General features: G+C 30.9%; 1 protein-coding gene across 1 annotated transcript; it reads right to left on the minus strand.

The window, feature by feature from the left end:
* Positions 1-20,548: 20,548 nt before the first annotated feature.
* On the minus strand, positions 20,549-59,194 carry LOC148275441 (GTP-binding protein Rhes-like). Its single transcript, XM_088235708.1, has 4 exons — positions 59,151-59,194; positions 41,020-41,213; positions 26,311-26,497; positions 20,549-21,234 (listed from the first exon to the last, which is right to left on the minus strand). The coding sequence occupies exons 1-4, from the start codon at positions 59,192-59,194 to the stop codon at positions 20,787-20,789; spliced, it is 873 nt and encodes a 290-aa protein (XP_088091834.1). The 3' UTR covers positions 20,549-20,786.
* Between the last annotated feature and the right edge of the window lie 11,178 nt (positions 59,195-70,372).

Below are 70,372 nucleotides of genomic sequence, written 5' to 3' on the forward strand. Positions count from 1 at the left end.
GGAACGTCCTTACATATTGAAACTTAACAGTCGCTTGGAGACCAAAATTCATGTAAAATGTTCAAATATGTAGATGAAATGGGATTTCTATTGAGCAATAGATTGCCTTACATATTGAAACAGGAAGATAGCAGCAGGTCCAAATGAGAAGACGACAATTAAATTCAAACTTTGTGGCCGTGTTCTTTTCGGATTCCTTTGATTAATTTTTGTGAGGTTTTAAATTTTAAAGCAGCCAGTCCATTAAATGAGATTTTGGTGTTATCAGATGCAGTAAGGTCATTTATATGTTCCGCTAAAAACAGCCAGGCCGCATTAATACAAAAAACTGTTGTTATCACTTTTTGAAAATAGTGTCGATCACAAAATCGGCATTTCTCAATTAGCTGGAAACACCCACGGCACTAGAAAAACCTTACGGTATTTTAATAATCATTAAAACTGGTCAAATAATTAATTAGAATCTTGTTTGTCATATTAAAAAAATATGTATTCATTGTTTATCATTTGTCAAAATTCGAAAACATTCCAACTGTTGTGTAAATTTGATTATTTACCCTTTTCACAAAACTGCTATTATCTCAGTTTCACATTTCTATGGCTGGCTGCTTTCTGCATAACTACATTTAATTCTAGTCTCCTGGTTGAATCTGTAAGACCCCGTGAAGGGGTATATACTTGTTTAATGGAATTATATTCTAGATTATCGGGTTGGCTGGTGGTTGCATCCTGAGGTGCAGGCGTGGGAGACACGAAAAGTCACCTTCCATATTTTAAATTAAACTCGAATCGGAGCATTCGTAAAACGACTCACCGAGGATTCTCACGCTCCCAGTTCAAAGTATCGCAGTATTTAGTACGTAAATACGCATTAAAAATACGTCTTCTACGCGCGTTTTTGCGTTCAGAATACCACCGAAGGATGCGTCTATGTGTATTAATAGGCCAATCGTTTGATTTATGAAAGTCGAACCTTTTTTAATGGTTACGTTTTTACGCATTATTAAGAAATATTTTTATCTTAACACTTTGTATCCCGGAGCCGTGTAAACACGTGATTATATAACCATATGTTGTGTCCCGGTCCCGTGTTTCACGTGGTTTACCACCAGCTGTCTAAAAAAGTGCATTTTATTGACATCTAGTGACTTTTATTAGTACTTTTTCGATGCTGATAAACCACTGGAAAACACGGGACCGGGACACAACACGTGGTTATTTTAGTCACGTGTTTACACGGCTCCGGAATACAAAGCACAAAAAAAGGAGTGAGGCCCTGTTGAAATCTGTTGAAATAAATTTAAATGAGGAAATCCAGTCACTCCGCAAGCATTTGGACATACTCAAACATTGTTGTATTTACGAGTATATACTCAAATCTCGCAATTGCAAAGCATTGGTGGATTCTGCTTGTTGAATATATATATTACAGTATAATTTTATTGAGTTCATTGTTTTATACTCATCTGTGGTCGAAAATTGCGAATTTATACTGTTTCAACGTGTAATTAGTGCAAATAATTTATTTAGATGTATTAAAAAAGTTTTCGAGAAAATTCCACTGCATGTTGTGTAATATAAAACATTTGTAAACTAATATAATGTTACTTAAATTTATTTTGTTTTAATTCCCTCAGTCTGTCAGACTAATGTTTAGTAACTGTGTTACTTAAGAGTCAGATTTGTGATAAGAAGAAATTTGATTAAATGTTATTCTATTTCATGTATTCGCTTAAGATGTGTTGCTACAGACAAACATACATACTTCTAAATTAAGATAATCGGTACAAACACTTAAGTGATGAAAAATACAATAAAATATGTACTATGAACAGAAAAACGTTATTAATGTCTTGGGAAAATGTTTTAAAACGCAACACCCAGCTGCATCTGTTTTAGTATTTATGTAAGAAGATAAAAATATAAGTATCTGGTAGCAACAACATCTGCGTTTTCCCCCCCCCCTCTTCTGCACATTATGCCACTCCACCCTTACTGCATACTACAAAACCCCTCACTATCTGAATTTGTGAAAAGTGACGTTTTCTCACCATTACTAGAGCACCATTATATGGCCATTTTAGCACTTTCAAATTTTTTAACGTATTTACAAACGGAATCATTATAAATCCAGTTGTGAATGTAAATCCATATCCATACTAATATTATTAATTTCTTTTAGGCCTTTGCATAGGATTGTTTCTACTGTTGGTATTAGGAAAATGGTTTTTGCGAGGAATTCAGTACTATGACGAAAAGTAATTTTGCCCGAGTTCGATAGGGATCATGTTAGGATCTGTGTTAGGATTTTGCCGGTAGTGTCTTGATAATTTGATGTTCCTCTGTGATTTGTTATAGATACGTATTGTTTTTCTTCTGTTGATTGAGTGCATGTTGTATAGGGCAAATTATTCTAATGTTTCCTATATGTATTTGGGTTTCGTGTCGTTGATTGATTTGTTTGTATTACTACGTTCTTCTTCCTTTCCGATGCGGGATCTGGAGCGTGCGGCGCGGTCTCAATTTGGAACTAACACTGTATTCCTCCACTGTCATACTGGGAAATTAGAAAAAGGTGATTGTGCTGACCATGTGTATTTGATTTATCACAAACTGACAATTCTGCAGTGAGGGGTACAATGAAAGTTTTTAAAGTTTATTTGTTTTGTTATTTTCGCGGTTTGATTGTAAAGAAATATAAAATTTTTGCTTAATTAGTTTAAAAAAAAATTGACATTGATATGCGAAACTGAAGAAAAACTCAAGTTTTTATGAACAGTTTTGGGAAAGGGTGGATGCTTTCATTGTAATATTATAAAAACGAGAACGAGTTTGTTTATTAGTTTGTGTTTCCTTCACGTCTCAACGGAGCAATCGATTGTCATTTTTTTTACAAAGGGATAGCCGGAGAGGTGAGAAGTAAAATGGGTTACTTACTTTTCATCAAGAATTCAAAAACATTTCAATGAAAAAATATATAGTACATAGAATTATAATAGACCAGAAACCGCATACGCGTATCAAGCTGAAGCCAACTTAACAACTCATAAATGAGTAATTTTACGTTTTGGCCATTAGTTAATCTGTAGACGTCGCTTAGTACGCACCTTTGGATTCAAATTCAATTATGACGTCTTGTATTGTTTATAAGTGTCAAAATACTGTTGGGATTAAAAGGGAATAGGGTGGGATCATAAATCATGTGTAATTTGCGAATTTAAATAATTTAATTTAAAAATTATTAAAATTAAAAATAATATTTTACCATCTGTCAGATTGTTAAGTAAAACAAGGTGGACATTTTGTTAGTATTGCCAGGGTAGTCGAATTTTTAAACAGCTTTCTATTAATAAACCTAAGTATAATATTAAACGGTATTCATTTACTTAATTATAAATGAAATTTATTTATTTTGTACGTTTGCCCAAAAAAAGTTTTTTTTTTTTTATATTCCGATCAGATTTTTTTTTTTTTTTAAACACAACTTATTATTTTACAAATACAATACAATTTTATCGTTTTATAATATTATTCGGGCGTTATTATTATTATTGTTTGCGGTCTGGTAACATTACGCGGCAACTTCGCGCCTGCGCGCAGGCGGGATGTCAAACTTTTGGACACAGTGCGATATATGCAAACGTGGTTCTACGTGCTTTCTGATATATTATTGTTCTATAATATATAAGAAGGTGGTCAGGTAGGATGTCAAAAGGAATCACTTTTGTTTAAATTTGAAAAAAATGACGAGATTCATCAATAAATTGCATACCAAAAAGGTACTTCGTACAAACATTCATTTATATATAGAATAAGTCCTTTGTCATGTTATCATTAATACAATATAAGTTTACAAAACAATATGTCTAATTATTATAAAGTCAAGCTCCTTATTAGCAATTAAACATAGGTTAGTGCGATTGACTTTTTGTTTTGGTTTTCCAGTACGATTTTGGATTAGTATTAGCTTGAGTCATGAAATTAATGCGAAAGTGTTTGTTTGTGCTTCTTTCACGTCGCAACGGAGCAACCGATCAATGTGATTTTAATGAGGATAGCCGGAGAGGTGAAAAGTGTCTTAACTACTTTTCTTCCTGAAAAAAATATAATTCTTTTGGGAAAATTCTTAGTGGAAGAGTGAATTTTTAGTGAAAAAAAATATTAGCATTAAAACCGAATCACGACGCTACGTTGCCAAGAACTTAAGGGTCAATTTTTTTTGCATAGCGATAGTTGTAGAACTGGCAATTGATGCATGCTACTTTTTATCCTAAAAATATATATTTCACCAAGAAAATTCTTATTATTAAACGACAAAACTAATTTATTCGCTTTTTAATGCAAGCGAACCCGCGGTTAAAAGTTTGTTTAATATATAAATAAGATCGTAGATAAATTAAAAAATACTTAATAACGGTGAAAAATTAATTAACTAACTCACTAAGTTAAAAACACAAAATACCGGCTACTATATTCGGTAAAATTTGAATTTTTTCCGGTTTTTGTAAACAAGTACTGGAGTTTAACATTCGCTGGAGATAATCACGATAAATAGATATTCAAAAGAAGATAAAAAACCTTTATTTTCTAAATTAAAAGTGTATGTAATAGGTGTACGTTGTGTATTAAGTAATTCATCATCATTTCCTTTCCGCACCTAATAGTTCATAGGACACTGCATTGCAGCGTATCTTGATAATTTTTTTTGTTACATGAAGGTTAGATGATAAGTCCTACGCTTCAGGTACCAATCCAGGGACTATTGTAATAACACATTTTAAATAAATATTTCATGTCAACCATGTCGGGAATAGAACCCGACACCTCTTGCATGGTAGGCAAACGCGTTGGCCACTACGCCACGAGGCCGACATTACAATCAAGTTATTACGCTCTACATTTTGCTATTCCGCCTATTTTTGAACAGACGTATTTATATTGAATACAGTTATAAATACGGGCTGATGAAGAATACCGTTCTGTGTGTTAATTTGAACCAAAATCTTAAACGAATGTTTTTAACTCGATGGCTATTATCAGGTTAATTCTGAAAACAGAAATCAAGTGAAGATAAGTCTGCCTCGTAGTGTAGTGGCTGGCCCGTTTCCTTTTCATACTTAAGGTCCGATGTCGAACCTACTTTATCATTATGACTTTAAAATATAACTTCAAAATATAGTTTTGATAAGTGGTTCTACACTGCGATATTTTTCTGTTTCTGTTGCGTCAGACCGATAATCTTACATTTTAGGTAATAAATGTGATTTTGCATAACTGGGTACGAATAGGGAAATAATGATAATGATGAAATACTATTATCGCAATAAGCTCCGTAATAAGATGTTTTCTGCTAACGCGTGACGTTCTTTCCTACATTATTGCTAATGCGTCCCTTTATTTTTCGACGCAACCATTTGTCCGGGGGTTTCCCATTTGTTGACTCAGCTGTAACCCCTCTAACCCTACCTCCACAAGAGGAGCGACAGGCGCAAACAGAAAATACCTTATTATGGAGCATATTACAACACTGTTTTAAATAGATGATCGAGATATTGTAAGATCTTTTTTAATATATTAAAATAAAATCACTTTGTTTTGATGTACCACTTATATTTTTTATAATTTGACAACCAACTAGTTTCGGCAATACTATGCCTTCTTCAGGGTTAATTACAAACTAACATAACCTATATAAAATTTTCACAGTGAAGGTAGAGTGGGCGTGGCTACGGGGGTAGAGAAGAGAGGGGGTTTGTGTGTGGATTTAGGGAGAGGGAACATATTTAAAATGGGATAAATATGTGAATTATAAAAAGTAAAAGTGGTACATAAAAACAAAGTGATTTTATTTTATTTTAATATATTAAATAATAATGTTCCACAAAGTAAGTGCTTCAAACATCAAAAGATCTTATTTATATTAATTTGGAATTTTACTATTTTTATTTATCATTAATAAAGTAATAATCTAGCTTATTTTTATTTATTATTGTAGGCCTAAGGTGTAGTGGTCAACGCGTTTACCTGCCATGCAAGAGGTCTCGGGTTCGATTCCTGACATGGTTAATTATAACCGTTTATTTTAAACGGTGTTTAAACACTAGAATATTTCATAGTCCCTGGACTGGTGTCTGAAGCGTAAGACTGATCAGTTTTCGTTCATACAACGAAAATTGATCAAGATAACCTGCGATTGGTGTGCCAATGCAGTGCCCTATGCACTATTAGGTTAGAAAAGAGAATGAAAAAAAATAAATACAAATTCACTAAGTAGGCATTTTAAAATGTCAAAAAAATCATTATGAAGGTTATTTTATAAAAAAATATAGTTATAATACTGGTAAATATTACATACAAAGTGATACTAGATAAGGCGTTATCTTACATAACCCCCAAAGGATCAGGTTGTCCAAAACAGATCAAGTTTCATATAAAGTATGAAAGTACAAAATATTTCATATTAATTCTTAACTGGCGTCCTTGCCCCTTAGACCCATTTTGGTTTATGTTTATACCCCTTATCTCACTTTTTTTGCGGAAGTGACCCCTCTTTTTCATTACCGTCCTTTAGGTTAGATGAAAATGTGCAAGTGGGAGGATGTGTCGATCGGGCCAGAAAAAATAGCATTTTAAAGACGTGAGTGGGTCCAGCGGGGCTAAGAGTCCATTAACGTAACTTTTTGTTTTGTCAAGAAGACGAAATAGAACAGTGACTTCTCGAAGAACTCAATGATAATTATCGTACATCGTACATCATCACCAGTGCCTGAACGACAAGTCCTGGAGCCTTATAATAGGAATAAATGTTTCTTATGTTCTTCTAGCTAGCGTTCAAAGACAAGTCATTTATGTTTTAAGTGTAAAAATCCCATTTGCAACTTACGCACTGTCAGAGTATACAAAATATGCTTCAATTAGTAAAACAAAAACATGCATTTTACCCATTGTTATTTCTATGATGTTTATGTTTTTTATCTTTTTCATATTTTTTTTTTTGTAAGAATATGTCATCAATTTGAGAAAAAAAAGCTGTTAGTTTCATCGGTTAAATTATTTAACACTGTTTTTACATTTTTTCATTTTGCCAATATATTTGTTTAAGACTGATAAAAGTATTATTATTGTAATTTAAAGATCATTAATTTACAAATTGATGATACTAAAAGCAAACTTAGGAATCGCAATTGATGGAGATATTTGCGAAAAACTTCGAAAAAATAATCGTGATATTTCTAACTATGCTTCATTAACTCAATGGAGAAGGCTGACTTTGCGGTGTCAAGTAGTATAATTGAAATCTGTGTTAGCAAGATTTAGAGACGGGTTTGAATTACTTTATTATTTAAGTAGGTGGGTTTTTATAAATAGTTTATTTTGTCATCAATATCAAATTTTCCATTTTTGGTGGAGATTTTTAAGTTTGCTTCTAATATACCCTCAATTTATAAAAAATGAACCATACAATTATAAACCAAAATCAAAATTCGAATCGATCGTAAGACATTTTTTCAATATAGTATATTGACAGGTCAAGTTCTTGTTGCAGCAATACAAGCACTTATATTTTTTGCCGTGATTACCACACCAAACGCAGTTTTTACTAAAGACTAATGGACATTACTGTTTCAGCATTTGAACACGTTCAATTATCTCAGACTGCATGTTTTTTTTTTTTAAAATTGAAAGAGTGTAATTTAGTTAAGATTGTGTGATGATGCCGCATTTCTGAGACTCTGCCCCTTTAAGTCACCTCTTCATAGGCTAGTTTATAGATTTCAATGCTAACCGTATCTGTCTTTTGTTAAATATTGACTGGGCGTTCTGCAACAAGAACAATAAACCATTCACTGTTCAAATTCACACCACAAAACATTATAGTCGAGAAAACAAATTAAAGAGGAGAGTTGTAACAAACTGTTTCAACTCTCCTAGGCCCAAAAAATCACGCTATGTTTAGATTAATGGCTCTTTACTTCAAATCTAGAGGAGAGCTATAAAAAATAATTTCACTTTTTGAAACTTGAAAAGTGAGTGCGTTTTAAAAATTATATCACGTCAGCGTTTACGTAATATAAATTAAATATCAGACCATCAAAGTATTAGCCAAAAAAATACTTCTGGTATTTTTTTTCCGTCCATATGTCATATACACCCAACCACTCTATGCAGACTGCTGATGATTACGTGACGTATTAAAACGCAATGAACGCGCAATATTGACAGTTCTCTATCGTTCATAGATTTAAAAACGCCATTGTTACAAATCTCCTCTGACACAACCTTCCTCGGTCTCCCCTAAGTGACTTATCTAACAGTGAAGACCTATATTTAGATTTGATAAAATTGAAAGTTGAATACACACTTTCATAAAAATAGGTACTGCCCATCAACGACCCCATTTTTAAGCCAAGATTCGTTAATTTGGAGAAACTGATACACAGTTCGGGAATTCCCGTAATAATAGCGAGAGAAAACTTATTGCCATAGGAAAAAATATTTCATTAACTTATTTGGGAAGCATAAAAATAAAATAATGTTCTGCAACTAAAATTTTTGTATTTGTGGTGGATCAAAAACGCATCGCAAGCCGCACACACATAAGCTGTGGGTGGCATGCGGCCCGTGGGCCTTGCTTTGAACAGCCCTAGTCTAGAAAAAAAAACTTGGAATGTAAAAATGTGCTGAAAGTGAAATAAATAATAATGACTTAAATTCATGTATTTCCATAGCATTTAGGATTTCAATGCCATGGGAATATTTACATTTTATGTTAAATTTGACATTTCATTTCGTTCATAAAAAATTATGCCCACCTACACCAGACAAAAAAATATATCAAATCTTCTTCACCTAATTCATTTTCCTTACTCTACCATTTCTTACGCCTTCAATCAATCGATCATATTATTTTGTAAGTGCTTTTAGCTGAATAAATTTTCTAAATCAAATTCGGTCGGATGAGGGAATTATTTTGAATTTTAAAATATTTTTTTCTTTTGAAAGCTTTTTTTCCTAAAGGTTTTGCTTTTACTCGCGTTTGTTATTTTAGGAGCCTTTAGCTTCCGCCACACTTTCAATAAAGCGATAGATACTTACTGTGAAATCGTACACACCACTTATACATTCGACCATTGCCACATAGTTATTATATTATTTCCATCTAAATATTAATTTCAGTAAAAGCTATCGCTCAAATGAATATTTTTATCGCACAAAAGTTTTGATCACAAAGTACTACAATCTAAATAAAAATGTCAATATTTGGTGCATTGAAAAGATTGTTCATAGCACCCAGGCTTGAGCTAAATCAGATTTAATTTTCTCGATCTTATCGGGAATCTAACCCGAAACACTCCGTACGTGAGGCAAGTGTCTTAGCCATAACACCATTTAAATTTTATGTTACTAAATACATGAATTTGACACCTGGTAGCGTAGTTGATAGTTCGTTTGGCTGCGATGCAGCCAACGGAATATCACAGCCGCTACGTGATTTGTTAAAATTAACTTATTTGGTGTTTTTTCACTAAAACAGTTTTGTTATTATTTTTGACTAGCGCCGTGGCACAGTTGGTTGCCAACCGTGGAACTAACGTCGCAGGGTTGATTCCGCCAGTTGAAAGAAAATAATCCAAATCTGGGTATAGTGGTTTATTTTTCACATTTTCCTTTAATATCCCTCAAACAAGCTTTAAAATAGATGTTTAGCGATTATTACTTTTAAAAAATGGCTTACGTCTGACTTGTATATATATGTGTTTAATAAATTAAGGTTACAGCTCTATGTACTTTGAATGTAAATAAGGGTATAAAGAAGAAAAAAAGAGTTTGAAAAAACAACGTTATAATTATTCATCGAAATCGAAAATCATGATTTTTAATTAAAATTAGGTTATTATATTATCTGGACAGATATAAAATATAATGTTCGTGTTAGTTTAAAAAATAAATAAGGAAAGTTAGGGTTGTGGTGTCTCGGACTCACAGACCAAACGTCCGTGGTTCGAATCCCACTCTACCCCAACTCGATTCCATTTTCTTAAAGTGAGTTATTTACAACTCGTTGAAAATGGCCCTCAAAATTAAATATTTGGGTAAATAATAAGAACGCAAATATTTATTTTTAAAAATAAAAAAAAATAAAATGTTGTATTAATCGCTCACCAAGGCTGCATTCGACGATAATACATATACTCAAAAACTAGGAGGATGTTATTTTTTGCATGTAATTTTTTTTTTATATGAATGTTTACATACATCATTCGTTTTTTTATAAAATCCAATAAGATTTTTTCCTTAAACTCCTTTTAATTTCTACCCATTAATTTTTTTTAAACTGTTTTTTTGGTAATGTTAAAATAACATTTACTGACATTTACTACATTTTTGAAAATTGCATTCCTACATTAAGTATACCCTTGTTGGTAAAAAGAGCAAAGTTTGACTTTTACAAAAAGAGTTCTATATTTGAAAATCAATTATTTTTAGTTTTGAAATTCAATCATAAACAAGTACCTAAGTACCTACTTACCAACGAAAAGTAACGCCAATTTTTTTACGTTTATCCGAACGGGTTTTACACGCTTTCAAAACACAATCAGGCATTTCGGTTTTTAATTAAAATTAGGACAAAACGCAAACGATTCCTAACTTTGTAGAGCGTTGTCTCTGTCGTAATCCGGTGTATAATAATTTATGTAATTCTGAGAGAGACAGCGCTTTACAAAATGATTTAAGACGCATGTGTATTCCTTTAGCTTTGAATCACTTCAACCCAAGTTTTAAAGGTTGAATTGTAAAGAACAGGTGTCGATTTCCTATCCGTTAATTTAGTAGATTGTTTAACAAAGCACAGCAGCATGAAATAACATAGGGCAAATATATGTATTATTTTTTTTTTTATTATTTATTTTATCAATAGGCAGGTAAAAACACGAAACCTTATACCATGAGGCGACTATTCTCCACTCGATTACTTTTAGCAAAATTTTCACCCATGAGTAGAAACTAAATAAATAAAACTAACAAATAAAATATTATATAAGTATCCACCCACCCTAATTTTACAAGACCAAGTGGATTGGCGCAATACGTGTGAAACAGGCTCGTACACTACAGACACAATCAATTATTTTTAGACTGTTAATATTATAGATTGCTCCGAACTTTAAAATGGTGAAATAGTACGGTTGATTTATTTTTTTTGCCTTCCTATTCTAAATAAAACCACTGCATCGTTTATGCTGATTGTTTCTTTCGTATCCGAAAACTGATAGCGTGACATTTCTCGTCCTGGCAAAGAAATAGGTTAGAACAAAAGTGGTCCGCGATGAACGCCTTATTGTTGAATGCTGCGCTTGGGAAGTATTTATCATATATCTATAAAGACATATAAATTCTATCTTCTTTTCTTTCCGCAAGCTAGCGCACTCAGCATTGAATGACGCGATACAAAACAGAGTAGGTCAAATATAAAGAGGGGTTGAAATTTTTGCCCTAGGGTCATATATCACGAGAATAAATGGAATTTTTTTCGATGGAATAATACCAAAAATACGTTACTTTTTTGTAGATGCATTTATTAGAAATGAATGCATGATATTATATTATTTTTGCCCTACTTTAGAAATCCGATTTTGTATTACATAAGAACTGTGCAGTTTTTGGTTTGTTACATTATTTACCTACATGTTTGGCGTCTGGCAGCTAAACCTGTTACTTAAAATAAATTCTATGAATAAAAATCATTAATGCCAATAAATATTTTTTTAGCACAAACTCTACAAACATACACAGCTTTTTAAAATATTCTTTGATTTTTGGAATATTACCTTGCTTTTGTATTGATATAATAAAATCATATATTTTGCGCTTCCCGTACATTTAATGCGATGGTTATAAAGTAGATACACGTAAATTTTATTGTTTTTAATACCCCTAAATTTTCATGTACGTGCGATCTCTAGGTTCATTTTTTTTCTATTTGACAGGCACCGTGGCGTAGTTGGTTGAACGGCCAATTGTGAAACTAGCGTCGCGGCATCGATTACCGCCAGTTGCATGAAAAAAATTAAACAAATATTTTTTTCTTAGTTGGCTCGGGTGACGTAGTGAAATTTTCATAAATTGCTTCCGAATCCCCTCTTTCCCATCTGCTGACGAGCGTCTAAATTAGATAGCTTAACTTTATAATTATTGCTACTTCAAGAAAATAATTTTAGTCGTTCAATTCAAATATGCTATTTTAATTTACTCGTATACAATTATGATATACGTAAATAGTATTTAATAAATTTTTTGAAACAGAACAGAAAAATCGAAATGTAATGGTCAGCGCGTTTGCCTACCAGGCTAGAGGTTTCGGGTTCAATTCCCGGCATGGTTGACTTGAAATATTTATTTAAAAGATTGTTTTCACACTAGAATATTTCGTAGTCCCTGGACTGGTACCTGAGGCGTAAAACTGATCATCTTACCTTCATGTAACAAAAATGATCAAAATACGCTGCGATTGGTTTACCAATGCAGTGCCCTATGCACCATTAGGTGCGGAAAGGGAATGATGATGATTTTAGTTTTGTCTTTGGGCTAGCATTATTTTTTTTTTTCGATCTTTGACCAAAATAACAATAATTTCAGAATATATTATTAACTTGTATCTTGTGTATTTAACGCTATTGTATGGTAAAAAACATTAAACTATGGATTGTTTTTTTTGTCTCATAACAATAAACGAATGTGTTTTTCGAAAATTTCAACAATTTACAAAACTTAACACCGCAAAACTCTACAGAAAGTTTATTTATTTTTTTAGGAATATAACATTATATCAGTATACGTTTTTCTGATAAAATAACAAAAATCTGAAACCAACGATGCTTTTTGATAAAGCGGAATAAACACGTACCATATATTTTCTGATGTTCATTCGGTTCAGTGATTACAACATCAGTCAACAACCTTACCTCAAATGCTTTACATTCTGTAAATTTGTTGAATACTTTTAAGTAAAATTTTGAAAATAATCTGGAGAAAAATATTAGCTTTTATAATTTGTCTTTATCGTAGAACGTATTTCAAGCCGTATTACGTCACAAAGCTAAACGCTCGTTGGTTGTATTGCTAAACGTCTGTTGCTGGAATCTAGTTCAAGCATGCACAAATCATACGCAAGAGAAAATTACTTATGTACGTACATCTCTTACTTTTAGTCTTGACAACGATTAAAAAAAAATCTTATTAAATCAACCTTTCTTTTCCACGTATCACGTTTCCTGTTCTGTCTCTGAAATAAGTGGTTGCTATTTATTTATCGATAACATTTATCAGATAAATAAAAAACGATTACTTTCACTACGTAATATTGCATTATTTAATTTGTGATAAAAGGACCGAAACGCCACGAAATATTATGAAGCGGCTACAATTTAAAAAAAAAAATTTTTAATTAAATTAATAACAAAAAGTTTATATTTGAAGCACTTACTTTGTGGTTAATAATTATAGTAAAATAAATAAAACAACTTTGTTTTTAACCCCTAATTTTTATTTTTCACCGACCAGTTTCAAAGCAAACAAGCTTTTTGTCAAGGTTTACATAACTAATGAATTGATTCCTTTTTATTTTATTTCTATCATGTTCACTAAATACTACACGTGGACCCAATAAATCAAGTGGTTTTTTCTTACACGAGTGGTAATTTGATATCATTATTTTCGAAGTAAGACAGGAGAGGACTAAAAGAAATATTGTTTATTTGGTTATTAATTATTGTTTTCTTATTATAAATCGCTTATTTTATTAAATTGATAACATTCTGTATATACAACTCATTTTTTTTTTAATTACTACTCTTACAATTTTTAGTTTAAATCAAGGGTTAAAGCTACGTTAATTTTTTTTTTTAATAACAACACAATGACGTATCTCTCATTTAAACTCTACCGGATTTAAACAGGTTTTTTTAACAAATATTCTAGTTAGTCAAAAACAAATAGATACATTTATAATTTCACATGGCAATTTAATTATAATTTACAAACAAGAATAAAAATTAAGAACAACAGAAAAACCGTAATTAATGTAATAAACAAATAAGAAAAACGCATCTGCTGTCAGATAATGACCAAAAAATAAATATTTTACTAAAGGATAAGTATTTTATTATTTCAGTTTTATAATCTTAATGCGTCTAAAGAAATAATTTGTAGGTACATACCATTATGATTTTTTAACAGTTGTGAATCGGATCTTTCCACTTTGCCAAAAATTTACAGAACATAAAACTCAATAAACAATTCGAAAATAATAAAAAACTTCTTCACAGAATACAGGTCATATTTTTTTCAGTATGAATTTGAAACACAAACGTAGTAATATAACTGAAAAATCACCACATTAAGAAAACTAAATGTTTTTTCACACACGTAAACTCTAGAATATACCAAGGTATTTATATTAAACTGTTAAAAACCATTTAACTAGCAATCATGCCTCCATAGGCATGTCCCATATAATCACTAACTACCGATGATTTTACGAGTACACGACAACGCATGCAACAATTTGTTTCCATGTGCATACCTACTTAATGTCCCCGTGAGTTAACGCAACAAAACTACCATTTTATTTTTCTCCGTGAGCTAAACAAAGATAATATTTAAATCGTTATAAATAAAAGATACAAAATATTCCCGCCTAGCAAAATTTATTGCGTAAAAGGGGTATAGAAACCTTGTATGCAAACAAAAAATGGCTGCCATTGAAGCGCGAATACAAAATAATGTAAGTTAATTAATTAATTTATTTACATTTTATGTTTACATTTTGGTACATTTCTTATAACTTATATATGTCACTATGTCTATTTAACAAAAAAAAAAAACACATAAACATGGCCTGTGCGTAGGTATACTTACTTAGAATATAATATTATGAAATATATGGTGTGAAAGTGAAATAGAGACATAAGATAACGGAAAAAAGTTGAGACAAATGATTCAGTACGAAACTAATTTTCTAGTGTTGTTTTACAGAAATTAATTTTATATTGTGCCTTGACGATTGTTTAAAAACAGGGCTATTTAATTATTGGTTTATCAATATCAATCACAAGTTAGGATTTGTAACAATGAGGAAGGTAAGTCAGAAATCTATATTTTACTGTATCTTCTAAAGACGTGTAATATTAAATATTGTTTAGTACGTATTTTATGTATGAAAATGTAGACGGAAATTTTTGGATAGTGATTGTTCCTCATATGCATACATACGTTGATACATATACTATTTCAGATAGACGCCAAAATAACAAAAAAATGGCAATTACGTTTTTCGATACTTTGTGAATAATAAATACACCGTTGTTATGTTTAATTAACGTTCATTGTAAATTAAATTCCTTAAAATCTTAGGTATTTGAATCCGTCAAAAAAGTATTTATATTACATGTTCATATATTTGTCAGTGAATTCATAAGTGTCCTTACCTTTTGAGTCACTTGAACCTTAGGAAATTCAACTCTCTACTCGTTATTTTTTGGTATCTTTTTGGTCATCTCTCGAGGTTTATTTTGCTACCATAGTACTCAAATTCATCTTGACCTATAAATATATGTTAGTAATATATTTGTACTATAGTATTCATGTTTCACAAAATTTTTACTGTTAATAAATCTATGTAATAATTATCGATATGGTAATTTTTATTCCGGTAAAACATATGCATTGTGCAATGCCGATTTTACTATAATTACACATAACTTGATTCCTTATGTTTAAGACACTTTTGATCGATTAATGTCTTATTATTATTTTTAATAAGATAAAAATATGTACACCGATGCCCAATGTAGGATTTTTTAATTTTAATTACAATAAAAAGGGTCCATTCTTTCCATTAACGTTTCGTCGTTATTAATTGTAGATATAAACGACGAGTGATACTTAAATTCACTAATTTGGAATAACCAGTGACTAGTTTAATTATTTTCACATCTTTGAGACTTGCATCTTAATTATAAAATTAAATTTAAATAATTGAATACCTAGACAAAATCAATGTGAATAAACTTATCAAAATGTTTATAATAGTAATTGAACTTAATTACGTTTAAGGTATATTGAGTATAAATACATGTATTTTTGTATAATTGGAACTCCTTTTTTATCAGTGGTATTCAAAACAAATGTTATTTGCAGGAAACGCAAAAGAGGTCGTAACTTTTAGTTTCTTTTTTTTAATTCACATTTTATGTTACTTTTACATGTCAACTAATTAGTTCAGCTCATGATAACTGTTGATCATAATTAATTATTTAAAAAAAAATGGTCTAGGTAATAATACGTCTGTTAATGAGATACATTTTGAAGTGTTCACACACAGATGAAACTCTTGAAACGGCGTCAGACGAAGGCTTACGTTATGGAGATTCAGTTTAATGGTGGCTCCATCGAGGACAAGGTCAAGTAGACAAGAGAATACTTCAAGAAATCCGTCCAAGTCAGCTATGTATTTGCTCCCGATGCGATGAGATGATCGATTATATCGAGGTCTCTAAAAGAAAAGGTTTCAAAGGTGCTACATCCCGTTGGCACACGTAGAAACTTCATAGGAAGGCCCACAAGGGTTTGAGAAAGATATCGTGTATTGGTACTTGGCATCATACTAGAGTATCTTTCACTGTAGCGAGAGCTGGACAGAGAAGATACCACCACTGTATGGAAATGAACAAAAAGATTTACGCACGTGAAATAAGGTTGATGAAAATCAATCGAATAAAAATGCACACAATTAATATTAGCCACTTTATTATAAAGCCATGCCATAATTCACGTTCAAAACAATCTGCATATTTATTACAAATTACTAGTGTAACTTGGGCCCATAGAATTTTTTGATAATTTTTGACAAACTACATACTTAAGAAAACATTTGAAAATTCCAAAGCCAGACTGATGAATGTCCAAGCAAGTAAGTGGATATGTATGACAGTAATGGATATGTAAGTTTAAAAAGCAAGTATGGGAATCTCTCAGTAAAACATTCTCGGTAGCAATTATATTTTTTTACCAAAAGATAATGGCAATTTCCAGTGAAGGGCTTTTGATCTATTCCGACAAAGAAAACTTTTTATAATGGCGCGTGTAAAATTGTGAAATCGCATTAGCGACCAAATCTATTCATTATTACCCTCAGATTAGGAAAAAATTCCAAATAATTGCATAAACGCAATTTTAAACAAATGCCCCGCAGCTTCATTTATGTAAACGAAAAATCGTGGTCCCATGGCAGGATCACGGATTTTGGATTCGAGGATTAAATCTCACAGTACCACAACTTGTTTTTTTACTGATTCAGTTATTTGAAAAAAATACTATTTTAGTAATATTAGAAATGAGGATGCAAATACATAAATAGTACGTGTTAAAGAAATGAGGATAAAATGAAGATTCGATAGTTAAACGATTTAACAATCTTGAGTTATATGCCAATGTTTAGTTCATAAATAAATTTAATGAATCTTTGACGCACTAACTTTGTGATTTTTTTATAGTAATTTAACTGTGATATTCCTATATCGGCATTAGTCGTTCAAAGCCTTCTCGCTGAAAATAATTTATTGACATAGCATATTGATATGGTTCAGTGCATCCGCTTGAAAAAAGATATTTTTTTATCACTTTCACGACATTCACCAGTTTAACAATGGACTTAATTTTTCAGAAATAAGTAATGAAATTCAATGTAATATAAACACGGATGATGTAACTTTATTTTTTTACAACTGTAATTGTCAAAATACATTTTTCCAACATATCTACAATTTTGAACACTTATACAACAATTGATATATTTATTTATTGAAGTAGTATTTCAAGCAAACATTTTTAATTTTAGATAAAATTAAATAAATATGTAATTAAGTTATTAAATTTAGCTTATTACTAATTATAAATATAACGCTAAGCACGAGACTGAAATAAATAAAGAAATCAATCGATTTTGGCAACATTAGTTTAGTGAAAAATACAAAATACGTATTTTATATTTTACTAAATAGAACATAGGGATGGACATATTTAACATAATTTGAGTATTTTGTACCTAATTAGGGTAATTTATTCCAATTTTTAGTACTTAATATAGGGGTAGTTTTATTTAAAAAATAAATTTTTAATTAAAATTGAGAGATGATAAATACATAATATAGGAGTAGCTACTGTTAAAAAATTAAATTTGACTTAAAATTGAGAGATGATAATATAAAATATACTTTATTTCAGTGTTTATTTCGGTATAGAAAATCACTGTAGAGTTGACTTATTTTGCTATCATAAACCTTACATATTTTTAAAATTTATTTCTTATTTACAAATTTTCATTAAAAAAAAGGTAAAATAAAAATGATTCCAAATCAACTTTCTTTGCAATAAAAATACTATTGCTACAAATTTTCAAAAAATAACGATTATTGTTAAAATAATCGTTATTTTACAAACACAATGATTTTACCAACTCATCAAAATGAATATGGTTTAAACTAAAAAAAAATATTTTAAATGAAAAAACATTGAATATAAATACTTATTCGTTTTATGGAATAAAACTTTTTGCATAGTAACTTAATTACACGATGTTTTTTGCTGTACCCACGTATATGTGTATCTGTCACAAAACTAGACTCGAAATTATATTTTTAAGACAAGATACGTATTCAAATAATACACGTATTATAAAAGGCATTAGCTTATCATGTCTTAAAAACTTAAAGCCACCTATCGAATCAATAAGAATCAGGAAAAATACGAATAATTTATGACGATTTAATATATTTTACAAGATCTACACTATGAAAGATTATTATGTTAACGGAATAAACCAACTAGTTTTGAAGTTTATTATCAAATTTGGTCATTTTACGACTTATAGTATGTATGCAATAATTTAGTTATACATCTAGCGTTTCCAAAAATATTTTTTTTTCATTGCAAACTTTTTTTATAAAATATTTACTCGTTCTTCGTTAAAGTTCTTCAAAGACAAAGCGCTGTTTATTTTTATCAACATGTCAAAGAACAGTGTTCACGACAATACATTAACAAAAAAATAATGTACATACAATAATATGTACATATAACAATGTATTGATTAAATCAGAAAACAGTTTTATTTTAATACATAAAACTTTTTTCTACTCTGGATATTGAAAATATTTACAATTATTTGGAGACATCTTATGCAAAATCAATAAATATATCATGAAAAATCATTGTGGTTCATAAACAGTTTGTATAAACATTAAGAAAACGTTTTAAATTTCCGAAATCCATGAAACTTAATTGATTAATGTATAAAGCATATTAATTCGTCTGTATTCAACAATAACAAAACTGTGTACCAATTACACAAAACAAAATGTCATAAAAATCTTCGGTGTAAATCTCAAAACATGAAACTTAGTTAGTTTATAAATATGCTTTGTAAGGCCAGAAATCGGGGACAAAAGATTTCTCTTTTCAAAGTAAAGAAAAAACAAAAGAGCGTTCAAAAGCATTGACAAATATTTATAAAGGGATGTTCTCGAAAAGATTGAAGTCTTTTTGAAACGTACTCTTCATAGCCAAAGGTGGTTTTTTCTACTACGTGGACTTTCTTATCCATACAAATATTTTCTAAGGTATTGTTGACAGAATATGCGAAACGTATGGAAAAGGTTCTAGAATATTTTTTACTTTAGTCAGAAAAATTTTATTTACAATTTTTTTTTTTGTTCATCTATTTTTTTCTCGAATCAATTTAATTAATATTCTAATAAACTTTGAGTCGTGATAAAAATTGATAACTATTTGGTTTTTTAAATAGGAATTTATGTAAAACACTTTTTTAAATACAGTGAACTAATTATAATGTACAATACTTCTCGAAATATAAATTGTTTCAAAACATCCAAATTAAATCTCATAAACGGTTTTATTATCAATTTTTGGAATGTTTTAAGCGATGCTAATATTATTAAACGTTATTTGAAATCATATTTTTTTAAACATTTATTTTTAAAGTGTCCAACCGTTTTTCCGAGAATATTTTCCTAATCGTAAGTAAATTTGATGAAAATTTTTCATGATGAGAAAAATACGGCTAATGCATTAGTACGAATTTTAATCCAGGCTCATTACTTCCTTTAATGTATTACAATATTTTAATATTTCCTTGAGTAATGTTAGTTCTTAGTATCCACTCTCCTTAATTTATTAGCGCGTCGAGAAATAGAATTTCAACAAGGACTGCTTATGAATAAACAGGAAATAATTCCATAGCCCCTAAGCATGTACTGTCAAATCTGCAAAAGTGTGGAGTTACTGTTTTTATATTTCAAAATATAAATTTTCCAATACCTATGTATTTAAAAATGTTTTAATTACTTCTATCATTGCTTACATTTTGACTTATTTCAATTAAAATACATTTGCACTGGGATTTTATGTCCTTTTTTTATTTAATCATATTGTGATTCATTTTGGTACCCCTTAACCAATTTTGCTTTACTTTATTTTTTTTATCGACCTATTATTTGAGACCATTTATTATTTTTTAAGCATCTCTGACCAAATTGTGTTAACTATATTCTGTTTATTATATTCTGTCAGATTTACCGTTTTGGATCGATTAAAACGGCAATTAAAATAAATTGGATAAGAAAGTTTAGGTCTCTTGAATTATATAACTGTCTCCATGCAGATATGACAAATAACGCGGGGATTATTGATTTTAATGAGACGTTTAACTACTGCAAAACACACGATTTTCCATCGTTCTGGGAGCCATTTCTGACTAACCTATTAAAACTAAACCCTGGACTTCCTCCTGGACCCTCTCCATCTCCCATGGAGCAAGTCTTGGTCCTCATTATCATCAAGTCTGTTCGGATACTCGGTCTCCTCACATTAGGCGCTACCACCCCGCAAGCATCGGACAGCCGTCTCTTTATAGAAAGGGTGCACATCTTAGACCTGTGGGTAGGGACGTGGGGAGGTAAGGTGCACGGGCTGCCGAACGTAGTGTTTACCCGTTTGTGGTGGTTGGGCGCCATTTCTAGGGGGAGGTTGGCAACTACGAATAAATCGTAAAACAGATCATCAACTTTTAAATTCTTCTTGGCAGACGTCTCGACGAAAACGCAAGTTGAATCTTGAGTAGCGCAGTACGCTGCCGCTTCCTCGGGTTGAACAGTCCTGCAGCAATAAACACAGAAAATAATTTAATTATTATATAGCATAATCTCCTAAGATGATCATTTGATTTTTTATAAAAAAAAATAATATCTCAAGAGATATGGCGGTTTATTAAAATAATGGAATTCTGCTCATTTAAATACACGGGTCTATAACCAATCTATATTTTTTTTAAATAAGAGACATGTATCAAATATTGTATCCTATAGATTCATGTAACATCATAACGCAAGGGTCAAATCATCAGATCGCAGATCATCGTTTTTTATTTATCGTATTATATCATAGGTTTTAAAACTAAAATATACCTATCTTGACTGGAATTGAGCAATTTATCTGTGAGTTTTGGCAAATTTCTACTACTATCTGAAGAAAACGACAAATTTACTGGTTTGTGTATAAAGTACGTTAAATTCATAACTTAGATCATGATCATATAGTGTTTTTATTACACTTCACATTTTTAAATAAGTTTTTACTGTACGACTAAAAACGCGTTATGAGTTTTTTTTTTATTCACACAAGTAAATGTACAACAGTAATTTTTTTCGTATTTAAATGAATGTAAGCTCGTTTTGCTTGTAACATTAGGTTTGTTAAATATATGTTTTAACGATAAACGTTTTTGTCTTGCTAAGCAAATAATATGAGTAGTTATATTATGTCGACAAGCTTTTTCACCAACACGCAATTGAATATCGCGTGTTCTAATTGGTCGTATGAAGATAAATGGATCCCTTAACCCTAAAATTTTGGGTCAACGTCATAAACACACTTGGGTTAATCTATTTATTATTACTCGGAGGTGAACTCAATACCTTTAAAAATAATGAATATGAAAAATGTTTTATTAAAATATGAGTTGTAGTTTATTTTTATGGAGGTTTTTTGTACTAATAAAAAGGTTCTAAAATGATTTTTCTAACATACATAGTTCATATGCCGTTATATATATGAACAACAATACTATTTAATCAATATGCTAACCGCGCGTTTTATAATTTTATTCAAAACTTTCTAGCAAATTTAAAATGGTTCAATAACGCAATTATGTATTATGTTAACTTTTTTTATGTAAAAACAAATTTTATAATCGGGGAAAATTCACGATTAAATACTTCGTTCGCAAGGTTTTCTATTAAAATTATTAAAACATAATGAAAACGTGTAGACCAGCCTTATGAATGAAAAGTGAATAAGAGTTATCATTTTAATATAATATGGAATGTATTTATTTATTTGTGGATCGGGTTGTGGTCCCGTGGCTAGTGTTACGGACTCACGGATCAGAGGTCTAAGGTTTGAACCCCATTCTACCCCAATATGATTTCCATTTTCTAATGGTGAGTTATTTACTACTCGTTGAAAATGGCCAGCGAAATTGAAATATTTTGGTAAATTGTTAGAACGCTAATATTTATTTTAAAAATAAATTAATTGGTAATATGAAGTTGTGATTTTATTTTAATCAGAAATAATAATTGAACCCTCTTTAATTTGCCCAGTCGTATAACGAGCACCTACTTAAATAATTTTTTTTCCGTCTCTATCTGTAAAATTGAAACAGGCTGCTCTTAGTTAAAACCTTGAATAAAAAAATCGAGTGGAGATAAGTCTACCTCGATGTGTAGTGTTTGGCGCATTCGCCTACCATTCTTGATGCCCTGGGTTCAATTCCTGGGAGGGTAGATGTGAGATATTGATTTTAAAGGTTATTTTAATTACAATATTCCATTACTCTTACACTGGCTCCTGAAGCGTAAGACTGATCTTACCTATACCTTATTTAATGGATGATCATATATCTTACATTGGGTTCACCTATTCAGTGCCTTATACATCGGTTGTGGAGGGGGCAATTATGACGATGACTCAAATCAATTATTCGTTATACATTTTTTTTAATGCCTACTTTATGAGACAAAAATTCTACTCAAATAATTTTTTAAAACATGTTTAACAAATAACCAAAAAAATACCATATACATATAATTATTTGCAAAAGTTATCATTTTTATTTTATAGTTAATATTCAGTGACTAAAAAAGTCTATTAAAATTGCCAATGACTAAAGTTACAATAGCTAACTTCTTTGTTTTGAATTTTATAAATCAACTTTGACCATCGAAATTGGAATTCTGATTATTCGAAATAACTTTTTTGTAACTCGATAATGTGATCCTAAAGATTCTGGTGATAAGTTTAGAATTCAAATTATCAAATTATTCTCAGATCCATTAGTTCTATTTCCTGGAGTAAATTCCAATGAATTTTATCTGATAAAGCCATATAAATTTTCGGTTAACTAAGTAGCAAAGTCGTCAGTTTGAAACTGTTAAGTTTCGACTAGATCTACGTAAGTACTCTCAGATATCTCAATTCGAAGCCATTCATCTACCTTAAAATAAGAAGCCTTAATATAGGCGGTTAACTTTATTTTACAAAGTTTTGGTACCGATTTGATACGATACGCGGTAGTGGTATTTATTTCACAGATCGTCAAATTAACAACTTTTAAACTCACTTTATTAAACCCAGAGAAGCAATACGCTTTACCAGAAATAATAGCCATAAGAAAATATAAAGTACACAGATTTAGAAATTTTTTTAACTAACATTTTCAATCTTAATTAATGTCATGTAAAAATTTAAACTTTCATAATGTCTTTTCTACATGGATAAAGAGTAGAGACTTATAACAATACACAAGTATTGGCATAAGTTCTAAGGGTGCACACATAACCCACTCTCTTACCTGTGCGAATTCAACTCAGACAATAAGAATGTCTATTTTTTTCTTTAGTATACATGGCTTACCACATTTTATAGAGTACAATATTAAACAAAACTAAATTTACGCATATCTTCTTCTTCAGCCATGTTTTTTTCACTGCTGAATAAAGGTCTCCTCCGAACATCTCCATTCCTTCCTATTACCCGCTTTCATTATCCATGTTTTACCGGCTATCGAGGCAATGTCATCGACCCATCTTTTCTGCGGCCATCCAACAAACACTTCTTTTGTTTACCCATGGTCTCCACTTTTTAGGTATCCACCTGCTATAATTTGCCTTGCCAAGTGTCCTGCCCACTGCTATTTTAATTTTACTGCGTGCATGATTTACGATATCCAGGACTCTGGTTCGGCGCCTTACTTCTTAAAAAAAAATATGTCTTTAGACATACTCATACACCGAGTATCTGCCTTTAAATGGATCTTTGTGTATATTTTAGTTTCTGGCTACTTTTCTGAGTTACATAAATGGTTTCTAGTCCGTACGTCATCACCGGCAATATACACAATGCATAGACAAAAAATACCTACATAAATTTATACAATATATGCTTTCTAAAATTACAAAATCATTACTCTTTTCAAAATATTATCTAATACGGGGATAATGTTTATCAACAGTCAGAAGATTATCTTATGATTCAGTGAGTTGCAAACATTTATCAAATCCAAGAACAGGATAAAAAAATAGCCCATCACAGTTTTTCATGAGATTAAATTGATTTAGCATGTTTATACTGTTGTTAGTTATTATGGCTTAACATGGGCACAGCCTCAAAAGCCGTAATATGTTAGTGAAAATATATACAGATATAATTTGAAACGAATAAATAAATAAATATAAATGCTGCACAGTAACTCTCAAGCGTTTGCACGAGATGTGATATACTTATTACCACTCAACCTCCCCTTGATTTTACACTGGTACTTTGGTTTCTGTAAGATTGATATATTAAAGAGTTGGTAAAACCCTTCTCATTTGAATCTATTGTACAGTCCTACCATGTTTCCGTTCGAAATTAATAAAGATATTTTTAATTAAATATAAATATTTTAATATCGTTACTAAAGCATCATTGTTTTTTGGGCATTTGTTCGATATAACTTTAGGAGTTCCCATAATATATATGATCGTCACGTTTCTACACCTCACTCCGCAATTGCTTCAAAAGATTTTGTTTCATAATTATTAGTTGCTTTGAGATTTTCTGAAAAGGACCGCTGTGCATAAGTATGAAGACTGCGTGGTTGTATTGTATTATCTAATATAACTTTAATGGGCTTGGATCTCTTGTTATCATTCTTTTAAATTTTTATTCATATAAACGATGTTTTTTTATAGAATCATCAATTTCCTGATAAACTTTTTCCAACTTCAACAAATCAGTATGTATTCTTTTAGCATTATTCTCATGGTTCTCTTCCAAATGAAGTCATTTTCTTTTTTTTCATAAACTTGCCTATGATAATATAAATGCTCAAATTTTCATGTTTCGATTTTAAACATATTTATTTATTCTATGAATGCATAAACTTCATAAAAATGATATTTTTCAAATAAACTCTCCTTAAAAGCGTTGTTAGTTCTTAAATGTTTAAATTAGTAAATATTTTTGGTCAAAAATTGGAATTTTCGCTAGCCACTTCGATTTTTTTTGAATTGTAGTAATCTTATTTCTTTGCCGCAAAAAAGAAAAAAAAAGTTAAAGTTCCTAGAGAAAAACTTTCCTGTGCACTAAGCACTTCCTTCTTTCAAATTTTAAATACTTAATATTTTTTATCTATTTACACTTTTTATACACATATACAATTTAAATACATATAAGGGCGGATGTATTGCCTTGAGATATTTCTCCCTATCTATCTAAACTGATTCATTTTAAAAAGTTGACGCTATTCAGCGTAATATATTTATAAACATTCAAAAAAATATGTTATATAATTTAAAAGTAAAAATACACTTTACTTTGGGAGACAAATGGGTAAAACTAAAAAGAAAAGACTTAAAGGAAAGGGAAGAAACGAAAATTAAACCAGTGACATTTCAACCGTGATTTAAATGCGAAAAATGTTGAGACATCTCTGATATTGTAGAATAAATTACTTCGCCACTACCGTGAAAGATGGGGCCAAAAATTAGAAATATTTGTATGGAAAGTTTTTTTTCATTTTTATAAAGAAAAGATTAAACTTAAAATAAAAAAAATTGTGATACTTTACAAAAATATTATTTCTGGCAAAAAATATGTATTTTAGTTATTTGTATTTTTTATTTTTGTTACCTTATTTCTTTATCGCATTTATTCCCAGCGATGGCCATCGGTACTCGAGGAACGTGTCTCTTGCTCGTTCGTCCGCCGCTGTTGGCGGCCGCGCTCATTTTAGTCTCGAGAATCTGTTCCCGTAATCTGATCACCTCCTCAAACGACTCCCGACTGTCCATACTGAATACCAGAACGAAAAGGTCACCTGGAACAAGACACAAATTGAGTCTTCTATTTTATTTGACATTTTGTTCAAAGTTTATTATCATTGAGTGGGTGTAAATGCGGCATACTTGAGGTGTAATTAATAGGTCACGTATACCAATTTTCGCCAAATAATTAGTAGATACATCAAAGCATACAAGAAAATAAACAAGTTATTTGAAAACCAAAGCCGAACCTAAATTGTCAACACATTTTTTTTCCTTTTAAGGGTATGTTGCTATACGCATTATTAGTTTTTGTTTTATTTTTAAAAACAAAATCACTTCCTTCGTGGGGGAACGTCATTCAAATAAATTTATTTTCACTATTGTTTATTTACGTTAATTATTTACAAGCGTATTTTTTACCGTAATTTTTTACCGTAATCAGGTTAAGTTTTGATTACTAAAGATTTTCTTTGAAAATCGTGTATTGTTTTCGAATTCAATTTATTAAAACATAATAATCATTTGGCTCTTTTGATATATTTTGCTGTTCAATATTAAAATTTAATGAAATGCTTTTAGTAAAGGCAGAATAATTTATTGAGTCATTTAGTGATTTTTTAATTGATTCTCGCTACTGTTTTTTTAGCTTTATTAATACATGTTTTTTTCCACTTGTCATTGTTTCTTTTATAAAGTTTATCACTTCGAGGTTAACGAATATAATATTACTACCTTTGTTTTTTTTTTCTTTTTAAAATTTATTAAATACATTCATTAATTGAAATAAGTAAATAAACGATATCTATAATTATACAAGAGTTATTTCTTTAAAAATAAACATTTATATTGATGTGCAATTCGCAACAATGTTTTATTATTGTTCTAGATAAACGTTTCTTCTGCAAATCCAAAATTTTACTTGTACACAAAAACCGATAGTAAAGTATTTCATTTTATTGCTAACCTTCGCTTTTTTTAAATCAAGCCAAGCATAATTCATTTCCTTGAAATTTCGAAATATTTTTTTAGAAATGAAGGGTAAAATCAGGTGTTCCATTTAATTCGTACTTTTGAGAGCATTATCCTGTTTTGTGCATAATTATATTTAACAACCTGTGCTGCTTGTGGTTTAGTAACTACATCTAGATGATGTTTTTTATACTAATGTCTTTTTACAGATATTTTCCTGCCACCCTTTCAAAAGAATGGTACATAGCTTAAGCGGGTAAAACATGATATTCAACCCTCACTGTCTAGAAATTCAAAGAATGGAATGGAAGGTAAAACAAGAGTTTTTTAACCTTAATTGAAAAAATCCCTTTAGATTTCATGAATCTATTTTAGAATGTTAAATCAAAATTTAAACTTTATTATATCAGGGAAATAATAGGTTTTTTCAAAAAAATTTTAAAGTAATAAGGATCTAATTATTTTTTTGCTACTTATCATCATCATCATCGTTCCTTTTTCGCACCTAATGGTGCATAGGTTACTGCATTGGTACGCCAATCGCAGCGTATCTTGATCATTTTTGTTACATGAAGGTAAGATGATCAGTCTTCACATCACGTTTCAGGTACCAGTCCAGGGACTATGAAATATTCAAGTGTGAAAACACCCTTTTGAAAAAATATTTCACATCAACCATGCCGGGAATCAAAAGCGACACCTCTTGCATGGCAGGCTAACGCGCTGACCATTACACTACTAGGCCGACGAGGCTACTTATTAGGGGCATAAAACTTTTTGAATTTGTGATTTTGAATTCCCGTGAAAACGGTCATTGGATTGGTCACGCCCCTAATACGTCACGATTCTTGTTTTTCCAACATTGTTCCTGACCGTTCATATTTTTTTAGAACATCGTCAGGAATCTTGACGTCACAACTATCAATGCCAAACATGACGCGTTTTTCTAATGACATATTTTTTTAGAATTTTTTTAATGTACAATTAATTATTCTTAATCCATTTCTTATATTTTTATCTGTAGTATGTGATATTTCCCTATTACGTAGGTTGATATTTCATAAATACTTTTCATACTTATTTGTAATTTTTTTTATGGTTTTTTTTAACAATTTTATGAAAAAAACTTTTGGTTGGTGAATATTTTACAGTTATTAATTACAAAGATTTCTTTTCTGAAACCTTTGGAAATTCTCATATAGAAAAATCTATATGTATATATATACAAAAATATAAACCTACAACGCTTTGGTAAATAAAAAAACAAGTAAAAATGATAATTCTGTATAAAAAGACATAAAATGTGATAATAGTGCATACCAGTACAGCATGCGCGGTCCGTCCATATAACGCATGGAACCATCGCTTACCCTAAATTTAGCCAATAAATCAATGTTTACAGTATATTCAATAAATTTATTTTATGTCATAATACCTAACATATGTATTACTTTAATCTAATAGTACAACAATAATGTTTTTAATAACCGTGATAGACTGAAATTTTAAAATTTCGCCATACTTGTATAAAAAATCTAAATATGGCGGCGCTCTCCCCACACGCATCTATTATGGGCGTACTGGGATGATATTCCAAACGCGAGTTAAATACGCGAAAAAGAAGTGTTTTCTGCGACCACGAGAGCGGTTCAGAATAGCACCACTGCGCTGGTTTGGTTACTGGCTAATCTCGCGCTAGAAAATAAAAATTATGGAACTGTGGCCTAATGCTGTAAATAATTCGTTTCGTAAATTTATTCGTATCGAATGAGACGGAACCAGAGCGAAATATAGTTTTGATTGCGTTAGAATGAGATGGAAATATGACGAAAGAACGAGCTTACGAGACAAAATTGTGACAGAATAAGGCGTTTTGCTTCCAGTAGGGAGGGAGATCTCCGTACGAATCTTACAATTCACGCTTTCCCAAACTGAGATTCTTCTAGGTTATGGAAGCGATCGGATTATTCCAATACATTATTTTTAATACAACTACGGCCGCGCCGCAACGATTCGATGGTAATATTTTGACAATTAACCTTATTAAAATAATTATTTTGTGAGTAAATATTCAAAATTAAATTTATAATTTAATTAAAACATTACAATAACAATGTTTACTTGCCATAATTAAAAGGTTTACAACCTACCAAGCCTATTTTTTATTAGTTTCCGCCTTTAATTGATGGCAAACTCTTTTTAATAAAACTCTTATTTTAATTTATATACATTTAAAAAAACAAAATTATATAACGCCAAAACTTTGCAGTAACTGATGGTAGTATAATAACTCTTTACATATTTTGTGTATTGACAGTTATTATTTCTGAATATATGTATTCACTTTTTATTTATTCTTATTTTTTTACCTACATGTGAATTGTTTCCCTAATCAAAAACCTTCCTGCAGTACAGGTAAGGTCAATGTTTTGGTATGTAAAAAATATATGATAAATTTGTATGGTTCATAGAAACAAAAATAATTACCCATTGTAAATTTTTATATTTGTGACAATGGTGCACACCGTAATTTGATGTTATTCTCAAATCTTAAATTTTAAAACCGTTTTTAACTTATATACAGATTTTTTTTCATCAACAAAAACTAAATTAAAAATTCATTAACTTGACCAAGCAGAATTTACTGAATCACAGAGAACATTACAACCTTCAGCATTCGTGATATAAAATGCCCTTTTTTTTCATGGGGTTGGTTTTTGCATTTTCACATTTCCAATGCAAATGAGGTGTTTCGGTTAATCCTTTTGTTTTTGTTCGATACTCGTAGGGCACAAGAGCTCATTTATTTTCCAAGCTTTAAGGCTTACGTGTGCTTGTTTAACATGCTAAAGCTCAGTAGCCGTGAATATGCCACGTGGATAAATTTAAATTGTATTATGCTGGCGACGTTTGGCGAGGGAATTTCATTATTAAAAATTTTGGTGACAGTGCATGTTTGCATAACTAGTATGATGCATATTTTATGCTGATTTTACCTGACTGCCATTAAAAAATATTCCTGAAAATTTAACGGAATCATCTTTTACATCTTGTCGAGGGAAGGTTTTGTCGCATTTATTATTATTTATTTATTTATAAATTTATTGCAAAAAAATAATATACATACTTAATAACAGAGAATCTATATAAAACCAATTGATGTAAAATGAAAACGGAGTGTTCTCTGTTTATGATAGTCTCCATCTAACATGGCACAGCCTGTTCTAAGATGTAGATTTTATATCTTTAGAGCGTAAGTAGTCCTATACTAATAAAACAATAACATAAAAAAGAAAAACTAAAACTACTTAATTAAAAATGCCTATCTAATCAAATGTAAGAAATTAAAAATCATTATTATACAAATATTAAGTATATATATGTGCCAAAAATACATGTTACTTAAACATAAATAATATGGTATAATATATAATAAGACAAACATAAAGCAATGAAATACACAAAAATATAAATATTATGAATACCAATTATATAAAGTAATACGTTTATTGATTTAAATATATTTTTCAAAAAAATCTCTCGCTACACGATTTATATGTGCAGTTATTTTTATTTTAAAATTTGTTTTACATTGTGAGTCTTTTATATTTGGCAATAAATAAATCATTAAATATTTTTGGAGCAATTACATTGTATTGCTTTTTACCAAAGGCGGTTGATACAAATGGGACAATACAGTTAATTTGTGTTGCTGAACGAGTGTTTATATTCTGTTCGGTTCTTTTGACCTCACTTAATTTATCATAAAATTTAAGTAGTAGGCACCTTACAAACAAGAGAGAAATTTCAGGTTTTTTTTTACAATTATGAATTAATAAGGGTAAATGAAATGCTTCAAAGTCAAAAAAATTTTTTTTTTGCACATTAGTGCATAATTATAGTAGCATAAAAAATATTTTTAAATTCATCATTTTGAATTCCCGCGAAAACACTATTTCATAGGCCACGCCCGTCATACGTCACAAACCGCATTTAAGTTTGACGTTCTGTCATTTTTGTATGCAGAAAATGTTGTGTATTATTTCATCTGAGTTTATTTACACATATGAGTGATTTTAATTTTTGGGCATTATATCTGGAATAAAGGGGTTTTAATACTGTATAGTACCCAAATGCAGGATTACTTTGAAGACAACGCCAGAAAAAATGTTTTTAAATGTGCCCAAAGATGCATAAATACGAAGAAAATAGTGCTTCGCTATGAAGAGAGATATAAAGAAAAATAGGATGTTTACTTCCAAATCCGCTATCTATTGTTGTGAAGATCACTTTAATGTAAGTATTATTTTAAGTATTCGTTTGTTTTTATACGTATTTAGTTTGTCATTAATCACGGATATTCTGACATTTCGTATAACCTAACATTTATTTTGTCGCTACGCTATCGATATATTATACTTTTCCACGTTCATAGCGAGTATTTTTATTTATCCAATGAGTCTTTGGCTGGTTTAAGTGGCCACTTTACACCCTGTGTAACATTCACCATTCTGCCCATGTTTGAGCGTCCACATTTCCTCAACTCTTCCGTCTGTTGACTTTTGTAAAGTAAAAGAGCTGAAACCTTTATCACGTCGATGTGTAAAGTAGCCACTTAAACCAGCCAATGACAGGTCATTAGCCCTGTAAATGCCTAGACTTCAATATTCCCTTCTCAAAAATGTTTTCCCTCTCTGTTGAAATAAATTTAAATATGTACAACTCCCTAGGGGGGAAATCCAGCCAGTCTGCAAGCATTTGGACATACTCAAACATTGTTGAGTAAAATATCCTTTTATAGGAAAACTTGTGCGCGGATCATATCCAAAACATACGCTGTATTCTACAGGAGAACCAAATCCTAAATAGTTCCTTGGCTATGTGGTTTGTAGATTACAAAAAAGCGTTTGATAGTCCGCACAGACCCACACTCTGAAAAATACTAAAATCATATGGGGTGCCTATAAAACTAGTCGAACTTATCAAAACCCTTCACTCAAATTACGAATGCCAAATCAGATTCAACGATATTGTCACAGATTGGTTTGAGGTCACAACCGGAGTTTATCAAGGTTGCGTCCTTGCACCGTTCTTTTTTAAATTCTCATGGTGTTCATCTTAAAAAGGTCAACACCACTAGATCAAAGAATATCCACCTCCTCTTACCAAAAACTCTGCGACTTAGAGAAACAATTTTTTTTTAAAAATTTTATTTTACTATTTTTTTATATAAAACGAATAACCCGCTAAGCCTCTATTTAGAGACCAGTCAGCAGGTATAAAAGAGGAAATGGAGAAGAGAAAGAAGAGAAAGAAAAGAAGTTATGAAAAATAAAAGGGAACGCAAAAAGTATTATTTCTATTATGTACTTCAATTCAATTTCTAGATTCTTAATATCATTGATTATATTATATGTTAAGGCTACAAGATAAATAATATTTCTTATGTATTACGAAAAAATATAAATAAGTCAGTTATAATCATTTGGTTTAATTTATTGAAATTAATACATATGCTTTTGACGTTAATAAATTGAACAATAACATAAAACACATAGTTTATTGATAATTCAAAAGATATGTTGTCCGTTGTTAGTTCAAATGACGTATGAACTACATAGACTCTCCCCGACTTCAATATTCAGAGTTCAGGGTGAAGAGAGTAAAAATAGGAAAAGCACGTTTTAGGCACTATGAATATTGATGTCTCGTTGAATAGGCAAGTAGTGATATAGTTACATAGTTAAGTTTAATCCCGAAAATAATATAAATGACTTTTTATAATGTATTTGCGGTTTCGTTTACCTTTTCTATACATTATTTTAAAAAAACATAAAATAAATATTTTTAGAACCAGATTTTAAATAGAAAAATTATCGATTAAATAGGTTTGAAGTATATTAATTTTTATTTTATTTATTTAAGTATTTAATATATTCATAAAGAAGTTGGTTATGCCACATTAACTCTATGTGTACACACCTTTATACATAGGACATTTACTAGGATGAGGCGTTCAAATTTATTTGCTACCTACGGGGCCCTAGTTAAAATGTTGCATTTGCCTACCGTGGGTACCGATATTGTCCCAGCCAAAGATTAGCTGAGCTGATCGTGATTGCATGTGCTTTTTATATTCTCACCGCGACCGCGACTAAGATATTTGCGATTAACAACTATTTTATCTACTGTGTCATGTAATCGTCAAGTGCCCCTCCTCCCTGACTATTAGATAGAATCTGATGCTGACTGCCGCGACAGAAGTTCAAACAATAAAGGTGCCAGAACCCAGAATAAGGTAGGTTATTGCATGCATTTTATTTAGGTTTCCGTGGCAAAGCAAATAAATGATAACGCATTCCGCGAACCAGCATTTTGAGCGTTTATCTGCTAACGGGCAAGTGGCGCGATCAGGAGTGATACGCAAAGAATTCAACCCGTTTTTACGTATTTTATAAAAACGTGTTTTGCGTGATTTACCCAACCGTTTATTTACAACTTAAAACTCTAAACACTAAGACATTAGAATTTAATTAATATTACAAACCAGCAATATTAATTTATAATTGCCATGTTTATAAAACCTCATTACATGTATCTTTTAGCGAGTATACTGTCGGTCCGATAAGAATGTCTGCGCTCACTAAGTGAGTAAAATATATATCTAACGTAGGCATTCATGCATTCAACTCATTCATTCATGCATGCAAAAACAAAGTATAAGTTTTATTTCTCCAAATTTAATTTAAAATGATACACAAAGTTATTGCAGAAAATATTAAAAATATTCATGTATTCATTTAAACTTTTTTAAAACTGAATCTTAAGAAAAAATATACTACTTTACATTTACTACTTTACTCTAAGAAAAAATACTACTTAGAAAAAATATACTTTACATAATTTAAGTATGATTTGGGATCAATATTGCACGATATCAAGTTGATTGGTCAAAGACATATTACCTACTTTAATTTAGATAGACGTATTATAACGCTCTCCGGAAAAAAGAAAGAAAAATTATGCTTTATTATACATGAAATAAAATGCAATTAAAAGTTATTCATATATGCACAGGAGTCATCGTAAATATAATTTCTAATGTAAATCAAAAAAAATCTTAGATTTTTTTTAAATCAATTACAAAACTATTTACCCAATTTTGTAATTGCGGATATATTTTGTTTTAAATAACTAGGTTCCCTTTTAAATAAACCACTGTCAAAATGATTTACACTTTATTATGTATTATACATACCCGAGCTCTTAAATTTTTATGCTGATTAAATTACTTACACGTTATCAAAGTACGAGTAAGCTTTATATGATATTCTGCTAAATAATATTATATACCTAATCGTAAAAATAATAATACAAGAAGAAACGGGTATTGGTTTTACTGTCTTGTGAAATATTAGCCATAAAAAACACAGACATCCGTAAATTTGTTTGTTTTATATTATCTTTACACGTGTAGGTAGTAAATTTACGATGTGAGTTGAAGAAAAATGAAAAATAAAAAAAATAGTTTTTACTCTTATCAATCGATTAAAAAATTAATTGCTTTCTACCACTAAGCAAATATCAAACAACAATTTAAATCAACAAATAATAATAGGTGTTAAAAATTTCCAATTAGAAAGTATTATACCACAAATGAGTGAGTGAGTGAGTTTGTGTACATACTGTTTGTTTACCCAATAAAAATAATTAAACTGAGAAAAGCCTATGGCTTTATCATCGTTCCCTTTCCGCACTCAATAGTCCATAGGACACTGCATTGGTACACCAATCGCAGCGTATCTTAATCTATGGATGTACAAACTCTAATAATCTTAATTATTTGAGTTTGTATATAAATTAACTTCATCGACATGCAGTCGATGTAAAGGGAAACCAAACACGAATATTTGTTATTTATGCAGCTAAAAATATAAAACAAGTTAATTATTACATAGTTTACTCAAGAAATGAGTACCAAAATTGTACAAACTCATCATATTTATGCTTTTTTTTATTTAAGCTTACTTTTAAAGTGAATAAGACATTAAAATCTCAAAAACAATTTATTCATTTGCACAAAACTTTTTAATCTATCATTTATTTTTATTGAACAAAAAAACTGTATTTTTAACGTATATTCCTTCTGTTTTTATTTTTTGCAGCATGACAGTAATTTATTAATAAATAATTAACATACATCTAAACTCTTACGTATATATTTTAAGCATGCACTCTACTTTGTGGTATTTACACATTATGATAGCAGACTGTGTTCTGGAATTACTGTCTAGTTTAGAGATCCAGAATAGTATCTAGTGACAACTAACTTTGTTATGAAGGCAACAGTCACAGTACTTTTGTTCCAGACTAGGGGGTACTAAAATGTCGCCAGTCAAACTGGCTACGATATTTTTGCTAATGATCTAATCTGCTCCAGCTGAAAGAAATAAAACTTTCTGAACGCAATACATAATATGAAACAATGCTCATTATAGTGTTTTGTGAAAGAACAAAGACAAGAAAGCAGATGTAAGTTTTTAAGGGGTTGTAAACACGTACTGAGAGTAAAAGTCACAGAAACCATTAACGGAAACAGAATAGTACGTACCCTTAACGGATCCGTGCTTTCAAATTAAGCAAACAAGGGAGCTTTCACTGAAGCCTGAAAGATCCGAAGCTTCCGCCTATCCATGCGAATATATCCACATTAAAAAAGGTTGGCCGTGAAAGCGCTTTGGGAATTCATATCACAATGCTTTCACCCAAACGTCAATTTTTGCATGATTTTTAATATGCGTGAACTTATTTTGTTTGTCATATTCAGCGACTGACGATGATTCTTACTGAAACTTGAAATCCATTGAAATTAAATTGGCGTGATAAAAAACTAAGATTAAAAATAGCTTTGTTTCTACTGTTCTTGACAAATCATTGACTATTTAATTTTAATGTGGGATTTTATTTAAAATGCTGAAATAAAATGGTGTACTGTTTCACATCCTATTACAAATCCCGTATTATTTCAAATCAAATATCTCGATGAAGAAGCATGTTTAGCTCCGAAACTAACCGTAATTTAAATAAATAAAATACGGTTGAAAAAAACTTTTTTTGTTTACCTATACTTTAAAATGTTTAAAACATTAAATGACATCAAATGAATATATAAAATTAAACATTTATATAACATTCACTAAAAAAGTAAAAATACTTATTATTTAATCCGATATTTACATTCAATCCCTTATTATCTTTCTGCGTTGTGATAGCCAAGGACGTCAAACATTGAACACATCACAGATGACGAATTTTAGGTTACTACCTGCCAACTTGTTATTTGGTAAGAATTAAAATATTTAGCTTCAACACTGTTTTGATTATGTCCAAATGTTTATAGACAGGCTGGATTTTCTCCCAAGAGAGTTATAAGTTAGTTGCAACATAGAGAGAAAATACTGTTTAAACATAGGCAGAACGGTAAATGTTACACAATTTGTAAAGTTCCTACTTAAATAGGTCGCAAGCTCCGTAAAAGCCTAGACTTTCATATTCTCTTCTCAAAATTGTTTTCCCTCCGTTGAAACAAATTTATATTCAATTTTAGTTTGCTTAAAAGTCTTGACAATGAAACTGTCCTGCTTCGAAACAGGTCATTATATTAAATTAGGCAGTTATATTAAGTATTAAAAATAAAAATATTCCGCATTGCGAACGTTATATGTAAATAAATGAAAAAACTATATATATTTTTTTTAATATATTCTGCAATAACTTTGTGTATCATTTTTAATTAAATTTGGAGAAATAAAACTTATACTTTGTTTTTTGATACACTCACTTTATTTTTACCAACTAGTTTCGGTAACCAACTGTTACCTTCTTCAGGGTATTTTTATAACTAAACATACATAAAAGAAACAGTGAACAAATTAGTGGGTGTCGATAAGAATAAGGAGGGGGTAATTGTGTTTAAGGTGGGGGAAGGGAAGGGAAGAGGGTAATTGAATTGAAATATTGCATTTAAATAATAAAAATAAAATAATTAATCTTTTTGATATTTTAGAAATAAAAAAGCGGTAAAACAGAACTTAGACATAATTAATAATCAATTAAACTTAAGTCATAGTCCCATTTTTAATATTTTTCCTATAAAATCGAACTCTACCCTGAACGCAATTACCCTCTTCCCTTCCCTTCCCCCACCTTAAACACAATTAATCCATCCATTATCCTTATCGACACCCACTAATTTGTTCACTGTTTCTTTTATGTATGTTTAGTTATTAAAATACCCTGAAGAAGGTAACAGTTGGTTACCGAAACTAGTTGGTAAAAATAAAGTGAGTGTATCAAAAAACAAAGTATAAGTTTTATTTCTCCAAATTTAATTTAAAAAAACTATATTTTAACAATGCTTTCAAATTCAAAAGACTGTATTTTGACAACGTTATAAGTTAATAATTAAAATTCATGTAAATCTGTGGAATTACTTTGTGAAATTAAATTTTTATTTTATTTAGTAAATAAAAGAAAGCAATTAACAAACGTTGGATTAACGTCTCGTTTTTTTCTATTTTAATACGATAATTATATGAAAGAACTGTAAGATAAGAATGGAATAAAATTTTTTAACTATTTGTTGAACCACGCAACAATTGAAAGAGTTGATTTCATTAGGGATCTTGGCGTAATTTTTTATGATAAACTTACATTTATAAAACATATTGACAAGATTTCAAATGAGGCGCTAAGTATATTGGGATTTATTTGTAGGGTTACTAATAAATTTGAAAGTATCGCACCAATCAAGTCACTTTATTGCTCCCTGGTTACAAGTCGTTTAGAATATATTCCTCCAGTCTGGTCGCTGGTCGCCCCATTATCGTGTACATTCTGATTCACTCGAGCGTGTCCAGAAGAAATTTCTAAAATATATTAATTTTAAACTTCATATTCCAGCTGCTTTATATAATTATAATCAATTGTCGTCTTCAGCAAATCTTTTAAGACTTTCTGATAGAAGAATCCTAATTGACCTAATATTACTTTTTAAGGTGATCAACTCATTAATTGACTGTCCAGATTTGCTGCAGTTGGTGTGTTTCCGTGTACCTGGTCGACATACCCGCCACAGATCTCCTTTTTGTACTGCAAGTTCTAGAACCAACTATCACATGCACTTGCCTATCCCTAGGCTCCATAGATTTGGCAATCAGTATGAGGACAAGGCTGATATATTTGGTTCTGGACTTGATAGTTATAAAACGAGTCTGATTTCTTTTTTTCTCTTGCAATATTATTCATAAACTTTTCTTTATATTAAAAAATGTGTTTCCTTTTTTTGTTTTTTCATATTTGTGTATTTATTTCGTTAATATTTTTGGTTGCTTATGTGTATTTACCTACTTGTTACTATTGTTATAGTTATGCAATTTTATAAATTTTTGGTATGTTTTTAAATATGTATTTTTTTTTTCATATTTATGTTCAATATATGTTAAAGGCAATTTATGCCGTTTATGTAAAATAAATAAAACGAATGATATAACTGTTAACTGTATCCTGTATGATAATAATGTCGTGCATCTTGCTAGCAGCAATGAAGACCTGCAATTCTTGGTAACGAAAGTCTACGATGAAAAGCTAGTTGATAAAGAATGTTGATAAATCAAAAGTAATGGTTTTTGAAAGGGATATAAATAAATGTTAGTTAAGTGTGAACAAAGATATTCTGAATCAGGAATAAGAGTTTGTGTATCTGGGAAGTATGTTTACTAGTGATGGAAAGACTGTAAAAGATATTTAAACGAGGGTGAGTGCCGGGAACAGAGTAAATGGTGCACTGAAATCTACCTTAGCAAACAAATGTTTGTCGTAGGCGGCAAAACTAGCAGTTCATGTTAATCACAATGCAGTTCTTCACAATGCAGTTCTTCACAATGCAGTTCTAGTGCCAACCCTAATGTATGGGAGCGAAGTATGGGATTGGAAAAAGTATGATGAAAGTAGGTTAAATGCTGTCGAAAAGTGATTCCTTAGGCGAATGTGTGGTAAAATGATGTATGATAGATGCACAAATGTCGAGATCCGTATAAGGCTGAGACATGCATTATCGACAGAATCAAGAAAGGGGTGCTGCGTTGGTTTGGACATGTAGAATGTAGAGCGAATGAGATGCTAGAGAACGGCTAAAAGGATCTACGATTGTTGACGGATGCAGAAAACGAGGAAGACCGAGAAAGACATGGCACGATCAAATTCATTAAATACTTGAAGATGGACATGTCAAGAGTAGGAATAATCGGCGTACATTCATGAGAAGATGTATGAATGTAGAGGAAACGAGGTCTTTATACAAATATAGAGTGGTGAAGCGTTCTCTCGTCTCTACGGGGAAACGGCGTGATGATTTGTTTTCTTGTTTGAACTTTACGAAAATCAACAGATGGAAGAATTGATGAAATATCAATGTTCAAACATAGACAAAAAAATGATGAATTTTACTCGGTTCATACAGTAGCCACTTACACCCTGTAAATGCCTAGACTTTCATACTCTTTCCCAAAAATGTTCTCCATCTCTGTTAGAATTTGTTAATATTTATTTGTTTATTGACGGTTCGTTCAATGAGCCTATTTACAAAATTGTGTTCCAAAAATAATTACAGCGGTAAACATTTACAATGTAAAATGTTACCACAGAACATGAAAAAAAAAGGAATCATTAAACTTAACAATTTAATGAAAATAAATTTTGTTTATGCTATACCATTTATCCAATTTACATTTTTTTTCTTAATGAGTATAGCATTTTCATTTTTATAATTGTATATTTTAAAGTCCTCGGCAAACCGTAAAATATAAACATATTTCTTAATTGTTTTTTTTATTACGTCAATTACCAAAAAATAAAATTGGTCCTAAGTGGGATCCTTAAAAACTCCATTTGTCGCCAAAAAAGATTGTGACATAAAATCATTAACTTAATATCTAGTTTTACAACCTTACAAATTCAGCATATTCCTAACAAATTTTATTTCTTCGTTAAAATTTTATGACAAACCTTGTCAATAACTTTAGTTAAATTGGTATGGATGGAATCTACTTGGCCTTATGTTTTTATTCATAATTTATTCGTTGATCAGTTTAGTAAAAAATCAAATTTCTCATAGTTGATTTGCCGAGAGTAATACAATGTTGAACTGGTGGTATAACGTGTCTATTTGAGAATTTTTTAGCCAAGTAGAAAGCTTTCAAATAGTTTCAGAATGGTCGTTTGATTGCAAATACGGATGTATTTTTTATGTTATTTTTCTTACTATTAATAAAAGTGAAAATTCAATGTGATCTAACTAAATACAAGTAAAAAAAACTGTGTTTTTAAAATTGTGTTTATTGTTTTGTGTTAAATTCCATTTTTCCTCGACAAATTAAACACTTTTCATTTCAGTTTTAATGTATACATCTTTGTTCATTTGCGTGTATTTGTACTTGTGTATCCACGTATTTTATCATTTGTGTATTTGTGTATCTATGTATTTAATCAGTACTAGTATACAAACAAGCGTTGAATAATAGATGATAGGTACGTTTATTCAACTCACCAGTTAGGAAACTAAGCCTTCTCATGGCCGGAAACGGATGGTTTCCGGAAGTGTCCAGCAAGTCCAACTGATATATTTCTCCCCTTATCCTGTACAGTTTTCTGTGGAAGTCTTCTATAGTCGGAGTGTAACTATCTTCAAACTTAGCGCCGAGGAATCTGGCCACGAGAGACGTCTTTCCGACGCGTGCTGACCTAAGACAAAGAGATAATACGTTTTACAAAGACATCAAAACGTAGAAATAGAAGGAGAAAAATATGGAAGGTCCCAGGAAAAAACCGTTTTTTTTTTGGTCATACAAAATATTCAATTATCCGCTAAGTACACATTCCATATACATACACCAAAACCGTTTGAGAGACCTGAGGGTTTCCTATTAGTTTTGCTCATAATTAAACATTTCTGTGTCGAAAAAGGAGTAACTTTTACAAATCTAAATTTATTGCCACAAAGAGGGATAACATTTTCGAAAAGGGAATTTTGAAGTCTAGACATTTACAGGGCTAATGACCTGTCGTTAGGCGGTTAAAGTGACCATTTTACACACTGTGTGACATTTAGCAAATGTTTGTGTTAAATTAAAAAATATTAAAACTTAAACTTTTGGCCGCTAGCGCCATTTGTTACGGATTATTTATCAAATGGAAAATATACTTTTTTTATGTGCTGTACTACCGCTATAGACATTTTATTAGAATTTTAGCAGCTTACCAATCTAAAAACTCACCGCTCGCACTGATACATACATTTACGTATTATATATTATTATACTATATTGGCTCTAAATGTTATCATCTTTGCTTTCTTTACTTAAACATTTCCCAATAAAAGTATTCAGGGTAATAGCAAATACGATTAAACGGTAACAACGATAACAAAAACTCCGTATAGAGTGAAAAGGCATTTCCTTTGTCGATAAATGCAAATATTAGTGGAAGGTTTAAGTTCGTGTTTGCATTCGACGCGACTCGGTCGTTCGGTACCTAGTCAGTAAGATCGGTAAACATATTCTGAATCTCTGGTTGCGTGCTTTGCAATACATGCTAAAGAGGGGTGTGTAGATAAACGGTTAACGTTGTTTCCAAGTGGATTTAACACCTCGCATCTAATTGCTAAAATTTAATTCTATTTTACAGAGTTCATATTTGTAGGTAGGGAGCAAATCATAAAATAAACCTTATCCTTTACAAGCAAAATATTTGAATAAGTCAACTTTGAATTTTCATTATCTTGTGTCCCTATCGGCACTCGGTGGTGCATAAGGCACTGGATTAGTACATCAAATGCAGCGGAACCATTTTATTTTTTTTAATAAAATAAAACGTTTCTATGATTGACCCAAGCATTTCTTGTTTTGTGACCATTCTTTACGAGTTGTAAAAAACTTACCATAAGAAAATGGGAACCAAGTTTTGGTAGAGCGGGGTGCAAACCTCGGACCTTTGAGTTCACGAGACTACGCCTGTTAAATGGAGCACTGCATTGGCGCTTCAAGCGCAGCGTATCACGATCATTTTTCTATATGGAAGGTAGGGTAGGTTTATCATTTCTACGGTACAGGTGGTCGGTCCAGGAACAATTCAATATTGCAGTATAGAACCAATTTAAAAACAAATATTTCGCGTCCCCCCCGCCAGAAATTAAACCTAGAACCTCAAGCATAGCAGATTACTGTTTAGACATATTAAATTGTTTTTACTCACAAACACGAATCAAAATAAGCACAAATATGAGATAAATTTTAGGATTGTAATGTACTTTTACGTACTTGGCAAAACACGAATGATTGATTAAAAAAAGATACTGCCATACGTAGTAAACATATCAATTGTTTGTGCGGCATATAGGTAAATATTCTTGTTTTTTTAAAAAATATCGTAGTGCTCAAGCATAATGTGTTAAGAGTATAGGCACTAAAATAGTAACGTGTCGGTACATTATATATGTTGAAGTTGCAAGCGGCGCGAGGCGGCCGGCTCTATTCATTCGGGTTTTGCCTTCTTAGTCACTCAAACGCCTTTGCTATTATAATTGTACTAAACATTTTAATAAAATTGTTGTACGAAATATCAGAGTTTTCATTATTAATCTTAAAAGTATTTTTCGAACCTGTCAATTGCAATTACTTACAACTGAATTACTTAACGATCTGAATGACTTATTCTGGCCTGGGCCAAAAATATAAATAATAAATTCACAAATATAAATAATCATTGCTTGTTATTTGTCGAATTTAAAAAGACGTTGTGTATCACTTAGAAGGCTATATTTTCATAAAAGCAGTTTTTTGATGTAAAATAATATAAATCAATTCTGAATTGAGTTAGAAAATATAAAACACTGCTGATAAAACAAGTTGTTTCATATTTTAATAAAGAAGGAAAACCCTTTTTGAGATAGGGTAAATCTAGATATTTGTTGAACTTACGACTTGTAATGGGCTAGTTTGAGTAACATAATTACACTCATTGTAATATTTGGAATTCTGCCTGTTTGAATATGTATACTTCTTCGTTTTGTCTGTGTGTTCAAAATTCTTACGGATTATTTATTAATTTTATAGATGTATATTATACAGAGGTTCATTATTTCAGGTCCCGACTAGCTAGGAAATTCCTGTGTTGAGGCAGGACTTTCTTTGTTAAATGTGTTTTTTCATTAATTATTATTCCCTTCCCGCACCTAATGGTGCATAGAGCACTGCATTCGTACACCAACTGCAGCGTATTTTGATTATTTTTGTTACATGATGGTAATTCTGGTAATATCAGGCTTACGCTTCAGGTGCCACTCCAGGGACTATGAAATATTATTGTGTAAAAACACCCTTTTAAACAAATATTTCATATCAACCTTGTCGGGAATCGAACCCGAGACCTCTCGCATTTTAGGCAAACGCGCTGACCATTACACTGCGAGGATTTTAATTAAATGATGCTTATATAATTTAAATTGATAATAGTAATATTTAAAAAAATATATATATATGAATGAGGAAACATACCAATAATAATACAAATTCAAGCAAAAATATTTATTACAAAATATAATATAGTAAATAAGAAAGCTAAACATAAATACGAATGATATTTAAATATAAAAATACGTATGTATAAAAAAAAAAGAGATTTTTCAAACTTAAAACCGACACAATTTTAAGTCATAGAAATAATTTAAAGGATATAAAAAGGTTTTCTTTTAATCCACCTGCTCACTATCTTCTTATTGCAGGGTCCAAAAAATTTTTTTTTCATTTCAGAGTGATTATTTTAACGTTAAGTAAAATATTCATATACGGAAATATGGTTTCGAAGTACCGAAGTATAAACGAGTACATTTTTGTTATTTAACATTTGCGCCTTTGGAAATATCGTCAATAATTACAACAAAAACATTTGTAAAATAATAGATATACAAGACTGTGACTGTTAACGAAAAGGCCACTGTAAATGAAAATCGAATTTCATTCAATTTTGTTGTTGGGAAATATTTGAGAAAGGAATAGGAACATGGAATGGATACCTACCTTTAATATGGTCTGAATGTTCTTCAATTTCTGGCATTGGATGACCAAATGAACTATAAAATGAGACAATGTTTTCCAAGACGCGCGACGATTAGAACCACTTTTTTATCCGATTTTATGTCAAGTCAAAAATGTTGTTTGGTTTTTGTTCTAAATCCGAATCTTCTAATTTTGAATATCTTCTATCTTGATGTTAGGTTAGTACCATAAGGATGGGTCAAAGGAAGGATGGGAATGAAAGGTAATCGGCCAGGAATAGTATCGATAAATGAAGTTATTTACTTAACAGTGACATATTTTATGGGTAATTTTGAATTTTCTTAGACAAATACAAAATATTTTTACCTTGAGTTATGAATAATATTTAGTATTTATGTTCCTTCACAGCGTCATGTGAGACGGTTTTTTATAGTTAACCATCAATTCAATTTAGAAATTGATTTGATGTACTGGTTTAGCCCTAAGCGTGGCAATACCAAATATAATTTTGTCTTGGAATTTCATGTCATAAACTAAGAGGTTTTAATACTCAAGTAATAAAAAAAATTGCGCTTATATCTCACTTAAAGCGCCATTAAATAGTATATCGAATAAGAATTAATGGATGTTTTGAACTGATATAAAATTTTCTCACAATGATATACGTAGATGTAGATATTAATCATGATTTAAATCGTATTTTATATTATTCTTTCAAACTTTTGAATAACTTCCATGACTTTTCGGGGGGCATATTTTTTATTTTATCATATTGGGAAATCAATTGCCATACATTTTTTTTTCGATAATTTAATTCACAGTACTACACTGAAAAAACAAAAATTACAAGAAGATGCATTTGAAAATACAAAAAATAAGTTTGTGGGTGTATGATATGGATGTGTTTCTGTCTCCAGGCGTAGTTCAAATATAGTTCTATGTATAAAATAAACCCAGAAACCTGGACATGTGTTTTTTACTTGATGGCTGCTCTCAGGTAAAATTCTGAATAACAAATTCCGCCTCGTTGTCGCGTTGTTGGTGCGTTTGTCTGCCATTCTTGATGTCCTAGGTTTGATTCCTGACAGAATGGACGTAAAATATTGATATTAAAAGATTGTTCAAATTACAATATTTAATTGCAATTAGACTGGCACCTGATGGGTAAAAGTGATCACCGTACCTTTATGTATCGACTGATCGAAATATGAAACATTTGGTTTACCAATGTAGTACCCCATGCACCGCTGGGTGCGGTAAGACAAATGATAATGATGATGATATGTGTGAACTAAATTGTAGGTATGAAAATAAAGCGTAAAAACTAGTTATTAAGAAAAAAAGTTCAAGATAATAATTGTTTAGCAACAATGATTTTGAATGTGGATGTACTAAAACAAAACATGCATATTATATAAAAACATGCGTTTTAATGTTAATCTCAACGATCTACAGGAATGTTATGTGCTTGAATATATGATGTTTATTAAATGCCATATAGTGTTCACAAAGTCGCCAAACAACTACTATGCCTCCTGTAAAGGCATGAACTGTCGACAAATTACCAGCCGTAAACATCCAGGACCACAAGAATGTGATGCCTTGTAAAATAAGCAAGCACAGTTTAGGATCTTGGAAAGCAACCATAGTTTATGGTAAAGCATACCACACAATACATAATGTAGGCATTTTTCTTTGGAAATTAATATTTCCATGCTTTTTGGTGGAACATTGCTGGGATTTGAGGTTGTGGCAGCATTGAAGCTGGATGCCTAACTGCCATTCTTCCTAATTTTGCTAGTTATTCTTCTTATTTTTGAAAATATTTGTTTTGCTTCTCTCTTTTCAGTTTTATTATTTTTAAATCTTTTTTGTTTACTTTTGAATGTTTTATTTGTTTTAAATAGTTTGTATCTGTTTAGTTTTCATATGAATTAAGTTATTCTTTACCTTATCTTCTAATTTTTTAATAATTTTTAATGGTTATGACCGCTTAGGTATTTCGCGCAATCGAACTCGAATAAAAAATATTATTACTACAATATTACTTTTTAATTACATTCTGTTAAAAAAATTATAATCATTAACTTTGTTACAATTGAGATCAAAACATGGATAAAAAACGTTTCAAACGGTTCATGGTTTAATTTTTTTATTGTTTGTTTTCATTATATCAATGTTTTATCTACGCAATTCCGATTAAATGTTGTTTTTACAGAGTAAGTTGCTAAAATTATTTCATTGTACCCCGATCAAAAGCAGATAGTATCCAAGCATATCAATTATAAAAACCTTAAGGGAATATTTTGGCCCTTGTCATCCCTTTTTCAATATACCGAGCACCTCTCTAGAGAATTATTTAGCCCACGCCAACTGTAGACATTCTTCAGCTGTCAATCTGTGTCTCTTCAAACTTCATTAGATTCCGGTTATCTGATAATAATTTTTATATTCATTTCTGTGAAATTCAGTTAGATACTCCCAGGCGGTGTGGATTGTGCTAAAGGGTCGGCATTATTAGAATCACCATCGTGAATTCATATGAAATTTACTCAAGTTATTCAAGTTGTTTAAAATACTTACTCGTCAATAAGTTCTCATTTTGATTCAAAGTATTTTTTTTTTAAATATCAACAAAGTTTTAAGTATGCTCAAATGTAGTTGATAAATGATAAATTTTGCACGCAACATAGTGTGCAAAGTGATAAGTCAGAAACACTGTTTAAGTTTAGACTTACGTTTTTCCTTTTTTAAAAAAATGTTATTACTATTTTGTTTTATTTTTACATCTGAGCATGTTTTTCATTCTTTATTTCCATTCTTAATTCTTAATTACTCTTACAAATTTTCTTCATTTTTAATATTATTTCCATTTGTAAATACTCACTACAAACTACAAACCTTAAAATATTTTTTTTTCACTTAAATTTTAATTTTTAAACAACTTTCATTTATGTTTTCTTTTTCCTTCTCTTTTTTATACTTTCATAATTAACCTTACATTTAATTGCTTTTTAATATGGAAACTTCACTGGTCCATTAGAATTAAGTCCAATTGTGTAAAATATTAAACTTTGTAACTGTACTGTATGTTTCCTGAATAAAAGAAAATAAAAATAAAAAATAAAAAAAAATATTACTTTCGTAAAAGAGTTTCTTAGAATGATTTATTTCCTTTTTTTATGAAAACTTAAAAATAATAAATTAAAATATTTCCATGTTTTAATGACTAACTGGGTGTGAATAACCGTATTTAAGCAATCGAACGAACCAATTATGAAGCGCGAAGGAGAAGACCCTACATAATGAACATTTTTTATTTGTTCGTGATTATTAAAACTTGGACCCTCATGCTTTAAGGCGAGTGTTTTGGCCATGACACCTTGGCGATCGCCTGGAGTATTTTTAAATAACAAAAAAACATTTCACTTGCTAAACGAATACGCTACGAATTAAGTTTAATATGATGGTTTTATAATTACTTTAATTTATTTATTTGCACATGTTGACTATTCTAACCAGTTAAGACAAAACATGTATTGGCATTATTAATATGTTAATGTTAAATTGTAAAAAAATAGCAATGAATTGACATCAGGCGGGTAGTTATTCCATTGTACCGTCTGCGTCGGTCTATACAATATCATCTGAATGGATTCCATGTTGCTGTGCTAGCTGTATTTCCCTCTATTCATAGTCTCGCCTTCTTCGTGTTCATCCCCTGACAATGGATAGACTTTGCTTGTTAAATCATCACAGAATTCCCCGCATCGGTGAAAAGTATCTTGTTGATAAGCTACGTGCCACTGACAAAGGTCCATGAATATTAGGTGCTGAGGTTTCAGCATTCAGTATCCAAATGCTTAGATTAATGGAGCTGCTTTGCACAGGGGTGAGTGGTTGGAATGAATAGAGTTTTGACTGAGATATTATGGAGTTGTGTGAAAAGTAATATGTCGACTTGTAGACAACGTAACGGCTTGGTAAAAATGAATTTCATGTTGAAGATAATTTCCTGCCAGTCCGTCGTGCCTCTATACCAAAAATAGTCGTTTTTCAAGTTGTTTTATAAAATTACCAAGAAACCGTCAACTCGGAATTAAAGGAAATAATCACTGAGCCAAAAAATTTATATGATTTAATTTGGGTAATTTGATTATTTTTGCTTTCTTCATTTGACTCGAAGAATTTTTTTATTATTATATTTTAATAATTACTAGATCGCATTATCACAATATACCTTACATTAATATTCTCGTACATAATATTTTCAAAAATTTTTTGATTATGCATACATACTTAGGCTCGTTGAAAAAATATGTTTTTATTCAGAAAACACATAAGCGTAATTTAAACTGAGTTGTGTTCCTGCGTTTGTGTCGCTGACAAACAATTTAATTGCTGTTTTATAACTAAGTTTCTTGCCGTTAGCTAAAATAGCCATAAAATTGAAATATTTGGGTTTATTTAAGAAATACATTTATTTTTAAATAAATGTTAAATATAAAAGTATTTACCTTTATTTTTTTGCATAACAACAGGCCAGGAGGCCAAATTACAGTGGTGAATTTCATCACAGAACACCCAGGCTTGAGAAAAATCCCATTTTAATTTTTGTGTTCTCACCGGGAATCGAACCCGGAATCTCCAGTGCGCGAGTCAAGCGTCTTGACCACTACACCATGGAGGCAGGTTTTAAACAGGTTACACATCTTTTGGAAAGAAATACGCGTTTTCTTACTTTTGAAGAAAACCTGATTTTTATTATGACTTTTCAAAAATCAATCAAAAACAAGATATTTTTAATGATTCATGCTGGACTTTTAAGTTTATTTTTAACAAAAAAATATGATTTTCAATTTTTTGTTTGATTTTTTTATTGGGTAAACAAATAGTATGCACACAAATATTGTCTATTTCTTTGTATATTAGTGAAGGACACTCGTGCACACACCAAAAAACTGTTTACACTTAAAACAATAATTTAAATTTTGTTTAATTAATTTATTTATTTGACATAAACCTTTTTCTTTACCATATGAACACCTCATTGGGCATAACCCGTGTTGAGGCATTTATTTACATTATTTTTATATTATGTTCTAGTATATAATAAATTAATATAATATAATAGAAAACTCTGTATCGATACAAACATAAATTATAAATAGCAGACAATAATTCCGAGTTCAAATAGACTACTGTTTTGGTGGGGTGACCATCTCAAGGCAGTTCTCGGGACCCAAATCCTGAAGTTATTTTTTAACAGATAATTTTCATTTCTAATTTTAAATCGAGAGGTAAAGTCTTGTAAATTATTTTATATTTTAAAAACATAACAAATGTTTAAGAGATAAAAAATTAAATACATGTTTAAAATAATAAATTTAATTAAATATATGCTTCTCTCAATATTTCAATGATTTTTTACCTAAATTTACATACATTGTCATAATAAATAATAGCTTCGGTAAATCTATTGTTATGTTGGTTGCATATTCTTGGTATTGTAGATAGTTTCAAATAATTTGCAGACGCGTTGTTCATGTAAAAAATAAGATTTTGTCTAATTAAACTTGGTTGTGATAACATTTTTGAGTAATAACTAAAACAATTTTTTTTTGCACCACAACAGGCCAAGTGGCCCAATTACAGTGCTGAATTAGAGAAAAGAATGCCCAGGATTGAGGAAAATCTTTTTTAGTTTTCAATGGGATTTACTGTTGATTTGTGATCTTATCGGAAACCAAACCAGAAAACCCATCGTCAACTTATTGAGCATTGGGGAAATAGTATTTATTTATTAATTTACACGCCCTACGGGCTTTAACATTTATTAGAAATACATTCAAGTGCAGCAGTGAAACATAAGTATGTACATTTAGTTAAAATTAAAATTAAAATAAGAAAAACTAAAAGATACAATAATAAGTAAAAATAAAATAATGTACCAATATAGGTATATAGGTATATGGAAAAATATTCAATAAATTTACATATAAAAACATACATACTCACATATACATACATGCATGCACATATACGTATATGCATATAAATATACATGTTTAGTCACGTAGAACGAGTGGCCGACGAAAGAATGGTAAAACAAGTATACATGGCGAAAATGAACGGCAACGTGAGACGAGGACGACCAAGGAAGGCGTGGCATGATCAGATAAACCAAAATCTTAAGTCTGGTCATGTCAAAAGCAGACAGAACCGAAGGGCATGTATGACAAGATGTATGAATGTGGAAGAAGCTAGGAATGTATGCCAGGATAGACGTGTGTGGCGGTCCATTCTCTCTGCCTACCCCTGCGGGGAAATGGCGTGATGGTAGAAGTAGTAGTAGTAGTAGTATTACACATAAGTATAAACATTATTATAGAGATACATGAGAAGAAAAAATAAGTAAATAAAGAACAATATTAAGAAATTTTATGAAGATTAATTTATAAACTTTTAAATACTTAACCTATAATTATATAAAAACAGACGAAATATATCAACTTCACCATACTCGTTACCTAGCCGCTGGCCGCTGGCCGGTGTAGTGTAGGTATTGGTGAATTGTAATAATAATTATGACTGCCAGGAGATTCAAAAAATAACTTTAGCTGCCAACATTACAGGTACATATTAATGCCAATAACACTAGTTGATTCTGGGACGTCCAATACGTCATTTGCTTTTTTATATAAGTTTAATAAATTATTCATAATTCTTATTTTACAAAGAGTAAACATATTTAGTGTACATAATAAATTATCGTTATCAATATTTTGTGTGGGTCTATTAAGTTTGTAATTGATGAATCTAAAGAATTTACGTTGTACTCTTTCTAACTTTCAAATATGAACATCGTAATAAGGTGACCAAATTGTTGAATGTTAATTAATTACTTCTAACATTCTAATATTAAGAACCTTTATATTGGGGTCGCTATTTAATTGACTAATTTACACATTATGTTTGTAAAAAACGTACTATGTATTTTTTCGTGTCGCAGGCAACAATAACCAATTATCAATGTCACTCATTAAAAATTTCTGTCACACTGTAGAATTGGGCTATTGATGTGTCATTTTTAAACAACATTTATTATTTTACTTATCTTTTCCAAAATACGGCCTACACAATACGGGTAGTAATTTTATCCACAGCCTATCATTAATGAAAGTGCCTTCATTATATTTAACGACGGAAAATATCAATTGGCGGAACAAATGGCTCAACTTATATCGATTAAGTAAATGGGTCTACACACGAACAGTTCTTGCTTTGAATTTATAAGAATCAACGCATATAGAAAATAATATAGATAGATACAGAAAACGAGAAAGACCGAGAAAGACATGCACGATTAAGTTCTACAAATACTTAAAGGTGGATATGTCAAGAGTAGGAATAATCGGGGTGCGTGCATGAGAAAATGTATGAATGTAGAGGAAGCGAGGTATGTATGCTAAGACAGAGTGATGTGGCGTTCTATCCTCTCTGCCTACCTCTAGTAACGGCGTATTAGTTTGTTTATTTGTTTTAAGAAAAAAAAGTATATGATTAGTTCAATGAAAACATCATTATCATCATTCCCTTTTCGCACCTAATAGTGCATGGGGCACTGCATTGGCACAACAATCGCAACGTATCATTTGTATTACATGGAGGTAAGATGATCAGTCATACGCTTCAGGTACCAGACCAGTGACTATGGAATAGTTTTAGTTGTAAAACACCCTTTTAAAATGAATATTTCATATCAAGCATGTCGGGAATAGAACCCGAGACCTTTTGCGTGGTAGGCAAACGTGCTGACCATTACAGCACGAGGCCGAGTTTAATGAAAACAATCATACATTATTGTTTAAATATCACGTATATGTATGTATATGTTCTAGAAATGTATTATTTACATTTACAATATTTTAAGTAAGTACCTATATCCAAACTTTTATTTAAAGACTTAAGCTAGGGTTTCCTAGGACAGCGGTGCCCGTATTTTAACGGCCGTAGTGAACGGTGATGCAGTGGAAAGCCATCGTAAAGGTGATTAGAGAGTGGTTTCCTAGGAAAACGGTGTTAAATGGTGTTGATAACACCGTTTTCCTAGAAAACCACACTCTAGTCACCTTTGCGATGGCTTTCCACTGCATCACCGTTCACTACGGCCGTTAAAATACGGGCACCGCTGTCCTAGGAAACCCTAGCTTTATACTGGAACATAACACTCTTAGGATTCAATCTAAAGGGATCGATATGTCCATAACACCTGATTTAATTTTAAAATATTTTAGTCAAAAAATTAGTTATCATTCGGAATAATGGTCAATTGCATTAATATGGAAAATTGCTATAAAACTTTAACAGAAAGTCGGGGGATATCGCATATATATGTAGGAATTTAGAATAATACTCGTATCCAAAAAAAAATAGACAATAGTTTTAAAAAAAGTGATAAACACGCCATTGTCAGACCATACGCCCAGTAAATGTATAGATTAACACGATTCCCAGTAATTCATTCATTTTGGTTAGGATCGTCCAAATTGTCGACACATTCTTCGATTTATTGTAATGAGCCAGAAGAACCAGGATTTGTATAGATATTGATTTTTTACACTTTACTCACCTTGGTATAGCAAGTTTCTATTAACATTTTTTTTGATATTATAAATGAAATAACATGTTAAATTAATAAAGACAGGCATCGTGGCGCAGTTAGTTAGACGGCTAACTGTGATACTGGCGTCGCGGGTTCGATTTCCGTTAGTAACAAAAGAAAAATACCAAGAAAGATTTTTTTCCCAATTGGTCTGGGTGTTGTAGTGTATTTTTTATTACCTTCTTCCAAATCCCCTCTATTCCACCTGCTAACAAGCTTCAAAATAGAGCGGTTTATTCCTTTAAAAAAACAAAATGTAAAAAAATCCTGTCAAATCGTAAACTAAAATGGGTGAAGACTTTTATTTAGCAGATTTTCAGCGTATAGAAATTGGCATTGGACACTATTGTTATTTTAATCATTATTAAATAAATTCATGCTATATTAACAAATTACAACAGGGATGGAGAAAATTTAAGGGAAGCGAAATTCTAGGCATTTACAGGGCTTATGACCAGTCATTGGCTGGTTTGAGTGGCTACTTTACACACTTTGAAACATTCACCATTTTGCTAGAACATCCATATTTCTTCAATTTTTTCATCTGTTGATTTCAGTCAGGTTAAAAAGCTGAAACCTTTATTGTTGTAAAGACATTTATCTGATCAAATTATTGCACATACCAAGCAACGCCAACGCCTGAAAACAATACTAGATTCATTGTTTTGCAGTGAACTACTATTGTTCAGGGTAATATCATCATCTTTATTACATAATCAATAATACTTAGAAAGTCTACGAATTCAAATAGAAAATAAACATTATATATCAGTGATATAAAGACAAATAGCAAAGTTTATTCAAGCCGTTGAGAGAAATGTTTTTTGATCAGAATATCAGAAATAAAAGTACCCAATGGTACAATAATTAGGCGCTGTCATCTCCCTAGAAAACAATACAGAAACTCTAAATTTGGTATTTAATGGTAAACAATAACATTGTACAATACTTATACATAATATAAAATTGTAAAATTATTATTATTTTATAATATTACATTAATTTTAAGGGAGCAACTTAAGGCTGGTATGCTTAAATTTAATCTTAGTTGGTGGGGCACTTTAACTTTTCCGAAACCAATCGAGTCCATTTTTGAACCCATTGAGACCTCACGTTGAGATCAACACTTGTACTGGATCATTTCAACCATCACAAATCCTGTTGCTCAGGAAATGCTTCCGTGGATTAAGATTGAATCTGGTTTTCTCCAGCCTAAGCATGTGGCCTCGAAGACGAGTATCTTGTTTAAGCTTGAACATTGGATCCAAATTCTAACAACTATAATGAGTGTTGAGTATCTTGTATGTCTCTATAAAAGTATCAAGTCACCCCTTTCTTACCGTTCCTGCAGCGTTGTGAGACCAAAAGTTTCCAGTCTGTCCACATATGGAAGCCAATTCGGGCTTGGCAACAACTAGGCTTGGCAACAACTATGGTGACAACTATGGCGACAACTGGACAACTATGTTCGTCTTTGGGTTATTTCTAACAAGCTGGTATCCTTAACAAAGTATAAATTCCACACCTGAAATCCGTATTCGAGAGTAGGTCCGATATTGGATATGTATATTGTGAGAAGGCTTTTGTTATCAAGTAGATAATTAAATTGGATTTTTTTGTTTTGTGGTATTTCCATTTTAAGTCAGCTCTTATTGTTATTTCGAGGTCTTCTTGTTGTTTAACAGCTTTGAAATCTACATCATTTAGACTATTTATAAGTTAAGGGTCTTTCGAGCCGATGTGAAGAACTGTTGATTTATTAACGTTGAGTTTGAGAAGTTTCTTGGTCCATTCATGAATACTGTCCTGATCTTGCCGTAGTTCAGTTAAGTAAATAAGTGGGTTAGCATACAATTTTGTATCATCTGCAAAAATTTTGGACTTTGGCTCTATGATTGCTGATAAATCTATAATATAGAGTATGAAGAGAACCGGACCAAAAACGGATCCATGCGAAGCGCCTTTAAATACTTGTTCTTCACGTGACTGTACATTACAAACTTGAACTTAGTAAGTTCGTCCTGTAAGAAAGTCTTCAATCCAGTCGTTAACCTTTCCCTGGATCCCTATGAGGTTCAGTTTGGCAAACAGGCTTTAGTTGGTACTCAATCAAATGCCTTTTCGAGGTCTTAATATATAATATCAATTGGGTAACTTTTATTGTGTTCTATGGTCTATTCCTTTAAACACTCGAGGGGATTAGATACTGTGGATCTTCCCATGAAAATTAAATAGCACATAAAAAAAGAAATGAAAGGCACACTAAGAACGAAATTTAAGATTTACTAGCTGCAAAGGAATCTGGGAGTCAAAGCGAAGGTCAGTCAACGTTTAGCGATGATATTTAACTTACAAAGGCACCAAGTATAAGAAAAATAATAAGTTTTTGGGCTTTTTTCTATAAAAAAGGTGCATTCAAAAATTGACTATTCAAAATGCACCACTTCAATTTGTAGTAAATATAAAATTGATTTTTACGTAATTTGCGCTAATAAAAATTATTTTTACTTTTTTTTGGAATAAATTCTTATAATTATTTTAGTTCGCCAAAAAAATGAGGTAATTTAATCTTTATTTTTTTTTATAAGAATCTACACATAAAGTCATGTTCTAAAGGTCTAAAAATTAGTGCCATAAAAACAATATTTTTATATAAATACGGTTTAGAGAAAAATTATATTAATTCGTTTTTTATCAATAGTACCTTTGCTTCATATATATGTCTAATATATTATGTTTTTAATTAGAAATATCCACCTCTAAAATTGTTCGTCGAATCGACGAATGGTTTGGTTTAATCCCAGTCCTGGGTTAATCTCTATATTCTTTTTACTAATGTTACTTAACATATATTGCCGGCGCAACGACGGTATGGAATTTAGGCAGTAACATGACTTATCTTTCATTGGCCGGTCGTTCGCAAAACTAGCCAGACAGGTCGTAAGCCCTGTCCAATACCTAGTTTGCATAATTTCCTAATCAAAGGTGTTTTCACTCTCTCTTTCAATAAGTTTTAATATAAATAACTCCATAGGCAGTAAATTTGGGGTTTAAAAATACTTTAAATATCGTTAAGAATTTTTTCATTTCAAAATCTAATACCAGACCTCTCATCATCAAAATAATGCAAAGTAGGATTTTAGAGGTTAACATAACTAAAATACTCGTGAAATTATAGATACTTAACAGATTTATTCATAAGTTTTTTATAACTATTTCAATCCTTCAAACTGTTTTCTTTGATTTTAAAACTTTTTAGACAAACAAGTAATTTCAAACATAGTAAATATATTTATTAAAACGAATACGCTTTAATTTATTACATTACATTATCATTCATCTATTTCAGTAGTTTTTAATTAGTTTTTCTTTGCCTAAAATAATTAATCTTAACCCCATTAATGTTGTTTGGAAAGCGGATAGACGCTTCCATTCAACAGTTAAAAAAAGCTTTCACATCAGCTTCGGAGCTTTTTAAATTATTCACAGCTCATTCAACTGGACAAGGTATGGTTTGCTTAAAATGAATGGAACATTATGCAAGGCCACTAGCCTAAAATAATAGTCTATAAGTGACTACAAAGCCATGTTTCCTTATTTGATCAAGTTTAAATACACGCTTTATCGTTTTATCGTACCACTACATAATTTCTGTCTTAATTTTTTTTCTATTGACGTTTCTACAAACATAACTACTTTTCCAATAGGAACCTTAAAGACTCTTGTTTCTTATCAAATTATTGTAAAAATTATCCCACATTATTATTTATTATTGAATTTATTTTTAACAAAATATTTGTCTGTTTTTCACATTTGTTTTATTATATTATTGACACTATTATTGATTTAAAATATTATTTTAAAACACATTATGTGTCCGGGTGAAAAACGGTGGGTAAAACTTGATGGAGATACGCATAACAGAAGGAATGCTGGGGACTGTATTAAAAATTGTTCTTACTTTTAAATTCATCCGTTCATGTTTCATTTATGAAGCACTTCACAATTCACAATAACACAGATACCGGCATCGTGTAGATGATGATGAGATGTATATTTTAGGCTATTTATGTAACACTAATTGTACTTTGTCAAAAGTATGCAGGTGCAGGTTTATGATAAAGACTTATCAGCGTAACACTCGACACAATGTCTTAGTCACAGGACGGTAGGACAATAACAGTTTTAATTAGGAAGAATGTAAGTAGGATCGGAATATTTACAGCCTTATGAGTTTAAGAATAAAAAATGTTAATTTAGTACTCACAATATGTATTTACATACAAGTATAAGAACAATAATGGAAAATTTAATATGAAATTTATATTTTACTACCCCCGAGCGTGTGAGTGATTCTTAATATGCGTGTAATTGTATTAGAGCAATTGAATTTTCCGGCCGACAACGAGTAACGTATTGCTTTTATTTTGAATTGTTTGTTTGTGTTTTGCTTGCTGAGCTAAATATTTCATTTAATAAATCACAGGACAGCAGATACGCGAATGGAGAAATAATATTCAGTGAATAAAAAGTCATTACAGGTTTTCATTTCTATGCATGGGATAAAAGATCAATAGTACATGGAAAAAACAGTGCAATGTTTTTTCAAATTATAAAATAATAATTTTAAAGATATTGTTCTGGTTTCTGAGTTGGCCCTTGATGTACCGGGCTACCGCACCCGTCACACGAATCTATCTCTTTTCCATGTACCTACAGTTCGCACCAACTATGCACAGAACTCTCCTCTGATTCGCTTGGCGCGTAATTATAACGTTTTTTTTAATAGCAAAGATATATTTAACTGCAGTAAACACACTTTTAAAATAAGAATAAAAAAACTTTTATTTGAAAAAAAATATGTTTCTTTATAAAAAATATTTTTTTACTTGATAAATGTAAGATGTTTATATTCACTCATATCAAACACACACTCACCTTGTCCATAAACCTACCATAACACCCATATACACTTACAAACATATTCATAAAACTACCAAAACCACACTTCTCTCACTTACCCACGCATCCTCACACCCAAAAACTCGCACACATGCACTTATACATGTATTTATATGTAATATCTGACTGAACTGGATTTTTATAATTGTATATGTGTGAAATATTGATTTGGCTTAATTATATGTTTTTTTTATAATGTTGTGTATATTTTTTTGTATTGCTGTTGTTTTTCTGAATAAACGAGAAAAATCCTTTATTAATGTTACATAATTTTTAAAATCAAACAAATTTAATTTAAATACTGTAAATCTGGGGTTGATCTGAGTTAATTTAGCAAGTTTAATGTGTGTAGGAGCATGACTAGAAATGCGCCATGGAAACAACGTTGCCAACCTCCATCAAGTGAAAATCGGCAGACTTTTCTTTTGTAAAGTGTTTGAAATCTTACTGATCAGTTTTTAATAATAGAAAGTGATTCAAATATAAGTAATAACGTATAAAGTACCTATAGCTAGTGGTTACAATTACACAGCGTTTTTATAAAACTATCTTATTTTGGCGGTTTGCGGAAGACGGAATCAATTTTTATCATAATTGAACCATGGTGTATTTTTACCCCGCAGTGATTTATGATTTTTGTTTGCAAGTAACAACAATGTCTCGAATACATACAAGTATAACAGACCATGCGAGGACTACCAAAAATGAAATTAAAAATCTGCCGAATTGCATGAAGACGGGAAAAGGTATAAGAGAAGCAGCAAAAATATCCAGAAGTTTTATATCTAACTCATCGTTGTTACTGGAAGAAAGTACAATAGCTTACAAAAGGTATTCTTGGTTCTGAATAACTTAAAAATATTAAATCCACTACTTCGTTTAATCTTACCCGTGCATTGGTAGAAGCGAACAATTAGGTATCTTGCTAGATTTACTTTAAGGATAAATAACTAATACGCATTACAAAATTCATTCCAATTCATTTGAAATCCAACTTACTCTGCCGCTTTTTCGATATTGTTCCCTCTCCTCGGGACAACCATGGTGTTTTTTTTATTTTTTATTATTTATTGAAGATATCAACAGTAATACATGAAAAAAAAAATTAACAAATAAAATATACAGAGAATAAAATCAATGACAGATATTCACAGAAATACATTAAATACACGTACAATACATACTAGTGTGTTTGTGTGAGAGGATGGGTGAGTGGGTGTTATATTGGAATGAGGGTGGACATGTATGTAAATATTATTTCACAAGTGTCGAAAATATAAAGATATACAAAATATTTAGAATTAAAGATAGAATAAAATAAAATAAAATGAAATGAGACTTTATTATTAAAACTAAGTATAAGACAAAAAAGTATGTTTAAAGACGCGCATTTTAAATGTCATATTTTTACAATCAAATGGGTCAATAAGGAGAAAGTTCAAATTATATTCACGAGCAAAACGTATAAGTGGAGAGTTCTGGGCATAGTTCGTACGAACTGCTGGCACATGAAATAGAGAGCTCGACGTGTGACGGATGCGGTAGCCAGGGACATTTAATGATAACTCTGACTTAAGAGCCGTACTATCAAGGCGTCCACTGAGTATGTCATGTAGGACCCCCATGTCTAATAGTAGACGGCGATCTTCTTAACTAAGCAAGTGGTGCTTTTTGCAGGAAGACACATAATTGAGATCGGTATTCCTGCATCTCCAGTTAAGATGTCTAAGAAATGTCCATTGAATTTTCTCAAACCTTTCTTTATGTGTGACACATTGTGGAGACCAAAAAGAAGAAGCATACTCGAGCAAACTGCGAACATAAGCAAAGTAGACCATTTTAATACACGCGCTATCTTTAAATACCTGACATGTACGAAGTACAAAACCAGGATTTTTATGTGCACGGGTCAGTTTACTCCTATCCGAGCTCCCCTATACTTACATATATATAGACACAGTCTTACCGGAAAAGAAAACTTGGCGTTAGAACGATTGCATAACTACCGAAAAAATATGAAATAATCTTTAAAAAATATTTTCATCATTTTTACTCATGCCATTCTTTTGAATCGACATTTATACCTTATATTTATTCATTCTTTGTTATCCATTTTACAGAGATGAGTTAGCGAAATAGCAAAACGTAAAAATAAAAATGAACGACAGGCGACATTCAAAGTCCTTTATGCGTTGCTAAGCCGTCTGAATATGGTAATGAAAACTCAAAAGTACATTCCATTTTTGTTTGAATTTTTCACTAGAGAATTTATGAACCAAGGCTTTGTGTTGGGACGCTTTTAATTTGGCGGCTTTCACTCAAAAATTGATGAATGTCTTACGGAAAATAATGAAGGATGGTTCCAGTTCATAATATTGGAAACACACTACAAAAAATATTTATTTTCTGCTTAAAGGATTTTTTTTTTTTGAGGAATATCTCACGATGCATTTTTTTTAAGGCTTTTCAGCTGGCAGGAAATAAAGAATTTGGTATAAAAATATGTAAGTCAATAAGTGAAAAAATTTGTACATATGCAGGTTAAGTTTTTAAAAGAAGAACAGATGTCTTTGACAAAAGTACAAAATTAATGATATACAATGCTTTTATACTTCCACACTTTGTATATGGATTAATAATATGGTCGCAATGTAGTAAACATATGCAAGAATCAATACAAAGACCAATGAATAAAGCACTTAAAGTAATATTTAATTCTAATAAATATACTAGAACTACAGAATTATATAGAATAACTAAAATGCTCAATCTAGAGGAATTGATCTAAACAGAAAAAATAAAAATTATATTTAGGATGAAAAATAATAAAATAAAGACAAATATTAAATTTAATTTTAACTACAACATACATAAAATAAATACAAGAGCATCAAATAATTTAACTTGCGAACAACCTAGGACCAACAGAAAAAGAAACAGTTTTTTGTATACAGCAATAAATTTTTATAATTCACTTTCTAATGATCTAAAAAATATACAAAACATGTACGTACTTAAAAAACACCTATATAAAACCGTTCTTACAGCCCGTGTGACGTGTGATATGTGATGTTATTTTATTGAATTTTTATTATACTATTGTGTTATTATATATAATATCCCCTTATACCAGCACTTTTGCTGATTGGGAATACTTTGTACTAATAAAATATGTAATAAAATGTAATATGTAATAAAATATAATATTCTCACATATTACACTATAAGGAAAAAAAAATAGTAAGATCGAAATTGAAGATGAATTTTTATTCACTTTTAATCAATTACGATACTAAACGTCATTATAACCCTGTCCGAATCCAATGGTACATAGCACTACATTTATACACAAAATGCAGCTTACATTGATCATCTGTCATACGAAGATGAGGTGATTATCCTTACCCATTTGGTGCCAGTAAAGAAACAAAAAACAACCACCTTTCTGGTTAATATTTAATATCGACCTTCCAAGGAATTGAACCCGCGACCTCAAAATATGGTAAGCAAACGCGCCAAGAGAGTAATCATTCAGTAGAAAGCACTCGTTCTGGATTCTGGTTCTAATTCACGCACAGAACTGGCGATAGAGATAATTATAAACACATCGTTTTAAAAACATCAAACCATTGTTTTAAGATGCTTAAGTTTTCACTCGCGAGTAAAACATAATAAATAAAACCAAAAAAGAAAACAATAAATAAGTATCCACCCACCCTAATTTTACCAGACCAAGTGGATTGGCACGATACGTGTGAAACGGGCCCGTACATGACAGACACAATCAACCATTTTAAGAATAAGAATAAATTAGATTGACATTAGTTAATGTCAGAAATATTATCTGCAATAAAAAAAATAAAAAAATAAAAAACTTTACAAGGAATGATTTAGATACTCCAAAACCTATAATAATTTTAGTTCTGAGCTTGTTAATGAGTACTGTCTTCGGCTGCCTAAGATCTGTTCGAAATTAACATAGAGAGTCAAATAATATTTTTTAATAGGAACTGGTCCAAGAGGAAGTATACAAAATTAAAACCGATTTTTAAACCTTATGGTACAGATAAATACATCTCACCCACAGTAAAAAAAGTTTGAACCCTTTAAGTCAACAAAAATCAGCAAATGAAATTATTAAACCTGTGTGGCCCCGTCTGTTTTTTCATAGAAAATTTGTTTTTTTTAAACAACAGAAATAAAAATTCAACACTAATATATTTCAGACCATTATTCTATTTTCTCGTTCAAAATTAGACTTCATTGTATATTTTTTATCAGGTCCGCGCATACTTTATTTTCTGCTACTATGCAACAATTTCTCTTTGCTGTGGGCGGTACAAATATATTGTCTGTACATTCCCTCAATAAAGTCCTAGATAAGCAAGGGTAGAATTTCAAATGCACTATTTGCGTTCTTGAATTGCTTTCTACACGTGTATATGAACAAAAGCAGAAACAAGCTATTGCTAACGGGTTTCTTCGGTTATACATTTATAAAAACATGCATTACCTATATAATATACAGTAATTGGTTAAAAAACTATGTTTTACGTAAAAATACAACCAATTATGTTTACTTTCAGTTCATCACTTAATTCGTATTTATTTAACAAGATGTTGATTATGATTTCATTAGATCCTTTTTTATTTATTTTATGGAACTATAACAAATTACTAGCATAGACACATGCAAAACAAACTAAGCCAGTCATTATAAATTTAAAAATTGAAGCAAAAAATATCGAATTAAAAGATAAGTTACAAAAAAATAATTTTCAACAAAAAAAATCTCTGGAACGCTTCGCGACTCTCCTAATATATTATCAATGCTTCTCGCAGTATCTGAGTAACTTGTTAAACTGTTATACATCGGTATACGTTTTCATCTTTTTAACCATTAGTCATATTTGAATATTTAATTATCATTTTTTTAATTACTGAATAAATTTAATAAAATACATATTTTTTATCTCAGTAGAATATTTCGGTTTGTTAGTGACAGTTCTTGCTTAAAATTTATGATAAATAACGTAATTTTAACCGATACCTAAATCCACGAATTCGCAGATTCTGTATTTCATTTTCGTAATTTTCTTGCAGTCGAATATTGATTTTATTTAAATACATAAATTTTTTCATTTCAACCAACTTACGTGTCCACAAAATTAACAACATCTTGACATTATTTTCTTACTCAGCATAAATTGACGAATATGAGATCTATAGAGATTTTCGCAACCTTATCTAATGTTAAATTAAATAAATCAGAAAAAATCTCATTCCAAAAGTATTCAATATATTTTTAGTGGAATATCAACATCGGAACATCAAACTCGGAAGCCAAACAAGTTAACCACTTAATAATACAGTAAATATTTAGATTATTTAGCGTACCTTGTAAAATATTTCACGGGATTAGATTGCCAAATCAACAATCTGTAATCATGTTTTTCTAACCTGCGTGAGTCAAATTTGTGGAGGTTATGGGTATAAAGATAAGTTAAAAATTTGGGGAAAAAGGGTCCCTGAAGACTTTGCAAAAGGTTTCACCACATTTATTCTAAAACTTTCGTTACATTATCGTTATTAAAAAAATTGAGTTTATTTACACAGTAAAAACATTTTAATACATATACGAGTATATACTATATTACGTAAAAAAAAATTAAGACCACTTAGGTATAAAACTACATTTTCCTAAGTTTAACGAAGAATATCAGAGTAAGCGGATTGTGGTTCTGTGGTTAGTAACGCAGATTAATGGATCAAAGGTCCGAGGTTCGCACCCCGCTATACCTCAACTTGGTTCCAATTTTATAATAGTCAGTTATTTCCAACTCGTTGGAAAAAGTGAGTTATTTACAATTCATTGAAAAAAAATCTTACCAGAAACCTGCTTGAGCAATGTAGAAAACTATATTTTATTAATTTTTTATTTTATTATTTTTTTAAGACATAAGTGCTCAAGTGCCTTTATCACACAATTTTTTTTTTTGTGTACTCTGGTCAGTTTTATTTAGTCTCTGACATGTCTCAGCCCGTCCAACGAAGTTTTTGGAAACTCAGTTAATGTGTCACGTGACCTGAAACTGAAACTACCCCTCCTTACCCTTAGCCGCGAGCAGTACATTAGCATCACGGGACCCAAATCAAAATACGAATTAAACCGTTTACGCCAGCCGTACCTCATATTTTCTTTCTCCTGGACTTCCCAGAACAGAACCCACTGTCGCCAGCACAATTTGAACTTTGATGGAGACTACACGTGCCGCCGTACTTCAAACTGATTCATGTCACTATGGACATCGGTCTTGTCTTGAGTGGTTTATGAACACTGTTATCCCTGCATTCAATTCCAATGTTACACAATAGTATTGTGATGAAAGGCAACACTCGAAGGTAGTTATCCTCTTACAGAATTGTTCCTTCCGACCATAAAGCAGATGTATTTAGATAATTGAGAAAAAAAATAAAAGTTTTCTCGGACCATTAAAAAGTTGTATTCTAGTGGATCGTATTTTTCGCAAACTATCTTAATATAAAGAAGGCTGAAATAATGAAGAAAAGACGATTCCGGATAATCTCCTTGTGTTCACCGTCTGTCTTAGTCAAGACAACGTGAGACTCCCTCGAAATAGGAATTAACGAAATTAAATAAAAAATAAAACAAACACACACACTCACACCCACACCCACCTACCCTCCCGCCCACCCGCCTTGTATGTCTCTCTCTCTCTCACACATACACACACATGTTTTAATGGTTTCGACATCCTAGTAAACAAATTAAGGCTCTAATTAGAATACAACTAAAATGTCATACAATATTTGAGTTTGTCCAAATGTTCGTAGACAAATGCAAATGCCTAGATTTTTATATTCCCTTATTAAAGGTATTCTCCATCCCTGTTGTAATTTTTTAATCTTAATGACTCCCGAGATGGTGAAATCCAGTCTTTTGTTTACAAACATTTGGACAATCTTAAATATTATAATGAAACCAACTGGTCCAAGAAGTTTAAAAAATGAAAATTTGTTTTCAGGCGTTGCCTAGTATGTGAAATAATTCAGTCAGATGAATCTCTTCACAACAATAAAGGTTTCAGCTCTTTCACTTCACTAAAATCAACAAATGGAAGAATTGAAGAAATATGGATGTTCAAACACCCATGTCCACAAAATGGTGAATGTTACAGTGTGTAATAAAGTTGCCACTTAAACCAGCCAATTACAGGTCATACGCCCTGTAAATGCCTAGACTTCCATATTCCCTTATTTAAGGTATTCTCCATCCCTGTTGTAATTTGTTAATAAATGTCATATTTTTGCTCAATAATTATTTGCCTTACTTTTTGTTTTAATATGTTTGTTGTTTTGTATTCTGTTGCCTTACTTATTACTTGTAAACAATATTTTGAGTTTATCCAAATTTTCGTAGACAAGGACTGGATTCAAGTCCCTGGGGAGCTGTCAATATTAACATATTACAACAGCAATGAAGAACATTGTAGAGAAGGTAATATAGAAATCTATGCATCCACAGGTCATAAGCCCTATAGATGACTATATTACCTTTTCTTAAATGTTCTTCATCTCTGTTGTAATATGTTAATATAATATACTTGTTTTAAACACTGAGCGACCGACAATCGAAGTTCTTTCCATATTGATAACGAATCAGAAATGATACCTGTGGCGGGCCTGTTCCTCTATTTCGGTTAAGGCTCCCTCCGCGACCTATGCACCTCCTAAAACTGTTGTACTTCCGATACATCACTTTTTGTAGTGTCCGTTTCTATAGCAACGGTATAAAATTATAATTTAAATCCTATCCAATCGGAATTCTGTGGCCTTTGTGCTATGGGACATCGAAGCCGACACGCGGCCTATGCTTAGCGCCAAACGTATGTTTACCTACGATAAGACGTGTTCTATCTGCAATGAGTCTTCCAGTGCATCCAAAGCAAGGATGTTTTATACTCACGAGTATTCACCCATTTAAATGTCAATTATCTCGGAGCCTTCACTACGAATCTCTGCCGTTTCTTTTCTTAATCTCCGTTTCGAATTTCCTTATTCGGGACTTTTTTCTGAGACCAGCGAGTCGAAAACACTCGTCCAGGGTTCTGGGTCTATTTCACACACACAACTGTATTCTTCAACCGCCTGGACACAGATTATCGTTTAAAGGTACTTAATGGGTACTTAATGGAGATGCAGGTATACCGATCTCAATTATATGTCTTCCTGCAAAAAACACCACTTGCTTACTTTAGAAGATCGCCGTCTACTGTTGGACATGGGGGTGCTTCATGACATACTCAGTGGACGCCTTGATAGTCCGGCTCTTTTGTCAGAGTTATCATTAAATGTCCCCGGCTACCGCACCCGTCACACGTCGAGCTCTCTATTTCATGTGCCAGCAGTTCGTACGAACTATGCCCAGAACTCTCCACTTATACGTTTTGCTAGTGAATATAATTTGAACTTTCCCCTTATTGATCCATTTGATTGTAAAAAAATAACATTTAAAATGCGCGTCTTAAAACATTCTTTTTTGTCTTATACTTAGTTTCAATAATAAAGTTTTATTTTATTTTATTAAATTGTATCTCTATTTCTTAATATTTTATATATATTTATATTTTCGATACCTGACACCCTCTTTCCAATATAACACCCACACACCACCCTCTCACTCACTTACACTCACACAAACACACTAGTATGTATTGTACGTGTATTTAATGTTTTTCTGTGGATATCTGTCATTGGTTTTATTCTCTGTATATGTTATTTGTTATATTTGTATTACATGTATTACTGTTGATATCCCCAATAAATAAAAAAAAAAAAAAAAAATAATAATTATTACTTGAAACACCGTGAGCCTTACTTATAAACCCGGTGTAAAGTTATGCCTGGGCATAGTGATAGAAGTTTCTGCCTCGGCAAAACTTTATATCAGCCTTATAAGTAGAGCCCTGTGTATATTAAATTAAGAATGGTGTAAACTTATAAAATAGGGCTTTGCATATTCCATTCACGTCTTGTTGGCACGGGCTAGCTTCTTACTGTATAAAATCTCATTACACATCAATTCATCTTGAAAATTCTGAGTGTTATTTAATTTTCTTTATCTCATAAACCTTTATATATCTAACCACGATTGTGGTCATATTTTTAAGGACGTCGTAATTTTATTTGTTCACGAGACATCCTTTGTAGTTGCGGGTTGGCCAAAGTTGTTAATTTGTAATCAGTTTTGATTTACATAGCACCCGTTCTTACAAAGTTAAGCCATTATTGGTTTTGTCGTGTGGCTACTAAGGAAATATCTAAATGTATTGTTTTGCATAATAGAAAGGTTGTAAATTACGACTTAATTATTAACTACTCTATTAATAACGGAAAGTGAGTTTTGAGTATTAATTTAAGGAGAATTTAAATTTTACATTATTTCTAATAGATTTATGAGTTTGAAAAGTACCGGAGCTTACAATGGTCGGGAAGGTAACACCGGTTTAAAGTTGTCTAATCCATAATTCACACGGTAATATTATTTAGTAAAGTCATCACAGTCAGTTATGATAACCATTCTTCCGGAAACGTTGAGTGGAGTACAGATGGTGAGATCTGGTGGACCAAAACAATATGTGGGTTCAGGGTGGATAGCATCTGGACACACATGAGCGTGTCTCGTCTCCTTTGGAAGTGAAAAAATATGGCCTTGACATCTGTACTATCTTATTTTCTCGAATGTCGCCTTATTTTAATAGTGTTATCAGCCAAATAGTACAATATATCCAGGAGGTATAGTTTTCCGTACTGGAAATCTCTATCATCCAAATATCCTTGAAATTTCAGAACTTTTTTGTGACAAAAGAACCTCGAACTATTTAATTTATTAGCATAATTCTTAATCAAATACTTATAATTTGAATATATTTTCACGCTTGCACTGTTGATATTATAGAGAAATAAATCATTTGTATATTTTAAATTATTAACTTTTAACAAAGCGCTGATTTGTTTACACTGCTTTATTTAATCATCAAAATAAATTATCACAAAATGACACTATTGAGATATTCATATAGTTTTATTTTAGTCTTTAAACCTCCCCCTACAGCATAATTTTGTAGCAATTTTGAACAAATCTACAACAGTCATAATATTTTGGATCTTTACAAACGATATCCATTATATGCAATAATGAGGAAGTTCAGTGGTTTTTTTATTTAATTTGTAATAGACTATTTAAATATTTATGTTTCGTATTATCAACGCTATAATTTTTTTAAGTTTATTGATTGTGAAATTACTCCGCCTGTGACGTCTAAAGTTCTCTACGGTGAGTTGTTTTGATTAATAGTTTGGCTTTCCGGTAACCGAAAATATATTAAAACACTCTGTCATTGGATGATGTCACAGAACTGCTGAAGTCTTTCAAAGTAGTTTATTTTTATAATTTTTCATACATTTTCGATAAACTTCACCATACAATTGAATGCTCTAATTTTTACCACGCTTAGGAAAACATTTCTTATATCCAATTCATACATTCCACTCTGATGCTACAAAAGCAATCGAAAACAAGCACAACTTTCGGTCAAAGGGGATTCGCCTACTTCTCCACTAAAGTGTACAACCTATTTCTATTGACCATAAGTACATTTAGTAAATACTATCATTAAGAAATAGATAATGGAAGTAGAATGCATCAAATTGATGAGAGGCCAAATGGGCAGAAAAGTGTTTTATATACAGTATTTTTGTTTGTAAGTTTTGTGTTTTAATTATGTTTGATTTGTATTTGAGATTTTTTTTTAATCGATCAGTTCACCTACGTCTTTTTAATACTTCATAAAATAAAAGTTTATTATGCAATAAAACAAAAAATACAAGTATTTAAAATGAACATTTTACAAACATAATAAAACATAATTTCTCTCACTTGCTAATAACATTTTTTTTTGTAAAATCGAATATTTTTGTACAAGTAGTTTATTGTTTTATATGGGTTTACGTAAAATGTTTCATGTGAAGTTGTAATAAATGACACATTTTTATTTTAACAGTAATAAAATCGAAAAATAAAAACACAATGTACACTTTTTGAGAAGTCAAAGAGCTGAAACCTTTTTTAATAAAGGTGAAATTCATCTGACTATATTACACCAACTTATATACATGTCAACGGCTGAATATGTGTTTTGAATTGAATAGTGGTTCTTTGAACAGTTGGTTTAATTAAGTTTTAAGTTTGTTTAAATGTTTATGGACAAGTATTGAAAGGAAAAATGGAGGTCTAGGCATTTAAAATGTGTGCTCAAAATAGTTTTAATGCTTTCACTAGATTTTTTCTGTAATGTGGATATAATTTTTAAAAAATTTGGCTTCACTACAAAAAAATGCGAAAGACCTACCCTTCTTTATCGCCATCTCATTAAATTCATATCTTAAGTTATTTATGATATATATTGATCTAAATTTCCTAAGCTCTTTTTTTTTAGTCTAAAACTTCACATATTCTAGTAGAAAGCCAATAGCAAAGTGTATTTTTGTATTCAGTATTAAAGTGCTTCTAAAGCCGTTTTTTTTGTTACATTAATCAATATCAACACACTACTTATCTCTGCCATGTTTCAGCAATGAAAAACTGTGTACGTTGAAGGCAATTTTCTAGGGAACACTTTCACACATTTGTAATGGTATCTTAGTTCCCAGATAAATATGTAATCCAGAGATAAATATTTTTCGTTTTACCACTGAAAATGATATTTTCCTAAAATAAACTCAATTTTATTTTTACAGATTGGTTTTGAAGCTACACAAACTTTCTTTTCAAGGTGGATGCACTTGAATTCAATTATTTTTTCTCCGGTGGAGTATTGAAACTGCAACCTCCGGTATGCTTTGCGAACGCAGTACAGTACACCATGAATCGGACTAAACTCGTCTCAATAGAGAAAAAAAAGGAGTTTCTCGAAAATAAAGAAGACTTAAGTTTACAGTTCATATTTAGGGATTAAGTACTATTTATCTGTGTCCAGGCGGATAAAGAATACAGTTATATATGTGAAATAGAACCAGAAACCTGGACGAATGTTTTCGACTCAATCAATGCTTTTAGGTAAAAATTATGAATTAAAAAAATGAGTTAAGATAAGTCCACTTTGTTGTTGTACTTGGCGCGTTTGTCTACCATTCAAGGA

The sequence above is a fragment of the Micrasema longulum genome, unplaced genomic scaffold (assembly GCF_059751315.1).
Source record: "Micrasema longulum isolate JH-2025_06_02 unplaced genomic scaffold, ASM5975131v1 h1tg001425l, whole genome shotgun sequence".
In the NCBI taxonomy this organism is placed as follows: Eukaryota; Metazoa; Arthropoda; class Insecta; order Trichoptera; family Brachycentridae; genus Micrasema; species Micrasema longulum.

Excerpts from the sequence above, each read along its gene's own strand:
- LOC148275441 (XM_088235708.1), bottom strand. The coding sequence starts at position 59,194 with ATGGTTGTCCCGAGGAGAGGGAACAATATCGAAAAAGCGGCAGA. Across the intron at positions 41,214-59,150 it reads AATATCGAAAAAGCGGCAGA|GTCAGCACGCGTCGGAAAGA; the intron begins GTAAGTTGGATT and ends TCTTTGTCTTAG. Across the intron at positions 21,235-26,310 it reads AAATGCGATAAAGAAATAAG|GACTGTTCAACCCGAGGAAG; the intron begins GTAACAAAAATA and ends TTATTGCTGCAG.